Consider the following 72,089-nt stretch of genomic DNA (forward strand, 5'->3'; position numbering starts at 1 on the left):
TTAATGTGGGAGTGAGTACTTTCAGGGACTCCCCAACCTCGTGTTGCATGGGGTAATGATTCCGATAAGTTCTATCCACTCTCCTGTCAGAATGTTATATTGACTTTGGCGGGGATAAGGCAGAGCATTGAAGACCATCAAAAAGGACAGACTTATTTTCCTATGTCTCCAATAGTCTTAACAATAAGTCTTATCTCGCTAAAGTAACTTGTATCTAATTTGTAACATGTAATAAACTACATATTGTTCAGGAAGAGCAAACTACCTGACAACAAGCTACCAAATATAACACCCAATGAAAAAGTTCACCAGATTAACTTACAGTCAACAACTTAAGGGCCGACTGCCAAGGCTCTCACTGCACTACCTGCTTGATATGGAAATCTCATCCTGTCAGGAGGTAAGATGCTTCTGTGCTGTATAGATTGTCACTGGAGGCAGAGCTTCAGAGACTTGAATTGTGAGAAGGTAAGTATTTTACCTCTAGTGTTGTAGAGTGGGGACCATGGGATTGATGGACATCAGAATGGTTGGAGGCAAGGCGAGGGGAGAAGCCTTCAGAAGTCACCACCTTGCTCACCATCCCTACCACTCCCAATTGGCCTCAGGTTGGGACATATGGGAGTGCCTTACACCCTGATACTGAAAACAGGTCACACTTAGTTAACAAGTTGGGAAATTAGCAAGGCAGATGATCAGGCTGGTGGTGTGTTGATGCCTTTAAGGGCTGTTCCTTGACTGCCTAAAGGCTTTAATTGGTGACACATCAAGAAGGTCACCCATGGACTTTCTCAGCAAACACTTACTTGCTCAGATGGTGAGGAGAGAGCAAGAGTCTCTCTGAAATCAATTCCAACAAATATTTGTTCTTCTTGTCCCTTTCAGGGAGTGGGCAATGTTGGTTTCATCCCATCATTCCGAAGGGGATTTTTGGCCGCTCACACAATAGGTTTTCCTGCCCACCAAGTTTTCAACTCCTGGGATTGGGACAAATTTCCATTCATTGTCTCAGTGTTTTAAGTCACATTTCACTGAAGAAGATACATTAAATTGTGAGTTAGGAAGAGAAATGGATCATGTGAACTGAGTGTTGTATTTTACACAAATTATGGAGGTAGAAGGTAAGGTTAAGCTTGAAGGGTTACTCGCAGATCATGGTCAGACACTTGGGTCGCACCAGTTTTAATTTCAGATTCAATCTGAATTTATCTTTAAGATTAATTCTTAGCTGCACTGCTCAGAGAGAAATTTGATTTACAGCTGACAAACAGACCCAGCTGAGCACCTTCTGAGTTTTTGACTAAAACATGTTTGAAACAGCATTAGGTATAAAAGACAGGACAGACCAAAACAAAAAGTGCCAACAGCAAAGCATGGCATTCCCCCAGCTGTTCCTTGAGACTGTTGACCTTTCTTTTAAATCCAATTGACAAACTTTCTATTCACCTTCTTCTTGCTGTTGTACTGTTTCTAATGATCAGCATTATTGAGTATACTTACTTGATTACTATTGACCTATTGATTTTTCTTTACTTTTGTTTTTATTTCAGGTCTCATTATTTCACACGCTTAGTCAATTTACCTCCTGGATAGTAGTTACTGCATCTTTTCTGGTGGCACTGTTCCTTATCACCATTTGCTTTCTGTCCAGCTTACTTACACTCTTTCTGTTTGTTTTATCTTTTTCCGCCATTCCCGCTGTCTCTGTTCTCTGATCTATCTTGTTGCATTCTCTTGTCTGATTTTTTTTCTAATCAGAATAGCAGACAATGTGCAAACAAAGCTTCAACCTCATAGGGTATTCCAGTAAACTGCATTAACAATATAATTAGGTTTGAGATGTAACACTCAACACTAAACTGTTAAAAATGTAAGGATGTAATTACAGAGCTAAACGTAGATATGCGGCCAAAGGAAACATAACTAATGCAAGAAAGCAAGCAACTCTGGTTAAAAAAAACAATTTGTGCTAAAGAAATATATTGCCATACAAGTCTGATTAAATTACTATGTGCTTATGGCCATGAAAGAGTATTTAAAGGGGCCCCAGATTTAATCAGTTGTACTTTAGGGGAAAAAAAGATAGTATCTTGATGATGAGAGATGTAGCTGTAGGTTGACATCCCATATGTGAGCTCAAGGATATTAAAGGTCAAGATTCTTTGCTCTGCTTCCCTATAAACAGATATCAAGATCATCTTTTTGTTTCCTTTACTTTTTGACTGGATTAAAGAAAAGGAAGATGCTGCCATACACCCAGGAGATTATGTGAAGAAATGGCTTGCAGTTTTAGCAATCAGGTTTATTGCAGTCCATTGAGAGTTATAGGCAAAGTTGTCTTTTCCTGGAGCAAAAGCAGACAGATGGAGCCAATGGGTTCTTTAACGAGGAAACAATTGCTTAACAGTAATATTTGGCTCATGACCGAGTGACCATGGCTTTGTGGGGCCAGTGCAGCATAACATCTGGCCAAAAAAATAGAAATTGGCAACAAACACAGAAAATGCTTAAGAAACTCAGCAGGTCTGGCTGCATCTGTGGAGAGAAGAGAATTAACATTTCATGTTTGGCATGACCTCTTCAGAAGCTGTTTCACTCTCCACAGATACTGCAAGACATGTAGACTTCTCCCATTCTGTTTTCCACAGGACTCTCCTTCATGTTCCCAATTCCTCCTAACATTTGTTTATGCAACATTCCGTAACAGTGAATTCAAATGCAACTTTTGTTTTCCCCAACTGAGGATTCCACTTCACTGTGGTTGTCGGATCTCTTGAACATCACAAATCCTATATTTCTGCTCTCGCCCTTTCCCTTTCCTCCAAGGAACACAACAATGCTCCTTTTATCACAAATGTCCATGCTATCAGCCTTCAGATTCAATGGATCATTCTGTCATTCCTGCTACCTTCAGCCTGATGCTATCAAAGATATCTTCCCTTCCCATTCATTATTCTGCACAGACTGTCCTTATCAATTTTTAAACTTGCTCCAATCCCCCGTACCCTTCCCATGTTATCACTAATTTTTAAAACAACATATTTAGATGTGCGTTCAAGGTGTGGATAGGTTAAAAAAAAGCTGCCACAATCATTACCCTTACTGAACTATTTAGTCTTTATGAATTATACATTTTCAACCTACATTTGTGCTATACATATCCTTCCTGCTGCTCTTTACCCATGTTATTGCATATACCGTCACTGTGTATGTATAACTTGATAGCACAATATCTAAAGGCTGACGAACATAAAGATTCTCAACAATAACACAGTATTTCCTCACCAATAGCACCAAAGCCAATGTTAGATTGGGTGTACGGATTGCAATTCTACAATCAGAGCTTGTTACTGAGATAACAATCGGATTACAAATGTCAGCAAATTCTGCACCTGTTCTGGAAGGATAAGTGTGCTGTATCGTAATAGCAATGTCAAAGTCCTTTCATTTCACATGCAACTTCTTCCAGACTGGGGCCATACTATTCAAGCACTTTATACACTTTTCTCTCTATGGACCATAATTGGAAAAACTCTTGCAAAAGGCATTCATCTGTCAGACTCAATTCTGCTTGTTTGCAGATCTCTCATTATATTCCAGTTAATGGATGCATTCTGTCTCATCAACTTTAGGAGCTTTGCAAATCTTATGTTTAAAAACAATGCATACTGGGACCATTAAGGCACTGTTTGTTTGCATTTGCTGTCTCATGTCCCCAGAGGCCAGTAATTCTTCTTCAAAACGTATGGAACAACATTATAAATTGGAGGGGAGGGCGGAAGGCAGAAGATAAAACATTGAAGACACTTCACACACCCCTGTCTGGGGAAACTGAAGGATGGATGATGACAGCTGAACAGAGCACCAGCATTTTACTTTCAATAGTCAACACAGTGCAGAGCTGGAGGAACGCAGCAGGTCAGGCTGCATCAGAGGAGTCGGAAAGTCGACGTTTTGGGTTGGAACCCTTCTTCAGAAGTTCTTCTGCAGTTAAGCACTGATATAGTTGTAATGGATGACATTTCAACCCACCACTGTGCAGACTGCAGTACTAATAGTAAAGCAGAATTTCCCTGTTCAGCAATGATATTCAATGCTTCATTCATTTCCTGACATTTTGGTTCATCTAAAATTGACCAGTATGGAAATCCTCCCCATGCCACCACCAACAAAAGAAGATATTTGACTCCAAATATCAAAAGTTACAGAATCCCACAAACAGTTAGCTAGTTTTACTGAAGGGACAGTGTTGACTAAAGAACAATGTCTCAGGATAAAATGTTGTCAGGCATTTTGTCTAACAATGTTACTCTGCACAACCATATAACTACAAAAATTGTAAAAGTAAACGCTTGTGGAAAAGGAGAACAAAGACAAGTTTAACTTGTCAGAATCTTTGTAAGAAAGTATTCAATGAAGAATTAATAAGTGCAAAGTTGTCATGAAAGCTGAATATTTTCTTTTGGACCAACCCAAGGAGCAATGGGTTGAACAAAAAAAAGTAAGGTTATTTTCTATACCACCACTGGTGTGAGAAAACAGCACAGGAGTTTTCTGAGCAACAGCATTAACTTAATGGTTGCTAATATGTTGCTGTGAATCATAAGTTGGAGATAGTGGCCTGGATGAACATACAGGGTACCAGAAAAATCTGTACCAACAGAAAGCAGAGAAAATGCCTATCTAATGCAGTCAGCAATCTGCAAACAGCAAAGCTGTGCATGACAGAGCACAGTACATTGTAGATGTGGCTGAGGTGTTCATTTGACTCAGACATCAGATGGATTAATTAGTAGCCATCTGGAATGCACATTTTGCCATAATGCAGATCAAACCATCACAATCATCCATCCTCTAGGTATTCCCCTGTCAAAGTCCATCAAATGGCATGGCTTCTTTAATGTAGTGGATTCACCACTTGTTGTATACTATACGCTATGAGAGATACGGTGTACTCTTTAAGTTAAGAACATGCTGATCAATGGAAATTTGCCGTCCCAGTATTTTCTCTTGCCCATCACTGCATTCAAAATGCAATTTCAAAAAAATGATGCTATTCGCATTTCTGAGCATCACACTCAGCATTTCCTTACTAACATTTCTCTGCATCAATGCAACATTGTTGAAGTATTGTTACACTCACAGAATTAGATGGGAAAAGACTGGAGGAGGTCCTAGAGAAATACTTACAACAGTAGGACTGAGCTGAATGGTCTGTTTCCCTGCTGTATAGCCTACTAATCCTACTTATGTTTACAGGGATTCTATTTCTATAAGCACACGGTTGATTCTTGCAACGTGATAATTATAAACCTTAATCTGAAACAAGCAGACTGGTTTCAGTCAAGCGGTACTACATTTATGGTGCTGGGCTGTGCCAGCAATTTTTCCATGAAGGAGAGAACATTAAAACCCTTCATGTTTGAGAGCATTCACGGATTCGCCATGCTTATAAATCAACTTTGGAGTGACAGTCGATGCAATATAATATTCTCACACAGTGAGCCTCACAGTATACTCTTTAAGATCATGTTCAGACCTGAATCCAGGGAGTTGTCTTTTGCCATCCTCGTATTACTCCAATACTAAGCTTACTGTAACTTGCAATACACGTTAACAAGTTGCCTTTATTACTACTGCTGCTAAACACAAAGCTGAAAAAAAAAGTTGCTTCATAGCTGCTTCAATAAACTTAGCAATTAGTGTCGGCTTAAGTGGTTCATTAGATGAGAAGAATTAAAATATTATTATAGCTGCTTTGTGATTGGTTGTTCCCTTTCCAACATCAACAAAACTGCATGCTCAAAAAAGTGCCAGTTTAGAACTATTTAATTGGTAGTTTAGTGATTTGGATAACATGCTTCTTGTTGTAATTTCAGTATAAAAAAAGCATGCTGAGCTTTTCCTGAAAATTACCAAGTTGGTAGCTAATTTGTCCAGAAAATGAACAATGAACTGAATTCATTTTATCTTGAAATGAAATTTTTTTGAAAAATTAATTTAAAAACAGTAAAATTAAGGAATGCAGAGAATGGTAATGTCCCAATAAGCATAAGCAATAACTCAACCATACTCCTTCCAAAGTTTTCAAATGAAAGGGTTTCTTTAAACCACAAGGAAGTCCATTGTAAAATAGAAGAGTTGTTCAACCCTGACAAGAATTACAGTTCTAAATCCTGAGTGACTGCATCCACGACTCAATTTCATTCCTTCTGAAAAGGCTTCAAGGCATACAAGCATGTCATTAATCAGTTTCCGTTACTGACAATGTCACTGCTCTACATATCTCCTTTCTGAGGGGAAGATGATCAGCTGAACAAAAGGGACTTGGGAAGCATTTAGAGTCTGCCAATAGGTTTTTTGCACAGTCATTATTTCAAATAAGAGAAAAAGAAAGCACAACTTAAAATAGAACTACCTGAATAACTATCTTGACAATGAATTAAAATCTTTTTCTTCTGGTCCAAACAAACTATTAGTGTTCTCTATCTCTGGATTCAAAGCGATATTGGCAGGTTATTGAGGGTCACTTTCATCCATACCAACCTGGTTGATAAACTAATGGATTATCTGCACTTTATCAAAACCAATGATTGTTTTTTGTCAAAAAAACCAAAGAACTGCAGATGCTGGAAATCAGAAGCAAGATCAGAAATTGCTGGAAAACTCAGCAGGTCTGGCAGCATCTGTGCAGAGAAAGTAGAATTAAAGTTTCTGATCCAGTTACCCTTCTTCAGAACTCTGACAAAATCTGAAATTATGGAATTCCAGATGGCAGACATGAAGTAAAACCACTCAGATCAGCAGAAGCAAATCAAGAGCTCAAATGAATAACCGTGAACATCATGACTAATTTGGGATACAATGGCTTCCTCAGGCTAACTGGTTTATGGGGTGGTAAACACTTGCACGGCCTGTTGCATGTGTTGCAAGCAACTTGGACAGTTGAATTTTGTGTTCTGCCAAGGTAGAAAACACAGCATTGAAAAGTAAACAGTAGACTAACATGTCAGCATCATATTATCATTCAAGGCAAAAGGTGAGTTCTGTAAATAACCCTGCATTTAATTACGGTATACAGCAGAAATCTGTTCATATGACTAAGCAATCTTGCAGAACTATTAAAGGAGGAAAGCCACATGATAACTTAACATTAGTAAAAAAAAAATACTTAAATTTGTTAGCCAGGGTCACTTTTGTTTAGTTGATTTTTAAGAATACAAGACAATAAGGAGTTACTTTTGAAACAACCTGTTCAAATATTTTATTTGGTTTACTCAGAAAATTCATGTTGTCTAAGAATCCAGTGCTCTTTTTCTTAAGACTGACCATTTAAATGAATACACTCAAGTGGATTATCAACACTTTACAGTAAACTGGCCTCTGAAATTCACCAAGTCTTGTGCTACAGAACCACCATCTTCAGAAGTGTGAAAGTAAGCTCACCCCAGAAGTTTTATGCATTAAATCCTGAAATATATGTTTGAAAGAAACATGCAAAATGTTAGCAATGTTCTCTCAGTAGCTACTGCAGAAACAGTGAAGAATGCCCATAGCTTTTTTTTAAAGTATAAAATGTCACAAGAGGAGAGGGAAAGTATAACTCCAGTCCATTAATTAGCTCACGAATGCTTCACTTATAAATTCCAACTGCTCAACCAGTACATGATTTCAATTGATTTAACACAGCTCTTGCAAAGGTATATCACTTATTATTTCATGTGTTTCTTGACTAACTAGAAAAAAAAGTTAAATTACATCATCCACACTAGGCGGACATATCCCAAACAATGTCACAACTATGTGAGACAGTTGCTTAAACAAAAAGGACTTTATGGTAATTCTCTTCTTTTGGCCAGAAATCTGGCTAATAATCTGTTCCATTCCACAAGGGTTATGTAATTCATGTTTTTATAATTACTAGTTTGTGACAAACTCCACTTTGAGATTTTTTTCTTCTTTTCTACTTAATATTTTCTGGTTACATACTCAAGGTACAAACTATTCCAGGGTTACTTATTAAAATGGCATATCCAAATGTCTATTCTCTTGGACTACCACATGCAGTTTGGAAAGCAAAGGCCAAACAGCCTTGTTTTTTTCTAGAAGAGAGAACAATGAACACGGAATCATAATCGTCTTTGCTAAAATCTGGAAAGGGTTTGATTGGGTACATATAGAGCAGATGCTTGCACTTGTGATGGAGACTAAACCCATATGTCATAAATATCAAATCAATATTATTAAATCCATCAGGTAAAGAAGCTCCTGCTGAATAGTCAAAATAGTAGATTGGGTAAAGACACCCTCAAACACCATAGTTTATTTTCTGCTCAAGGCAATTTATTCAGCAAGATGATTATGTCTTATTTCAGATACATATTTAAGGTTGTGTTTAAAAATAAAATGTCTATTGTTGAAGTTGTTTATATGCATAATGAACGCATCAACACCACAGACTCCATGGCATTCTGTGGCAAGATATGTTGAACAACCCACAGATTAATGTAAACAGCTAGTAATAGTTATTTGGAGTATCCCCAAGACTTTTGTTGTTTTTTCTCCAAAAGTGTAATGCGAGACCAGGAGGATTCATCCCATAATCCCCACTAGCCACACCCAAAACCTAAACATTTAGGTCACAGTTCTCGATGCATTACACGTAACTATATGATTTCAGGCTATACGCTGAATTGATATTGTAGCATGTGAACTGTGATTTGATTTCCACATTTTCCTTCAAGGTGATTGATTAATTATGATATTGGTGTACTTTTCTAATCAAGTATCTTCTGATGTGCAATGCAGCAGTTAAAGTAGATATGAACTAAAGATCAAAAGAAACAGGATGACAAGTAGGCCATTTGATCCACTGGGCCCATTCCACTATTCAATAAGATCATGACTTCAGTGGCATTTTCTTGCCTGTTCACCATAACTCTTAACTCACTTGTCCATCAAAAATCTGTCTCACTCAACCTGGGACACATTCAAATGACCAAACCCCCCACCCCCATCCCTCACTCTACGCTATCTATGGAAGTGAATGCCAAAGAGTAATGAACATTTGAGAAAATAAATTTGTTGTTTCTGTATTAAATGGAAGACTCCTTATTTGAAACTGTGGCCTCTCATTCTAGACTCTCCCAAAAGGAAATATCCTGTCAGCATTTACTTTTTCAAGCTCCTTCAAAAATCTCATATTTCATTAAGATCAATGTTAATAATTTTATCAATGAACATTGGCCAAACCTATTGAACCTTTTCTCACAAGACAGCCCATTCACCTTTGCTCAAATAAAGTGTAATTTTCCATAATACTTCTGTTTAACAAGAATAATAGAATCATGGACTAATAGAGCACAACACGTGGCCATTCAGCCCAGTATCTATGTGCTATCCCTATGGTAGATCAATTGAATTAGTCCCATTTTACTTCTCTTCTCTCACATTCCTCTATTTTTCCCTTCAAGCATTTGTCAGGTTCTCTTTTGAAATTTGCTGGTAGATCTGCTTCTGTCATCCTTTCAGACACTGCATTCCACATTACAGTAACATGTGTAAAGAAAAATACTTGAAGATGAAACTCTGTTTCGTTTGTCAAGGTTGAAATCTGTATCATTTGGTAACTGATCCTTCTGCCATTGTATAGAGGTTCTTTTTCATACTTTTTCATAGAATCTCCACAGTGCGGAAGCAGGCCATTCGCCCCATCAGGTCCACACCAACCCTTCAAACAGCATCTCACCTGAACCTATCCCGCTAACCTATCCCATAACCCAGCATTTCCCTTGGCTAATCCACTTAACCTACACACCCCTGGAAACTGTGGGCCATTGAGCATGGCTAATCCACCGAACTTGCATATCTTTGGACTGTGGTAGCAAACCAGAGCACCTGCAGGAAACCACCACAGACCTGGCAAGAATGTACAAATTCCATACAGTCACCTGAAGCTGGAATCGAACCTGGGTCCACGGGCAGTAGTGCTAACCACTGAGCCACTGTGCCACCCCAAATCATCAGAGAGTAACTCAGATTAATAAATTGTGTCAAAATAACTATGAAAATGAATTTAAACCATCTCTGCTCTAAAACAAACAGTTTCAAATTTGTATTCTTTCTGGTAAATGTAACTGAACTTGCACATTTAATGGATTACATTGATAAAAAAAAAGTGCAACTGCAGAACACATGTGGATCATGCCTGGTACATTAAAATGTGATGGAAACTGATCACTAGACGGAAAGAACATATCTTATTTCCCATTTCCTGTACTAGGATTTGGAAAATGCAGTCTTATGATTTCTCGTGGCTCTTCAGGAAGAAGAGGTTGAAACCGAATGACTTTCAGTTCTTTGGTAATATCACTCTGCTGGCCACAGCTAAGGCATCAAAGCGACTGAATTTCAGATTCACCCAGCCCCCTTATTTTGGGATATCCTACAGATATAGTTAGTGTTCATAAATAAATACGATTCCGTGAGGAAGCCACCCCTTGTTTGCCTCTCTTGACCAGCAAATGGAGTTCAAAATGGATAACTACACAAGCAATGAACTACATCTGAATATTATGTCCCACTAAGTATGAAAGTGTGGCCCTAAAGGAATTGTCACATTGAAACAGAATTGATATCTCTTTACTTTAGCTTTCATTTGCACAGGGCAGTGCCTCAACACATTGACGTTATTTCATGAAGTGAAAAGATCTTTTCCTTAATTCAATGGTGTGTGCCACCTTTAACTGCAGAATCACTGCTTGCTACTGCTAGCGGTTGCAATATACAACACAAATGGGAAGCTAGTTATTCAGCAATTATTTCGGTAGTAGAGGCAACTGACATTTATATTTCATTTTCTATTCTAACAGAAGTATAAATCTACTGTCAAATAACCTTGCATCAGTGGTCAAAGTAAATCATTTATTTAAGCATTCTAAGAAAAATGGTAGACATAGAGGCACAAATAATCTTTTATGCATATGGAAAATATGAGCTATTAATTGGAATTTTGACTTGCGCTGAATTGTTCTCCAACAGATTGCAAACCTGATGTCCGCCTCAAATTCCAGCAGGATATATGCCATCTAATCAGAGATGGGCAGTTAAGGAGATGTGACTGGGAAGCCTGTCTGATTAGGGATGGTGTTTCAGAGATAGCACGGTCTGCAGATGCTGGAGAATCTGAGATAACAAGGTGCAGAGCTTCAGAAAAGTAGGGTCTAGTCAGCCTTCCTGCTCCTCTGATGCTGCTTGGCCTGCTGTGTTCATCCAGCTCTGCACCTTGTTATCTCGATTAGGGATGGTGACCATTTTTCAGTTTCAGAAGGTTCAGTGAGCAGAGAAGGCCAGTATTTTTCAGAATGTGAGTGCTGGCTAGGGACCAGAACCTGGAATATCACCGTGAACTGTCTTCAGGGGCAGGAAAGCAGCTGCCATTGCAGCAGGCACAGGGGGTTAGAAGAGAAATCAGTCTCCTTGATATGACTGCAGCATTTGGCCAGCAGGAAAAGCCAATATAAGCGGCAAATCAAACATAGTGGCTCAGCTTGTCTCATATTCAACAAAATGGAGTTCCAGTGTCATTAGTACAATCACTTGCAAATATTACTGTTATTTTCAAACAGGTTTTTGCCTCTGGGTGGGGCAGCCTAAGCATTGTGACTCAACATGCTGCCAAATCAATTAAAATTCCTAACATTTTGCATCTTGCATTCTGCTGCATTCCTAAGCTTCTGGTACAAGCATAAAGCCAGTGTACTATTGGGAATATTTCAATTCATTGTCAGAGTAGGAAGTGATGGCCTTGTGAAGTGGCTAAATTTGCCCATTGGTTAGCTGTCATGAATGGGAGCCTGCTTCCCGGAGAAAAGAACACAAGAGGCGGAAACATGTTGTGGAGCTTGACCTAACACAATTCCAAGGTTTCCTCCAAAGTAATTAATCTGTGCGATGGTGGGGAAATTCAACTCAACAACTGCATATTTTGAAATGGCTAACAATTGGCTTCCACCAAGTTCTACATGTCTGGCATGTGTATCCATCATTTGAGGCTTCATCTGCCTCTTCCTAACCACCACCAACCCCCTCCCCCAGGTGTAATTCAGTTCTCTATCAACAACATGATTGAATAGCAAACACTAGCATCTGCTGTAGTCCCCATTCCAGATTTAAGCCTTACTCTAGATGTGATATGGATGGCATTGACAGGAAAAAGATGTAAAGATGTTGGGGGGGTGGGAGAGAAAAAAAATACTAAAATTATACTCAAAGATAAGCTGCTAGTTACTATCTTAGGATAATATTCAATGCATGAAGGAAATGTAACTATCCAAAGGTGTATGCTCTCCTTTCAACAGCAGAATGAACATTGTAATGCCAGACATGTAGTCTGTGCTGTATAATTAGTGGTACATTATCTGCATATCCACTATTAATGGTTGCAATAAAGCTTCCATCTGGTGTCTTCCCAGGACCTGTAATGACAATCGTAATCTTGCCAAATTTGTGAAGTCTTGAGCATAAACCACCTATAAAGTATCACATATGATCAAGAGAACTGTTGCCGTTATGACAGACTCAAAAAGCTTGAAGCTAGCTGCAATAGAATAATCAAAACACAATATACAACACAAATACATTATAAACTGTACACAAAGGCAGCAATCACTGATAAATTTATTGATGACTTGGCCAACCATATTAAAAGGCACAAATCAGACAGTAATATGAAAGTAACAAAATAAAAACAAAACAATTTCCCCCTAGCACAGACTAAATCACCTTAGCATTGCTAGTGCGTGGTCTGGGCTCTGGAGTACAGATTCTGCATTTTGCCCAGTGCTTTTACCATTCACCTACATCTCAAACTGAATATTTAGTAAATATCACATGACTGGCATAGCACAAACGTTATTACATAATTTGCTAATACAATAATGGTTAAATTTCCCTTGTGTTGCATTTATAACTAAACCTTTCAGAAAACTTAAATGATTTATCTTATGTTTTTAGTTCATAATTGTTTTTCAGTATTAGGTTAATTGATAACTTTTCTTTGCAGAAAGACACTGTCCCAAGTGAGGAAAACAAATGGCAGTGTTAAATAATTAATGCACCAAAAAGAAAAACTTTGGCAATCTGGTTGTTTTCTTTGGAGCAATTACTGTTTCCTGATCAGAATAAAAAAAGCAAAATGTGATTGGTTGTTTTCATTGAACTCACAAGTCCTCATTGTCAACAGCTTTTTTTCCTCTTATCCAGCTATTGGCTCTTTCGTGGTAATTTTTCTTCCCTCTCTCCATTTGTATGGTTATGCATGATTAACCTGAGCCGTTAGTTGAGCATAGCAGATAAAGGTGATCGATTTTGGAAGTTTCATGAGAATTTCTCTCATGCAAGTCTTTGGAGTGTGATATGCATTTCTTCATGTACTATTGATAAGCATGGAATGGAAAACATTTAACTCCTAAGATTAAAGCGTTTCACAACATAGGTCTAGATCTTCAAGTTGCACGATAGTCAGAAACTGCACATAACCCATCAGATGTTTGTCAGAATGCCTTCGAAGTTCCAATGTGATGACCACATGGGAGTTTAAACTTCCATTGGGGATTGGGCAATTATCATGCTTACAGAAACCTTTGTAAAAGTCTCCAATTTGGAGCCAGAGTCACAGACTCTGTCACAATTCACCTGGTAAATAGTTACCCAAGAAACGCTGAAAGGATTAAAACCTACTCAAATGACCGATGCCTCAAACACTCAAGTCGACACCCCTGACCCAACTTCCACTCTTCCTGCCACTCTCTGTGCCATCACTAACATCATCCATAGCCTCGTTGAGGGTAACTTGGAGGCAAATGGAAAGATAGAAAGACAATGCGAGATGGACTGGCAGACAAGCAGGAAAACCAAGATGAGTGGTCAGTCCATTTACTTCAGGGTGGGAACACACGCTCAAGATCAGGCCTCATCCCATGGGAAGATTCATATTCACTGCCAGTAGTGAATTTAGGGTCAGATGCTTATTTGTCATGATAAGGAGCATGATAGTGCTGAGCATGTCCACGTGCAAAAGCAACATATCTGTCAGAACCATCCATAGTCTCAACTTCTTATCAACGTCCAAACAGGTGAGAAAGTTTGTGAATTGTTTAAGGTCAGATTATCATAAGGGTGTGATGGAGAAATTAATCAAAGAATGGGTTAAAAAGAGTGAAACGGCATAAGGAGAAAGAATGATTGTGCACACAATTATCTATGGTCCAAATGTGTTGGTTTGGATTTTGTTGTTGAATGCAGCTTGCTGAGTTTCTTCAGTGCATCGTGTGTATGACACACAATGTTGTCACTGTGAGTCAATGATGGAGAGAGTAAAATCATGAAGTGGTGTATACTCAGTAATCCCTGACCCTTCTGATTTCCTTTTAAAAGCCTTTTGTCCATTGGCATTCAGTAGAAACAGTGTAAATGGAGTAGTTCAGTGGTTCAGCAAGAACATGGATACATGTACAAATTCCAACATTGAACTGTTGTCAGTACTAAAGGAGATGCTTGTCAAATCGATCTGCAACAGCAGAATTAATCACCAAGACCCAGCCAAAGAAAAGGTAAAGCTTCCCAAAAAATGACTTTACATGTCCTTCTAGAGGGTCTTTGAGCTGAACTTTGACTCAAAGAAATTCATTTACATAATTAATGACTATGGCAGAAATTATTGTTTGCTGTTGAAAAATAAAATAAATACAAATCATCGAGGTAAGTGAAGCACAGTGCACAAAACAATTATGTACACAAAGCTTCCTCTCATAAGATGGACCTATTAACAGAAAGGACATGAGGTTGAACTTTACAGAGGGATATTTTTCAAAGACTGCTCCTATTTATCATCCATGAAGCAGAAAAGCACTGATTCTGTTGCAGTGATAAACTGCACCCGATGAACATCTCATTTCAAGTTAACTTTATTAATAATGACCAAGGTAACATTAATTTCATACTGTCAGCTTTGAACTCAATAACTAGTCTTATTTTCTCTCCCAGTGTAAAAACAGAAGACAGGTTTAGAGCAAGAAAGCCAACATTTCATCCTAATGCGTAAGTGTACATTTTTAATGCTTTGGTATCAATGGAACACATTACTCCACATCAGGCTGGTGATATAGCTCTATTTAATGATCATCTTGAAGGTTACCAAAAGGGCAATGGGTTCCAAGAATGTCCGTTTTGTATACAGAGATTCCTCATAGTGCAACAAAATGAAGCAACGTAGATTCACTCTCACTGCCACTCCATTCATTTCACAAATCAATACACAAAATCAATCAATAACTGGAAATTGCCAAAGCATGTCTTTGATCATAATGCATCAAAGAAAGCATATCCATTTGTTTACCTGTAATTCATTTTGCAATGGATAATAGTGGAACACAGTGGAATACAGGGTAGATATTTTTAAATAAGCCTGTGCAGACATGTTACGATACACCTCCAGGGCAGGTAGGTTATAAGTCTTCACCTTCTGGCCCACAGATAGGGACCCTACCACTGAGTCACAACAGACCTAGGACCATAATGTACTGAGCCCAACAGCTTGGTTAACAATTTCCAGAACACCATCTTCTGGTGCACAAACTGTGTGATTGCCTATTCTTTGAAGTATTTCCAATGCTGTTCTACTTGGAGCTTAAACACAGGTCTAAATTCAGGAAATTGGTAGTCTAAGAAATAGTAGCACCTTCATTACCAAGTAACTTCTCCAGGAACTGAAAAAAAAGTGTCAGATGATTAGTGTTGCTGATCAAAAGCTAAAATGAGGCAAAGTTGAAAACAGTTGGGTTTCAGCTGAAACAAATGCTGAGAAAAAGCTACTTCAAAGCTTAAGACCTGTGATCTTTGTTATTTCTCAACTGCAGAAAGCCACATAAAATATGTTTTGAACCAATCAATAGCTGTTAAATATTCAAAATGTTCAGTAAAATAATATAAAAGCAATTGTTAGAGGATAAAATCAGAAACTTTCTTTATACAGTATTTCAGTCTCCAGTGCAGTTAAAGGTTTACCAGGAGACTGAATATACTGGAAGGTTTGTTAGTTACTATGCAATTGTAGTGATGAACAGAGAAGAGTAAATACTAGCTGTTATTTGTTGTAGTAAGATACCTACACACATCTGTCATGTGTGAGACTTGACATTTTTGATGTAGAAATTTACATTTATTGCATCTTGGAAATATGAGCTGATAATGGTGTTGGCAGCTTCTATCTTAAAAGATGGTTTGCACCATGATGGTTAGCTTTGTGTTAACATTAACTAGTGTAAATCAGGAGCCCTTTCTCAACACAGTCTCCACTGTATTTGCTGCAGAGGAAGAAGGTGGTCTGAGAAAGTGAACAATTTGCTGACCTTATCATTTCCTATGAACACTCTTCTCAGCCATATGAGCTAATTGTTTTCATTCAACACTTCCAATTCCCTATCACTCAGTTACCTTCCAAAGGTCACAACAAAGATGTGCAGTTTAAGTGGCTTGGCCATGCTAAATTGCCCATAGTGTCCAGGGATTTGAAGGCTAGGTGGATTAGCCATGGGAAATGCAGGGCTACAGGGATAGCGTAGGGGGATGGGCCTGGGTGGGATGGTCTTCAGAGGGTCAGTGTGGACTTGATGGGCTGAATGGCCTGCTTCCCACTGTGGGGATTCTATGATAGTTGTCAGTGTCATTGTCATGTTGTAGTGTTCTCAGATACCCTGCCTTCAGCATGTGGGATTCTTGTTTGAGTAGTTTGCTGTCGTGGATTGTACTGAGCATCTTGATTTGTAGACTCACAGCCTGGTGTTCTCAGTCAGGCTGTTGCTGTTCTAAACACAGTTATTCAGCCCGGATGTAACAACAGCTTTTGCAACGCAGGTTGCAATTTCAGCATCAAGAGACATATAGTTGGTGATTGTGGACTCACATGGACAATATCCTGGACTACAACAGTTGTCTTCCTGATGCTAATGCTCAAACCAAACCCATTGCAGGTGCAAGAGAAATTGTCCATTTGCTGCTCTAGGTGTTGTTACAGATTTTGATAGCATGGACAGAGGTCCTTCAATCCATCGTGTTCATGCTGGTCATCAAGCACCTATCTACAGTAATCCTACCTAAAAAGCTCAGCCCTCCACACGTCTTCAGGGAAAGGGGAAAAGTCATACCCTATGTGTTTCACCAAGATCACCTTCCATTCTTCCAATCTTTAGGAATAAAAATTTAGTCTCCTAATTTCTTCTCATATGATATCCCTTTCATCCGAGGATGAAGTCTGGTGAACTTCTGGTGCATTTCATCTCAGGCACATGTTCGTTCCTTATAAGAGATCATCAAAACTTTACACAGTAAGCTCAGTGTGGTTTTACAGACTGCCTGTATAATTGGAGTTAGACTCCAGTACCATCACACTCCAATCCTTTTGTGATAAGTGTATCAAGAAATCCAGGCCCCTCTGGAGACCACCATGACCCAGTCACTCACCAGTCCTGGGGAAAAAAAGTAACTCCACATTATTTTCCACTGTCTGTATCCTTCTTGACTCACTTAACCTGTCAAAAGGAGTGCAGCACTGAAAACGTCACTCCAATATTTCAAAAAGGAGCTTAAAACAAACCTAACAATTATTGGTCAGTTCACACGTCATCCAGAATGAGGCACATCCTAAATTTTATGGCATTTCTTCACTTTACGTGCCACAGTTGAAGAATGGAGACCATAAAAGTGTTATCAGTGTGAATTCATAACTAGTAGGTGATGCCTTTAAGATCTACGGGAACTCTTTGAGAAGGTACTTAATTGGTGCATAAAGGCTCCCCAATCAATATCATACCACATTTTCAAGGATTTTGAGGCTGTTGAAGGTTAAGGTTTTGTGATTTGTGAAATTAACAGAAAATGACCTCATAGTATGAAAGTTGACCTGCAATAGAAAAAATAAGTAATGGGGCTGAAAGGGATTTACAGCATATTACAAATTTAACGGATGCTCTAACATTATAGGTACGATCAAAAACCTCAAATAAATGGGCCAAGCTTCTAAAAAAAAATATGAATTTAAATGTGAGCATGCTTAATCTGTGGAAAAGTAAAATACATGCAGAATAAAGATATATTGAGGCATAAAGACCCTCAGGTTAAACTGCCACCAGTCATCTCTCTCGAATGAGAGAGGAGCCCTATGGTCCAGGAGGACAATGGGAACTTTACCCTTCCCTTGTAAGCAAACATCAACATGGAGATGCTTTCAATAAATATATTGAAATGCTCGAAAACATCCAAATAAAATTTGACTGGAATTGAAGCAGGTCTCTCAAATTTTATTTCAGTCATTTAGAAAACTAACACAATAACCAGAACAGAAAAACAGAATTTCAAGGTGATGGTGGTAAAAGTCAATAAAACACCAAACCAAAAGCAGAGAGTTTCTAATCCAGAAATACAGAAGAACATGATAAACAAATACCAACAGAGGCCTGAAAACAAAAGTGGGAACATGTAAGGTTTGCCATCAGGTGCTTCCCATCAAACTGCAAAAGATTGCTTTATGTCTGTGGCAAACCTTTACTTATTTGCTTTCCAGCACATGCTCATCTATGTAAGGCACTTCTTTCATAAATTTTGCACAACTGGAACCTTGCTACATTTTTCAAGGCCATTAGGCATCAGGATCTTATCAAACAACCAGGCTGCATGAAATTATAAACAGGCTGGAATGCAAGTAGCATTATTCAATGTTTACTCCTTCAAATACCATCATGTGATGATTTTTTAAATGTTATTGCAATGAAACAGCAGGCAAACGGCAGAATACCAACAGACAGCAAGGCACTGGTCAAGACTATGCAAAACAGTCCTCGTATGGTCTGAGGCAACAGAAAATCTGCTCACAACTTATAAATACAGGGGGTTCCCGGTTTATAAAAGTCAGACTTATAAATGCTCGTACTCATCAATGCAATCCCATACAGGAGTGTATTGATAATAATTTTAAAGATGCAACATCTGAATGTTTCCTTATACTTATGAACGACTATTTTACATTGTCCTGCATGGTGAGCCCACTTGCGTGCAAATTGACTTGTCAACAGACTAAGGAAAGGAACACATCTGCAAACCAGGGCCTGGCTATATAGGCAGCAATCCATCTAATTATTTCTTTGGAATTGCTCAGGTGCAAAAAATTTTCCAATAGGATTGTCTATCCAAGTATCAACCCTGCCAGATATCACATGTAAACTTTTTTGAATGAAAATGTTTTAAAAAAGTGAGGTAGTGAAAATTGAAGTAAATTGTGTACAATAAATGTAAAGGCAAAACAACAAATCAAGTCAGGCAATTACATTGCTCCAAGAGGATAAGAATTCACTTGTCTGTGTATAGCACTGATGTCCCTCTCTCAGGCCAGAAAATTCTGCTTCAAATTGATGATTTAAGCTAGTGGTTCTTTTAAGACAAAATGTATGTTTACTAGCTTTTCAATTACTGGCTTTTGATTGAATGAACATCTTTGTTATCTCTATCATTACAAACAATCCTCCAAAGAATCAGAATGCCCCAAAATGCTTCACAGCCTTGTTGGCAAACAAAGTAATGTGCACACAGGCTGATCCCATCTTTCAAAACAAATGATTTAATGAGCAGCTGCTTGTGTTTTGTGTTGGTGGATCAAAAGAGATATCAATCAGGACTCCAGAACAACTCAGTTCTCTTCTTCAACAGAACTTTTCATGTCCACCTGAACAGAAATAGATCAGAGACAAAAAGAAATGCAGATGCTGGGATCGAAGGTAGACAAACAGGAAGCTGGAAGAACATAGCAAGCCAGGCAGCATCTGAAGGAAAGGAGGAGTTTACGTTTCAGGTATTACCCTTCTACAGGACTGGATGTGGGTGTTGGGGGAGCTACAAGTGAAGGGGGGGGGTGAAAGGGGGTAGCAGAATGGTGGTGATAGGTGGACATGGATAGGTATGAGCTGGTTGGTCAATGGGAGGGATGAATCCAGTTGATGGCTGGAAAGGAGGGTCAGAAGGGATGGAAGGGAAGAGGTGGGGCTGGAAGGGGAGCCGGGGAATGGATGGGAAGGCTGTTTGAAATTGGAGAACTTAATGTTGACTCCTCCAGGCTATAGGGTGACCAGGCGGAAAATAAGTGTTTTTGTTCAAATTTAAGTTCTAAGTCACTGCGACACAGGAAGAGGCCAAGGACGGACAATTCAGAGGGGGAGGTGGGGAGGTTGGGGGGTGGGGAGCGGAGTTGAAATGGGCGGTGAACGGGAGGTTAGGTTGGCTGTTACAGGCCAGGCGGAGATGCTTGGTGAAAGAGTCACCTAGTCTACATTTGGTCTCACTAACGTAGAGAAGACCACATCGAGAGCATCGGATGCAATAGACTAGGTTGGAGGAGATGCTGGTGAAGCTCTGTCTCACCTGGAAGGGCAGTTTAGGGCCCTGGATATTTAAACTGTCATCAGAAAAATAGAAACTTCTGACAATGCAGTATCTCAGAACACTGCATGCGAACCAGGATTAAAAGAATGTACTCCAGGTCTGGAATGAAGCATGACTTTACTTCTTTCTAACTCAGTGACAAGAGTGCAGCAGTAAAGTCACAATGAGGCCAGACTATCCTCCGCAATTCCAACAGAAAATTAAGAAACGTTCAGGCAGTGGGGCCAACCACCACTTCCTCCATGGCTTTCCTAACTATTGTAACCTTAAAAAGGATACAATGAGATTACTTTCATGCAGATGGAAAGTCAAATGTCTTTGTACACAGATTTCCACTAATGGCACCTGGGTGCAGTTTAACCTATCCTAAAAAGTGCCAGGCTATTCATTCCAGAGAGCTTCCATATTGTCACCCCATGACTGAGGCACACACAATGATTGGGAAAGGTCAGATTTTCTCCGGGCGTAATATGTTTTATTCTGTTTCTATGGTTTCTGCAGGACAATGCTAGTTGCTCCGAATGAAACAGAAGAAAATTGTAAAGGGAAAAAAAAAGAACAGCCAAAAAGAACTTGCATTCGCAACAACTTACATGATCTCAGGGTGTCTCAAAGAACCTGTTTTTGAAATGCAATCATTTATTCATGTGGATGCAGGGATGAAAGCAGGAATCTTAAATTGAAGATGAAGGACAGAAGTATGCCAATTACCTTAGGGAAATTAATGATGGATGGATGGAAGAAAGAACAGGAAGGATGCAAATTTGTCTCAAAGTAGCACCTTTCTGAACCACAGGATTTCTGAAAGTTCCTGTGAACAACACAAGAAACAGGAGGCTGTCTGATACCTCAAGCCTGCTCTGACATTCAGGACAACAAGGTGCAGGGCTGGATGAACACAGCAGGCCAAGCAGCATCATAGGAGCAGAGAGGCTGACGTTTCGGGCCTAGACCCTTCATCAGAAAAGGGGGAGGGGAAGGGGGTTCTGAAATAAATAGGGAGAGAGTGGGAGGCGGATAGAAGAGGGATAGAGGAGAGGATAGGTGGAGAGGAAACAAACAGGTCGAAGAGGCGGGGCTGGAGCCAGTAAAGGTGAGTGTAGGTAGGGAGTTAGGAAGGGGATAGGTCAGTCCAGGGAGGACGGACAGGTCAAGGGGGTGGGATGAGGTTGGTCGGTAGGAGATGGAGGTGCGGCTTGAGGTGGGAGGAGGGGATAGGTGGGAGGAAGAACAGGTTAGGGAGGCAGGGACGAGCTGGACTGGTTTTGGGATGCGGTAGGGGGAGGGGAGATTTTGAAACTTGTGAAATCCACATTGATACCATTGGGCTGCAGGGTTCCCAAGCGGAATATGAGTTGCTGTTCCTGCAACGTTCGGGTGGCATCGTTGTGGCACTGCAGGAGGCCCAGGATGGACATGTCGTCTGAGGAATGGGAGGGGGAGTTGAAATGGTTCGCGACTGGGAGGTGCAGTTGTTTGTTGCGAACCGAGCATAGGTGTTCTGCAAAGCGGTCCCCGAGTCTCCGCTTGGTTTCCCCGATGTAGAGGAAGCCACACCGGGTACAGCGGATGCAGTATACCACATTGGCAGATGTGCAGGTGAACATCTGCTTGATGTGGAAAGTCTTCTTGGGGCCTGGGATGGGGGTGAGGGAGGAGGTATGGGGGCAGGTGTAGCACTTCCTGCGGTTGCAGGGAAAAGTGCCGGGTGTGGTGGAGCTGGAGGGGAGTGTGGAGCGGACAAGGGAGTCACGGAGAGAGTTGTCCCTCCGGAAAGCAGATAAGGGTGGGGAGGGAAAGATGTCTTTGGTGGTGGGGTCGGATTGCAGATGGCGGAAGTGTCGGAGGATGATGCGTTGGATCCGGAGGTTGGTGGGGTGGTACGTGAGGACGAGGGGGATTCGTTTTTTGGTTCTTATTGCGTGGACGGGGTGTGAGAGATGAGGTGCGGGAGATGTGGGAGACACGGTTGAGGGCGTTCTCGACCACCGAGGAGGGGAAGTTACGGTCCTTGAAAAACGAGGACAACTGAGATGTACGGGAGTGGAATGCCTCATCCTGGGAGCAGATGCGGTGGAGGCGAAGGAATTGGGAATAGGGGATAGCATTTTTGCAGGAAGGTGGGTGGGAGGAGGAGTATTCTAGGTAGCTGTGGGAGTCGGTGGGCTTGAAGTTCCTACCTGCTCTGACATTCAGTATGGTCAAGGCTGCTCTTCTACTTCAACTGCATTTTCCCCTAGTATCCTCGTCTTGGTTCCTTCATTGTCCAAGATGTAGTTGACCTTAACCTTCAGTTTATGCAACAACTGAACATCCCAAGTCTTTGGAATCAAACATTCCAAAGGTTCACAACTCGTTGAATGAATCAATTTCTTCTCTTAGTCTGAAATGGGCAACTCCTTATTCTGAGACTGTGACTGTTTTGCCAGGTGAAAGCAATTTCCCAGCATATACTTTGTCAAGCTCTCTAATGATTGTCTATTTTTCCAACTTAGCGCCAACTCATAGCAGCCCATTCCCCCTGCCACTACCCGCAACCATCCTTTGCCCTTACATCTTCCATTCAAACTTACTAGCATCCACTATTCAGGGCCCATGCTGAGATGAAGTAAGATAAAGTTCTACATATGGATTAATGAATTAATCATGTTAAAAAATATCTCATTGTGAAAACAAAATCATGACATCTAACTGCCTAGGACTGGTCAATGCCTTATAAAAACAAATGTTAAAATTAACTGTTCCACAAAACTTTGAGCTGCCAAACTGTGGATTCAGTCACCAATGTGATGATTAAAAGGTTGTGAAATCAATCATGCCACCTAAATCCTTTCATGATAGCTCTCAGGGTTGGATCAATCAACAGAGTGAAAGAGCAAGCACAGATTTCTGTTGCACCACAGGCAATTTCTTTTCGAAAATTTAAAGGCCAAGACATTTAGTTACCTTGACAATTTGACAGCTCCCTTGACAGTTCCAAATCAGTTCTTTTCTTTAAAGTACATTCAAGCCTAACTTTAACAATGCAAAACTGCACTTTACTTTCCCTGAATGTACCCCAGGGCTTATCTCAAAACTGCCCTTGTAATTCTCCAGACAGAGAATTGCTATAACTCCAAAAGCTTACTTTACCCTCTCCTAAGAACTCCATAAACTTCAGTCTTTATCCTGATAGGTCTGAAGTGGACAATTTTGGAGTTCTTTGGAGTACTGGTTTGAGCCATGACCTTGAAGTTAGAGGATTACCAACTGCGTTAAACAGCTCTGGTTATGCCCTCTCTGACATAAGAAAATATGTTAAATGTGGGAGGAGGTTCAGCTTAAGACATCCCTGCCCAAAGCAAAAAGTAATATGGCAGATTATGGTTCTGGCCTTCTCCCTCATATTCACCTGACAAGTGGTGCAATACATTTAAGGTACTGCTGACTGTCGAGAATATGTGCAGATTGACATTGACTTATCCACTACAATAATGTTTTCTTAAAATATATCTCCTTTTACAGTAAGTTTTGTTTCAAATTTTCTAATGCTTCTTCATCAGCTACTCATACACAATGCTCTTCAGACATGCAGCTAAAGTCTATTCAGTTGCTTTTGCTCAGAAGGATTAATGATTGTTAACATTAACAGATTTATATTTTTTGTGGTATCACTGACCACAATGGATTTTGAAACTTATTCAAAAGCCTTTCGTTTAAATCGGTACAGCAAATGCAGGGGGATACATCAAAAATTTGATTATCACTGAGACATTACCATATTTTTTGCATCTACTAATATATCTAACTGAAATCAAGCTGTTTTCCGAGTGAGATAACAAGGTGTAGAGCTGGATGAACACAGCAGGCCAAGCAGCATCAGAGGAACAGGAAAGCTGACGTTTCCGGTCTCGACTCTTCTTCAGAAATGGGGGAGAGGAAGGAGATTCTGAAATAAATAGAGGGAGAGGGAGAGGCAGATGGAAGATGGATAAAGGACCGGATAGGTGCAGAGGAGACAGACAGGTCAAACAGGCAGGGATGGAGCCAGTAAACAAAGTTTGTTTATATTCCTTGTTTGCCATCTAAAATAAATAAAATGTGTCTCACTACCAGATGAGGCTGCAAACTGATGAAGTGAATTATCAAAGTGCTAGCAATCTGTCAATCAAATACTGAGACAACTCAGTCTTAGCACTCTACTGTCACCTCAATTCCACAACCACTGTTGTACTGTCACGATGGCGCTGAAGCTTCTTCGGATCAGTCAGCGGCTAAAATAATGGCGACCTGTTTAGTCCGCCTCACCCCTCTTCCTGCATGGCTGCTGACATTTAACCCAACCATGTGCAACTTTGGTGTCATGCTTCACCCCAAGCTGCGCTTTCAACTCAATGAATTTCCATTCTGAAGGAGCACTTAATCGAAATTCATCCCCCATCTCCGAAATTGACTTTTTTGAGCACCATCTTTGTTGGCTTGTCAACATTTTGTCTGAAGATTTATGAAACAATGCAATGTAAATTGGAAACGTATAAAAGAATCAGAAAAAAAATCCCTCAATCTGTCCAAATTGCACAACCACCACATTAAATACCCAAATTTTTACCCTGTTCCAAACACAGAATGTTTAACTCCCCTTTGAGTCAGAAATCTGTTCATTTTCTTTGCAAATATCAAAATCATCGGGCTTTCAATGCTTCACTGTTTTGTTATGGCCTGCTCCACAGTATGGTTAACAATAATCAAGTTCTTTCCTCATTTATATGCTGCCTATTTTAAATGTTTGTAAGCAAAGTGATTGCATAACATTTGTGTTTTTGAAGCAGCCTACTTGAGGAATTGGTTTTTGCAAAGCATTCTCACAGGTTATGGATTTGGAAAGATATTGCCACTTGAATGGAGGGTTTTCAGATTCTCTTCATTTCAGAAACCATTTCTTGTGAAAGCTCTAGCATGGCACTGGCTATAAAAAATATGCAACGCACACTTCTGCAAAATAGTTTTAAGTGGGAGAGCGACTTTTGTTATCGCTTCAATTAAAAATTACTGATTTATTTTGATATGATCAAGTGGGTTCTGTAGGACAATGAAATCTTTGAATAAATAAAAAAACACTTTCTCATCCCATTGTTAAGTCAATACCCTGTTCTCACATTTTGGGATTTTAACAGTGATTTTCCATACAAGGTACTTAGAAATGAGTTGTTAGTTGATGTGGCGAGAATTAAAATTCTTATTCCAACTATAAGGTGTATCTGCTGAGATGAAGTAATTTTGATATTTCATAAAGTGGACTTTGAAGTGGTCTTCCACAATCAATAAGATTTTACAGTTGATATAATGGTGTGCTTTTGAATCTATAGTTTGGACAATGCGACTACTATTCATACCTGCATATGTGAGAAACAGGCATTTACCCTGCTCATGGCAACTTTGACCATACCAAAACATCACCATCATTCAAATGTGTTAAGGTGCAATGCTTACAGTGGTTGGTATATGAAATTACATTGCGGTGTGTTGGTAGGTTTGTAAGCCACATGTCCGAAAGACTTTCAGGTTATATCAAACAACATATCACTTCAGGCATTTGTAACCAGCAAGGTATTGGCCGATCCCAATGGGCCCACACTTGCAAAACCCAAAGCATAGTGACCAACATTAGATGCGATTCTGTAACTAGACAACATTTGCTAAATAACCCAGAGTGCAAAAACAGCAAGCTTTTTATTAATCGGTACCTCAGGGACTAGAAGTGTACCAGTTGATCAAATATTCCAGTTGATCAAGAGGTCCAAATAATTAATGTAAAAACATACGCTAGGTAATAGAAATGCAAGGCAGAGGGTATATACATCACTGTTATACTTTCTTTACAGCTTACGAGTGGTGTACCACAAGGATCTGTTCTGGGTCCTTTTCTATTTGTGATTTTTGTAAATGATTTGGATGTAGGAGTGGAAGGGTGGATTAGTAAGTTCGTGGACGATACGAAGGTGGGTCGAGTTGTGGATAGTGCAGAGGGCTGTTCTAGGTTACAAAGGGACATTGATAGGATGCAGAATTGGGCTGAGAAGTGGCAGATGGAGATTAACCCTGAAAAGTGTGAAGTGATTCATTTTGGGAGGACAAATTTGAAAGCAGAATACAGGGTTAATGGAAAGATTCTTGGCAGTGTGGAGGAGCAGAAGGATCTTGGGGTTCATGTCCACAGTTCCCTGAAAGCTGCGACCAAGGTGGATAGAGTTGTTAAGAAGGTGTATGGTGTGTTAGCTTTCATTAATAGAGGGATTGAGTTCAAGAGTCGTGAAGTTATGCTCCAGCTATACAAAAGCCTGCGATATGGTTAGATCTGGAGTATTGTGTCCAGTTCTGGTCGCCTCATTACAGGAAAGATGTAGAAGCGTTGGAAAAGGCGCAGAGGAGATTTACCAGGATGCTGCCTGGAATGGAGGGAAGGTCTTACAAGGAAAGGTTGAGAGAGCTCGGGCTTTTCTCTTTAGAACAAAGAAGGATGAGAGGTGACTTGATAGAGGTATACAAAATAATCAGAGGTATAGATAGAGTGGATAGCCAGAGACTTTTTCCTATGGTGGAGGTAGCTATTACGAGGGGACATAGTTTTAAAGTGAATGGAGGTAGATATAGGGGAGAAGTCAGACGTAGGCTCTTTACTCAGAGAGTGTTGGGGCCTGGAATGCATTGCCGGAGACGGTAGTGAAGTCGGCCTCATTAGGGGCATTTAAGCGGCTATTAGATGGGCTTATGGATGATAGTATAAGGTAGGGGTGGAGGTTAGATAGACCTTAGGTTTAGGGTAAAAGTTCGGCACAACATTGTGGGCCGAAGGGCCTGTGCTGTGCTGTACAGTTCTACGTTCTATGCTCTATTTTCTATAAATCACTTACATAATCATGCAACCTTGCCTTAAATAAAACTGATGGCAGAGAATCTTCTCACTCACACTCTCAACTGACTACTTGGTCACCGCGAAGATTGTGATATGACAGTAAAGTTCCAGTATGTGAGGTATATAACTTGTGGCGGTTTTGTCGAGAGTGCCGACAGTGCCAGCATTTATTGCTATCCCTAATTGTCTAGGGAGCATCTAATAATCAATGATATTGCTGTTAGTCTATCATCATATGTGGGTCAAATCAGATAAGGATGGCTCATTTCCTTCCAAAAGGACTTTAGTGAACCAGATGGGTTTTTAATGACAATTACTAGAGGTTATGTGATCTCCATTAGTCTAGTTTTCTTTCAGTCCTGATTTTTCTTTATTCAGTTTTCACCAACTCCCATGGTGGGACTCAAACCAATGTGTCAAGGACATTAGATTGGAGTCCTGGGATTACAAATTCAGTGACATTATTGCCACAACACTGCTCCACAAAACCTCCTTTGCAGTAAGTTTTTGTCAGACTGACATAATTTGAACATGCAACTTTGGAGCCAGGTGCACCACTATTGTGTAACAAGCCCATTATTATCCAACAAGTTTTTAAAACTTGTTCTTTCTAGCTTTTATCTCTTATTTTTCTAACCCTCCTTTGTTCCATTATCTTAATTTCTGCAAATGATTCAACTTTGAATTAAATATTCCAACTTGCAGTTCCTGGTTCAAACTCTATGGGTTAGATTTTCATTGGCCAGAGTGGGAGTGAGTGGGTGCGAGTGCAGTTTAAACATTGCATTCCCATAGGGCCCCTCTACTTCTGGGATTGTTCATAATTTTCAAATAACCTGTAAATGGGACCAATTGGGACCACTTGACAATGATTGTTGGCTCCTTTAAGCTTCTTAAGGAGCTTGTTAGTATGCCTGATTGGAACAGAATGTGATTTTCCATCTTTGTTCCCAGATAAGTCAAAGAGTCTGGTGCACATTTGTACACACACATTAGGATTGTGCTGGGCAAAACAAATTTTATTTTGCTCTGTTTTTCTGTGGAAATTGAGGGACAAACTCGCTTTGGATTGAGTGCTGCACATCGACTTGGCATCCCTGACCATTTTGTGCCATTTCTATGCCCTCGTGATCCTCTAGCAAGTTGCATCCTATCCTCAGCATTGTAGCAACAACTCCCAACATGGATGGCACCTGCCTTTTATGCCAGCAGAAGGTAGGCAGCGATTGCCTGCTGAGGGTGCTTAGTGCCTCAGATTGGGGTCTAAGATTTCTTCCCATCTAATCAGCCCATTTACAATTGAAAAGTACCACAAAAGAAATGCAGCTCAGGTTATCGGGTTGGGACTTGGAAGTAATCCAGTTGTCTGCATCCCAACCTGCTTTATAATCTGTCCCTACATGCATCACGAAGGATGATTAAATCTAATAATTCTGAGAGATACATTGTCCTTGCACTGTGAAAACAGGCTGTAGATCACCTGTAGGGGGTGCTGCATTCTGTTCAACACTCCATAACCTGAAAATGTCACTCAAAGCTCTGGAGAAGTCTGCGGGTCGCTGCACGTCCAGTGAAGATGGAATACAGTGGAAAAGAATGATTTGGTAGGCTGTCATTCAATGCTGGCTGAGAGAAGACTATGTCTGAACTTTGTGGAAAAGAACAATGGAAAAGGACAATAGGCAGACAGGTGACAAAGTTGTGTTGTTTTAGCTCAGTTGGCTGGATGGATGATTTGCAATGCATAGTGACAGCAACAGCATGGTCCAATTCTCTCACATTAAACCACCACCTCTCTCTAATGAAAAAGCAGCCTTATGGTCTTGTAAGACTATGTTGACTTTTGTACTTAAATATTAAAATATATGATCAACAAGTTTGTGGATGACATGAAAATTGGTAGCGTATTGTAGGTGATATTGGAAGGAAGACAGCCATAAAGTGCAGGAGAATATCAATGGACTAGTCTGTTAGATAGAGGAGTGGTAACTCAAACTGAACCAGGAAAAGCATGAGGTAATGCACTTGGGGATGGATAACAAAGTGAGGGATTTCAGTATGAATGGTAAGACCAGGGGGAAAGTATTAAGGATCAAAGGGACTTTGGGGAGCCCTGAAGGTAGTCAGGGAAGGTAGACGAAGTGGTTAGCAAGGCTTTTGGGATACTTGTTTTTATTAGCCAAAGCATAGGATACATATGCAAAGAGGTTTTGTGGAAATGTATAAAATGCTGGTTAAGACACACTGCATGTAGTTCTGGCCACTACCTTATAGGTAAGGATGTGATTACACAAGAGATGTTGGAGAGGAGATTCATAAGAATCCTGCCTTGGCTAGGGGATCTGAGCAATGAAGTTAAGATTGGACAGCCTGGTTTTGTCTTCCTTGGAGCATCAAAGATTTAGAGAGACCTTATACAGGTGTATACGATTATGCAGGACATATGAAGGGTGGATAGGAATGCTCTTTTTCCATTAGTTGCGGGGTCTATAATCAGTGGCCATAGATTGAAGGCAAGAGAAAGAAGGCTAAAAGGAAAGTTGAGGAGAAATGTTTTGACTCAGAAGGTGATAGGAGTCTGGAACTCACAGTCTGAAGCTTTTTATACATTTAATCAGTATTTAAGTATTCAATTGCATTGCCATAATTTCCCGGGCCATGGGTCAAAAGCTGGAATGTGCGATTAATGTGGTCAAATCAATATTGACTGGTTTGGAAACAATTACCTCCTTCTGCGCTGTAAAGACCCAAGAGTTAATACAGGAATCCAAGCCATGTTTTCATATTATACAAGTAGAAATTTAGCCCAAACTGATGGAAAGCAGAGGGGTGGGATGTAGTGGGGTGGAGTGGGGTAGGGTAGTTTTGAGAGGAATATACTGGCATTAAGAGTGCTGTATGAAATAGGCTTAGTGTCACTCTTGCTCAGGTCCAGTTTTGGGACCTGGCAGAGCATTTCTCACAATTAACCATATGCTGCAACAAAATGGCAATCTTGTCTACTGGCTTCAAAGATGGGTGGCAAAGTAAAAAGCTATATCACACTGGGGAGGAATAGATTCTCTCCAGAGATTGGGCATATTATTTGGGTTTCAATGTAGACAGTTCTACTCTGCAATTGAACTGAGATTGCATGGTTCATGATGAATGCATGCATGATGAATTCATTATCACAGTATCCCTTACTGACAGGCATTCCTTCCTCCAAGTCATTAATATAGATTGTAAACAGTTGTGGTCCCTGCACTGATCTCTGTGGAACCTCACTGGTCATGGATTGCCAACCTGAAAAGGAAACCCTCATCCCCATTTGCTGTTTCCTGCCCGTTAATCAATTCTCAATCCATGCCAACATACCACTTCCAACACTGTGGGCTCTCATCTCATCACTTTGGTGGGGTACCTTGTTAAATGCATTCTGGAGGCCCAAATACAACACAACCACTGGTTCCCCTCCACACACTCTGGCTGAGACTTTCTTGAAAAACTCCAATACATTGATCAGACATGACTTCCTTTACATGTAGCTATGCTGACTCAGCTTGATTTTCCAAATGTTCTGCTGTTACTTTCTTAATAATGAATTCCAATACTTGTCCAGCAAATAAATGTTAGGCTAACTGGCCTAAAACTACCTGTTTTCCCTTTTTTGAAAAGGGGTATCACATTAGTAGTTTCCAGTTCTCTAGTACTTCTCCAGAATCCAATGATTTTTGAAAAATTGCAATGAATTCATCCACTATCTCTGTAGTTACCTCTTTTAGGATCCCAGGATGCAGGTGTTCAGGGCCATGGGACCTATCTGCCTTTAGCTCCATTAGTATGTCTAATACTATTTCTTTACTGATGGTGATGGTATTTAATTCCTCCCCTGTATTCTTTCACATTAATGGGATGCTCAATCATAAAGGTCTTCCATCATAAAGACTGAAGCAATATATCTGTTCAACTCCTCTGTCATTTTCTTGATCCTCAAAACCACCTTCCCAGGTATATTTTCGAAAGGGTCTGTGTTCACTTTGACTTCTCTTTTCCTTTTAATATATTTAAAGAAGCTCTTATAATCAGTTTTTACGTTCCTTGCTAGTTTGCCATCATAGTTTATTTTCTCTGTCTTTATTATCTTTTTATTCATTCTTCACAGGAGTCAGAATTTATCCCAAGATGGCAGCAGCAGGGTAGAAAGTGTTGATCCTCCTGACCTGTCTACTTCTATCACCAGGCCTGCCGCATCTTTTTAAAACTTTTTTCTGTAACATCAGGTTTATCTTACCATCCTTTGGTGGCTTTGGGTAATGAAGAAAGCTCCAAGAAGCTGATGCAGTAGTGAATGCAATGTGGATCCCAACATTCCTCATGGCTGCGTCCTGGTGCGTGCTTCAACTGGGCTGCTTTGACAACAGCTTTGAAAACAAGGTGGCTCCAGGCCTGGGATTCCAATGACTGGCTTGGGACTCCTTTGCATCCTGGTGGGTCCTTTGATCATGCTGCTTTGGCGGCACCCTGGGACTCCTTTCAGTAGCAGAATCGGATTCCTTTGACAGCTTCGGTGGTGCCCTGAGACTCCTTTTGGCGGCAGTTTTCATTGGCATCAGTTTGGATCTTCTTGTAGCACCTTTGGCGTCATTCTGTGCCTCCATGAGGCTTTTTCTTTGGCATTGTGGGGGTCCGACCCAGAATTCCAATGGAGAGGTTGGGTCCTTGAGCCCAGAGCCGTGAAATGGACTAAGAGGACTTTGTCTTAAATTCACTTTTCTTTAAAGCATTTCTTCATTTTTATTGTTGCATCATGGAAAGACTGTTATTCTGAACTTCTTATTTCTTTATTTTTTCTAACTTATTACTGTGACTTTGTACTGTTGAAGGTCTGTAATGCCAAACATTTTATTTCTTTAATTTTTGATATCTTTTTCCCTAGAATTTGCACTCAAGAATCTGTAGCTAGATATCTTTGTACCTCAGATGGCACCAGAAGTGATCACTTATAAATTTTTTCACTGTACTCATTTGAGTACATATGACAATAAAGCTAATTCTAATTTTTCAAAAGTCAACTGTTAATGCACAATTTGTGGCGTTGCTGAGATTTTGTTGCCCACTGAGTTGGGGTAGGGATTGGTTAATGTGATTAAATACAACTTTCTCAGTTTAATGCAAAATGCTCTGCTTCATTCAGATGTAACTGGTGCTTTAATAGATTTAGCCCTTTTTTTATTGCAGATTGTAGAGGACACGACATGGATATTTAATGTGCATGGCATACAACAGCTCTTGCATATTCAGTCAAGGATCTGAGATGATTTATGGAAGTACCGTGGCTGACTCTGGTTAATTTTAGAATCCAGCAATTGCATTTTAACTACAGTTTCCCAGAACCAACATCAGATTGAGGAGGCGGTGGTATGTTGGTAACGTCATTGGCCTAGTAATCAAGAATGCCAGGTTAATCTTCTGGGGACAAGTTTTGAACCCGATGACAGATTGTGAAATTTGACTTCAATAACATCTGTAATATAATATCTGTAACAGTAATGTGACCATTGTCTTAAAAACCCATCTGGTTTGCTAAGGAAACTGCCATCCTTACCTGATCTGGTGTACGTGTGATTCCAGCCCCATCGTGAAATGGTTGACTCATAACTTGCCTCCAGACAGTTAGGGATGGGTTGTAAATTCTGGCTAGGCCAATGATGCCCATGTCCCATGAAAAAATAAAAAAAAACATAGATATGGAATTCCAAATGAACTGCTGAACCATTATCAAAATAGTTTTGTTTTGAAAGGTCAATACCCTGAAAATTGTTAAATGAAATGAAGCGATAGCTTTTGTAAGACATGATCTAGTAATTCAGGCACAGTATTCACATCTGTACAGATCAATTAACTTCTCTCAATTACATGGTTTATGTTGCATACTGAAAGGATTAATATTGGAAAATGCATTAAACTCCATCTAACCTGATAATGCCATACAACCTTGGGTAGGCAGAAGAGGAGTGTCACTCAAGATCAAAGAGACACATCTCCCTAATCTTAGCTAGGTCTAACTGACCAATGTAAATTATACATCTTGCTGCTAAGCAACAGATTACACCCTGCCAAGACAAATGTCTTTTCTTGTCTGGACCCTTCTTCAGAAATCGGGGAGGGGAAGGGGGCTCTGAAATAAATAGAGAGAGGGGGAGGTGATGATAGAAGGTGGATAGAGGAGCAGAAAGGTGGCGAGAAGACGGATGAAGCCAGTAAAAGTGAGTGTAGGTAGGGAGTTGGGATGGGGGTTGGTCAGTGAGGAGGGAGGGGCGGGTAGGTGGGAGGGACAGGTCAAGGAGGCGGGGATGAGATGGGCTGGTCTTGGGATGAGGTCATGGGTGGGGAGATTTTGAAGCTTGTAAAGTCCTCATTGAGACCATTGGGCTGCAGGATTCCCAAGTGGAATATAAGGTGCTTCGGGTGGCATCGTTGTGGCACTGGAGGAGGCCCAGGATGGACATGTCGTCCAAGGAATGGGAGGGGGAGTTGAAGTGGTTTGCGACTGGGAGGTGTTGTCGTTTGTCACGAACTGAGCGTAGGTGCTCCACAAAGCAGTCTCCAAGCCTCCGCTTGGTTTCCCCGATGTAGAGGAGGCCACATCGGGAACAGCGGATACAATATACCACATTAGCGGATGTGCAGGTGAACATCTGTTTAATGTGGAAGGTTTTCTTGGGACCTGGGATGGGGGTGAGGGGGGAGGTGTAGGGGCAGGTGTAGCACTTCCTGCAGTTGCAGGGAAAAGTGCCGGGGGTGGTGGGGCTGGTGGGGAGTGTGGAGCGGACAAGGGAGTCATGGAGAGAGCGGTCCCTCCAGAAGGTAGATAAGGGTGGGGAGGGAAATATATCCTTGGTAGTGGGGTCGGATTGCAGGTGGCGGAAGTGGCGGAGAATGAGGCATTGAGTCCGGAGGTTGATGGGGCGATATCTTTAAAAAGTCATCTCACCAAGACTCCATTACAAAGTACCTGGCAATATTGTGGGTCCTTACAATTTGTCTCAATTCTTCAAAAAAGACCATGCTTTTCTTGATCAATCATTTTTTCAATAATCCGTTTTTACATTGCTGTTGTATCAAATATAAGTAAAAATTAATGTTGGTGCTCCGTCACGAACACCTTACTCCATTTCCCAGTTTCAGGTACAGTGGGTCAACTGTACAGTGTATGTGATATTAAATATCTGACTACTGAGCACCAAATATGAAGGTGTGCGTTCATAGAACAAACGTGGACCATTCAGATCCTCAAGCACTTGTTCTGCTAGATCATGGCTAATCTATATCTTAATTACATTAACCCACCTTGGTTCTGTAACTTTTAGTATCCTTGTCTACCAAAAAAAATCCATCAATCATCAAATATATTCCGCTGCAACGCAACTTTAATTGCACAACAGAATAGAAACAGTGTGTCTCATATATGGTAGAATTCAAACCAGCAGCCAAAATAAAATTAATTCAGCATCAGTTCCTGAGGAATTTATGATAGTATTGACTGAACAATCTCGAGCCCTTTTTAATTCACAGACACGACCAAATCTTATACAAACATTTCCATCTTAAATGAACGCAAACATACTTGTGATATCCATAATCATGGATAGCTATGAAGAAAATCAGATGTTTTAACTTACAACAGCATTGTTGGCAAAGGGAAAATATAAAACACACTTGTTACTTAGGCCAAGCAGAAAATGAGCTCCATTTGGAGAATATGCTTTAAATTTGCAAAATGACAGCAAGCTGAAAATCTTCAAAGGAAGAGCAATGATGGCAGGTCAGAAAAGAAGCTTGCAGAGCTCAAAAGCAAATTAAATAGTTAATCCTGGTTTGTTCACACAAAAACAAAATGCTCTGCAATTTTTACTGCAAACCTTTAAATTCCAGGATATATGGTTATGGGAATTTTGGACTTTGGATTTGAATCAAATTATTGACCGTGCAAGAAACAACTAACCATTTTGAAACACCAATATAGCTGACAAATATGACCCAACCCTTGTTCTGTTTGCAACTTAATGATTTTACTTCAAAAATCTGTCTCTTTCACTGAAAAGTACAATGCTTTCCATTTGTGGACATGCAAGATTGTTCTCTGTACAATGTGAAGTCTCACAAGATTATAATTATACGTTGTTTGAATAGAACATAGAATCCCTACAGTGTGGAAACAGGCCCTTTGGCCCAACAAGTCCACGCTTATCCTCGGAGCGTCCCACCCAGACCCATCCTCCTTTAACCCACCTAATGTACACATCCCTGAACAATAGGGGCAATTTAGCATGGCCAATCTGCCTGGCCTGCACATCTTTGGACTGTGGGAGGAAACTGGAGCACCTGGAGGAAACACATGCAGACATGAGGAGAATGTGCAAACTCCACACAGGCAGTCATCCAAGGCTGGAATCGAACCTGGGTTGCTGGTGCTGCGAGGCAGCAGTGCTAACCACTGAGCCACCGTGCCACCCCATGACAGTTGGCAGTGGTGTGATTCAAACCCATGCCTCCTCAGCGATTGGAACCTTAATCCAACGCCTTAGACTGCTTGGCCACACTACCACACGATGAATAGAAATGTGATAGTAAAAATAAAGCAATACATATGAAGAATGTTTTCTGAATTGCAGTTGTTATGGTTCTATAAGCTACATCAATTCAATTTGGCATCTAAATTGTCAATTTCATCAGCACTTTTTCCGCAGAATTGCCATAAGTGCCCCTGCTGAGAAGTACCATGCGATTGAAGTTACAACATGAATGCCTTTTTCAATCATGAGTCTGCAGGACTGGAGGGCACCTAATGCCTCTCAAGAGAATTGTTTACCTCCCTACTAATGAGCATAGACTCTGTCTTCCCCCCAGTTATCACTGACATCCCCCAGCCTTAATGATTTTTATACCCTGTTCTGCTCAGCGGGCCACAATGTCCCCTCTTTTCTTTCACTACTAGTGATTGTCAAGAATCAGTCCCACGGGTTCTTCACTACATTCTCCTGGCACTGGTTTTCCTTCCCAGCTATTGGCCACATTGTCCAGTTGTGAGGTGGCAAGTCGGATCCATGAAGGGACAATGAGATCCTGCCAGTAACATTGTTGGATCTCCATGTCCTTGCTACATTATTTCCCACTAAATATCTGGGCGATAAAGTAAAACATGTGTCTAAATTACCATGGTCCATTGAGGACTCTATCCAGAGCTATAGCTGACCAGCAATTTGAAGCAATTTTGTGAAGAATTCATTGAATTATGCAGATATTGTAATTCCTTCATTTTCAGATATACATTATGCTAATGTCTACAGGAAAGTAGTAGTATTTTTTGTGTGGGTTAGTATTCAAAGAAGAACCCACTTTGGTCATTTTGTTGTTTGGTTACAATAGCCAGCAGGTACCAAAATACATAGCATTGAAAGATCCACTATCTACTCTTGTTGTGCTTTATTCTTTCAGTCACCTCTTCAAGGACAAGGAATAGTTGAAACTTTAAAGAGTAACCACTTTTAAAATCAAACATCACCTAGGAAACAGGAATCAATGCAGCATCCAGAAACACAACAAATTCGTTAGTGTAAACCATTTGTAACTCTTCAAGACTTAGTTTCAACAGTCATCATTAGAAGTTCAACAAAAATGTGGAGCCAAAATAATTAAATCATTGCAGGAAGACCCAGGGCCAAGTGCATTTATAGAACACTGGTTTAATAGGTGTCAAGAAGAAACTAATGGTTAAGTTCATGTACCTGAAATAAATCACAGAGCCCCCTACATTTTAGAAACAGGCCCTTCGGCCCAACAAGTCCATGCTGATCCTCGGAGCATCCCACCCAGACCCATTCCCCTACGACGCACCTAATCTGCACATCCCTGAACACTATGGGCAATTTAGCCAGCCAATCCACCTAGCCTGCACATCTTTTCACTGTGGGAGGAAACTGGAGCACCCAACAGAAACTCATGCAGACACGGGGAGAATATGTAAACTCCACACAGACAGTCACCCAAGGCTGGAATCAAACCTGGGTCCCTGGTGCTGTGAGGCAGCAATGCTAACCACTGAGCCCCATGGAACCCACTGACCTACTATATTGGAGTTCTGGCTACCACACCATACTCTTTTATCCAAACTGCACTGAACTTGTTTTCACTGTATGACATGCACTATGTCAATGTTGAAACCATACCTCAACTACTTTCATTTTACCTTGTATTCTGTTGTTCTGCATCATTATACCACTGCAGTAATTAAAATGTTCAAAATTATGATGACTGTGATCATATAATTTGGAAAAATAAAATCAAACTGTCCCCATTACCTATGAGCCACTAGGCAAAAGGCAAATGTTTAAGACAGATCATCTAAGGAACGAAGGGAAATGTTTCTTTTTAATGAGAAGAGTTATTAGAATTTGCACGTTCTATAATTAGAGTTTGCATGTTCACCCCATGTCTGCGTGGGTTTTCTCCGGGTACTCCAGTTTCCTCCCACAGTCCAAAGGTGTGCAGGATAGGCAGATTGGCCATGCTAAAATGCCAACAGTGTCCAGGGATGTGTAGGTGAGGTGGATTAGCCATTGGAAAAGTACGGAGTTGGGAGATGATTCCGGGTGGGATGTTCTTCAGAGAGTCCGTGTGGACCTGTTGGGCCAGATGGCCTGTTTCCACACAGTGGGGATTGTATGGATTTTATGGATGTCTATGGAACATCAAGAAATGAGAAAACATATTAGAAAATTACTAGAAAATAAACAGTAGCTGAAGCAACAATTGCTTTGAAACGCAAGCATTTTTAAGGCTTTTCATGACCACTACTTGCCTCTGAGTACCTTACAACCAATGGAGGTACATTATTGTCATTCAGGAAACTCACTAGCCAGTTTTGTCTGCAGACTTCCACAAACAATAATGTGATTCTGACCAAAATTATCTGTTCTTTTGATGCTGATTAGGGGATTAGTAGTGATCAGAAAAAGAGGAACATCTGCCCTGCACAAAAAGGTATTCTTCAATACTAAAGCAATTACTAATAATCAGTAGTTACTGATCACTAGCTGTGAGAATGACAAGCACACCAAGACTTTGCATCAACAAATTCCAGAAAATGAGTTTCTGGAACTCCCACAGCCCATTTGGTCAGATTATATGCACTATATTTATGATGTTAAGTGTTCTTAAGGAAACGGATCAGAATTAAGGAATTACGTGAGAAACAAAGCACTTGGCTTCTCATAAATTATTACAGACAAAATATAGCGGATGTGTTATTCAGCTTATGGTGCAGCTGATAAATTGCAAACTGCCTGAGTCAAGTGTGCATCTCCGTAATTATTCATACATTAGCTACACCAAAACATGTACATTATATTGTACTTCATCCAGCACTGTTTACATTCTCAGATACCAGTTAATCCATCCCAGAGTAGGTTTACATGAGCTGAATTATTATTAATGTTAGCTGTCAATAAAACATGAAAAACAAGATCCCTGATTTCAGGAAGTAGGCTGTATGATGATCCATAGAATCCCTACAGTGTGGAAACAGGCCATTTGGCTCAACAAGTCCACCCTGACCCTCTGAAGAGTATCCCACCCAGACCAATCCCCCTACCCTATCCCTGTAACACTGCATTTCTCATGGCTAATGCACCTAACCTACACATCCCTGAAAACAATGATTAATTTAGCATGCCAATCCACCCAACTTGCACATCTTTGCACTGTGGGAGGAAGCCAGAGCACCTAGAAGAAACCCACACAGACATGGAGAGAATGTGCAAACTCCACAGAGGCAGTCACCTGAAGGTGGAATCGAACCTTCGTCCCTAACGTTGTGAGACAACAGTGCTAACTACTGAGCCACCATGCCACCCATTTTTTTTCCAGGGACGTTGCTGAAACATGATGAATCCAGCGACACCACACAGAGGCCTTGTTGAGCTAGCAGGATATTTATCTGTATTTATCACATTTAAATTATTTATTCGAGTAGGTACTTGAGCTCAGAATCATGCCTGACCCCATTGTCATACAGTTTGGAGAAAGAACAAGGGAGCTCATCCTAAAGCCCTAGTTAATATTTATCCTTGAAACAGCATCACTGAAGAAAAGGGTCATTAGTTCTTTACCACATGTTGTTTGTGGGATTTGCTGTGCACAAATTTGCTGCCATGTTTCAAAGTCATACTGAGTATATTTCAAACGTATGCCCTGAAGTTACAGAGCGTAAGCCATTGATCATCTTGTTTATTAGATCGTCTTCTGGAATCACTGTGTTATTTCATGCACAATTTGGGCTTGACAAAATCCTCGATGGTCCCTAGACACCTCAGGCATGTTTCTTTTCTAAACCACACAAGTGCGACAATTTTTTCTTGAATTACTGCAAGAGCTGTTGGCTTATTATTCATGATAATGTCATTGAGACCCATTTTCAGATTTACCAAAAGAAAAATTATTCTGAAAGCTTGGTAACTTTTTTTATCCCTCTCTGCATTTGTCATCTTGGTTCTCTTTTCTTCCTTTCTATTTTAAAAATATTTTGACCTGTAATGTATAATTCTATAAAAATGTTGAATGTGGTTTACTTACTGAGGACAAAAAGAGTTATGCTAGTTTTTTTTTATATAATGTAAGGAAAGGCTACGTTTACTGCATATTATAATTGCCATAGAGTTTTCCGAGTGTTGCTGGAAGAAGATTTAGATGGTTTCTTAGGTATTCCAATGGCCAAACATAATTGCTGCTAAACCATTTGTATTGAAAGGTGAGATCTGCTCTTTATCAAGTTAGTTTATCTTCCTTTAAACAATGTTCTAGGCAGTATTGGTGCCACTAAACTAGGGAATTAAATGTAAAAAATTAAACAGGACTGTGCTCAATATGTTCTGGTAATGCCAATGAGTGTTAGATCAAGCCCTGATTTGGTCATATCTCTCACATACAAATATCTTTAATTAAATTCTCTGTTTACAGGATGAACAGCTACTTAAACAGCTAATGGAGAATCATTGCCATCTGTGAACACATGTAAAAAATCTTTGGCAAAGAATATTCCATAAAGGTGATTTGACCACCTGAGGAGCAGTGGCATCAAATTCTGGCTATAGATTCACACTGTAGCTCATAGCACTTAAGAACACTCTCAGAAATAAGTTTATAAATGCTGTGAAACAAAATATCATTAGGACCAAATTTCTTGGGTCTTTCCTCATACCTCTGTCTAATTATTACTTGCTATCTTGCCCTTCTTTGATCTGTCTATAGTACCCGAATTTTATGTTTCATTGACGAAGGTTGGACATGTTAGTGAAGATGAAATTATAATGCAGTTTATCCATGACTGTCTCTACCGAACTTTCATTTTGTTAGTTTTTACTTACGAATTGAACTCTAGATTACCAAAAGCCATAGATCTTTAAAAACTTACGCACTGAAAATTCTACACTAAAGAGTAAGATCAGCATAGTGCTTGATCCATTAAATATATGGATTTGACATGGTTCATAACACAAAGTGGTGGGAAAGTAACTCAAATTTTTGATTAAGTCAGAATTGCTTAGCTACCAAATCTATCTCTCTCTCTGGCAGCAGTCTGGAATTAAGTCAGTATGTTCACTTCCTTGTTCACCTTCCTGAGGTGAGTTTACAGCATCAGAATGGCGACATACATACCTGCAAAATGGCTGCATGTTTTCATCTCTGTAACATCATCCAACTTCAAACCTGTTTCAGCTCAATTTGTGCTGTTGAGACAACATTTATGCCTTCGTTTCCTCAGAACTCAACAATTACTATACATGCTGGCTGGCCTTCCACATTCCACCCTACCTAAACTCAAGATTATCTGAAACTTTGTTTCCTGTCTTAACTCAGTCGTGTTCTTTGACCTAACTTTTGGTAAAGCAATGTCTTACCATAGCTAATTTTATAATTCTTATCCTTGTTTTCAAATCCATGTTCTCATCCCATCCTAATGCTGTAATCTCGAGATCCACAACTTTCAGAGTTTTGGGTGCCCATCTAATTCTAGCTTCTTGACAATCCTTAATAATAACAATTGCCTTCAGTTGCTCAAGCTCCAAGTGCTGTAACACACTCCTTATATGTTTCCGCTTTTCTAACTTACACTAATCTTTTAAGACACTCCTTAAAACCTAAGTCTCTTTCTAAGGCATTGATCATTTGACAGAATATCGTTGTGGCTCAGTATCATACTTTGTTTTACGATGTTCCTGTGAAGTGTATTGAGATATTTCAATATGTTAAAGGTATGATATAAACATAAGTTGCTGTTGTCAATTCTATCACTGTCTAGCCTGGATTCAGTTGGCCAGACAAAACAAATGGCCATTTCAGCTAGTTTACATGTTGTTTATATTTTCTGCTTTAGTGTTTTAAGCAAGTCACGTAATCTGATGATGTGAGTCAAAAGTTCTCATAAGCCCCGAGAACACATGAAGACAGAAACCCAATAAATTCCATCAACTACAAACAAAATTGGTCAATTTATGTCAGAACTAAACTTCCTGATTTGGCTTGACGCACACCAATAGTTGCCGAGTTAATTTTAGAGAAGAAGCACCAGTGTGAAATAAATGATAACAATGAAAGTTAGTCCATCTGCTCACCGATTATTTTGATTACCACAAAATTGGATATCTGATCTGGATGTAGATGGATGACAAAAGATTACACCTGGATAACAGCCTATTATTAACATCACTGTGGAGTTAGTTCAATTAAAATCAGATGTTTTTCTAAGACAAGGCAGGACTGCTAAATCATAGAATGCAATACAACTGAACAATCTTCCTAATAATTTTGCAGACAAAGCCAGTGTGACTACAGTAGGGCCACAATGATCAGCGTTCACTGACAATGGTGCAAAGAGAAACACTATGAATGAGATGACTACTCCCACACAGAAGTTGGCTATTATGAAGCTCTGCTTAATGCCAAAATATGCTTTTGTTATCCACTGGCTCTACATTTTAAGTTAAATGTTTTAAAACCTTATGACACAGGAACAGAAATTGAACATTCAGCCTGGGACTGCTCCTCCATTCAATGTGATCATGGTTGATCTCAACTCCACATTTCTTGCCTTTTCTTATAATTCTTGATTCCTTTACTGGTGAAAAATCTTTATCAGCCCTGAATATACTGAATGACCCAGCTTCAGTGGCCCTCTATGGTAAAGAAAATACCACAGATTCTCAACCTATAGAAAGAAAATGGACAGATAATGCAAAATAGTGGGTATAATAGTTAAGGGATGCTGAAGTAGAGAGGCCTGCGTGTATGTGTGCATAGATCACTTAAGATGGCAGGCCAAGTGCAGAGAGCAATTAAAGCAATTTCCTGGGCTTCATTAATAGAAACAAAGTACAAAAGGAAGGGGGTGTGCTAATCTTGTTCGAGACTCATGTTAGACCTCAGTTAGAGTATTGTGTACAGTCCTGGGCACCACAATATAGGAAGGATACGAATGCACTGATGAAGGGCAGAGCAGTTTCACAAAAATGGTCCCAGAGACGAGAAACATCAGGATATAATGGAGACCTTGGGGCTATTCTCCTTGGACAGAAGAATGCAAAGAGATGATGTGATCGAAGTTTTCAAAATCATGAGGGATCTGGATAGAGAGAAACTGTTCTCACTCATAAAACAATTGAGACTGCAAAGATTTAAAATTATTTGCAAACATTTCAAAGGTAATGTGAGAAATAGCTTTTTCACTTTGGTGGCTCAGATCTCAGATGCACTGCCTGCAAGTGTGGTGGAGGCAGATTCAAAGTAGGTACGAAAGAGGGTATTAGATGGTTATGTGAATGGAAACAATGTGTAAGGGTACAGGAGAATGGCACGAAGTCATAATGCTCTTTTGATTGGTGTGCAGACATGATGGACTGAAACATCATCTTCTGCACAATAACACTTCTGCACTCACCTGGAAATAAAAATATATATGGAAAGAATGAAGATTCAATGTAGAATGTTGACATAATAAATCATCATTAGTTAAAACACTAAAATGTGAAAATTTCTTTGGACACTTCTGTTGTGTCCCATATAGGCAATTCCAAAAATCAGATCCTTTTTTTCATATATGGAATTGTAAGATGCTTTGTCAACAGCAAAAACATCCATTTTGTAGTAACACATTCCCCTAACTAACAGCTACATACAATTTGGTCAGATGTGTCACGAAGGGTCTGGTGGTGCAGTGTCTCCACCTCTGAGCCAAGAGGCTTGGATTCAGTCCCACCTGCTCCAGAGCTATGTAATAACATCCTTGAAAAGATTGATTAGAAAAATCTGCTCGGACTGTGTTCAGGGGGCTCTTGTGACACAATCGTTGTTTCCCTACCTGAGCTAGGAGACCCCAGTTCTAAACAAGTTGATTAGAAAATATGTTGGATTGTGTTCATTAAGATGATATCTTCCTTCAATCACTGACAATAAACCTTCACTTTATACTTACATACACAAATGTGACACACCAAACTCCCAAACCAGCTCTTTACCACTGAAGCAATTTAACCATAAAGTGCAAAACTTTGCACTTTTACAAACAGATTTCCTTTCTTCTGAAAAGTATTATTTGTAAATGCAGGATTACTGAAAGAACAGATTGTCTAAGTGGCTGGCAGACAATCCTGAAGTAATTGTATACCAAAGTCCATGCCTTGTTAGTGAAGCAACATGCTAAGAGTTAAAGAAGACAAGCATTTATAACCTTCCTTTGGTATGAAAGTCTGCTTCTCAGGGTTCACATTATTGAGGTAATTTGTTTGGGTCAAAGGAGATTTGAAGGCTACTAAAAAACAAGGGATAGTTTAAAGTATCCATATACTTCTCAGATCAAAACAGAGGTTTGAAGGTGACAGTAAGTAATTTTCATGTCTATCTGAAAACATTTGACACTGATATGGTGGTGTGTTGAGAGAGCAAGGCTATTTTACCACTGTATCTGGCAATCTAGGAACCTGTCCATGTCCGAAATAGCTTGGAGAAGGCAGGGAGAAAATCTGTGAGAAACCAGGAAAAGAAGCAAAGGGCCATCAGGAATCATTTTTCTCTGTAAGTGGGATTCACAACAAAAAGTTGCAGTGAGGTCTCTGCTCAGGCTGGAGAAATCTTTATTTGTGAGGTGTTAAAGAAGGGCTGGAAAATTTGCCTGGCTAAAGAATCCCTTGGGACACTCTCACCTCAGAAGGTGGCATACTCTACTTTGGGTCTGGGAGAATTAAATAAATTCAAGTTATAAATGTAAACAGCAAGTCCTCAGTTGAAACTGTGACAATGCTTTAGCTTTATGGGATTATTTTGACTTAATTTCTTTTAAGAGATGGATTGAATAAGAGGTACCGAACTGGCTCGTTACCCCACTTGAGTAAATGATTTGGGAAGCCTTGGTTTTATTTTAAAAGAACAGCATGAATAGGTGTGGCCAGCTTTCACAGATTAGGATTTCTGGGCTTTGGTTTTTCAGTAGCATTAGAAGCTATCGGGGTCTCACCACAGTTCGAAGCTTCAGTGAATGCAGCTGCTACTCTTTCTGAATATTCCATTGATGTTTTTCCCTCCTAGATGGGAACACTGCATGTGAGAATCTGTTTGAATTTTCCTTTTTACCAAGGTGTATGTTTATGGGATGTTACTATATTGGAATAGGTAATTAGTAATAGTGGCTATACCCATTATTCTGTTAAGTTTTCCAATAGAGTTATTTTAAATTTCTCTTTCTTTGGTTGCATTTTAACTATAGTGTTTAAATAAATTGTGTTTTGCTTAACGTCAAATAGTTTGATCAGTCGCCTTGGATCTGGAACAGACACTTCACATTTGCCTTTAAAATAAGAAAAAATTGGGGTCTAGGCTACCTTCTTAAAATATTTCAAGGGGGCTAGTCTGATCCATCACAAAATTAAAATTCAAATAGGGAGCATTCTGTTTGAGAATTTTAATTTAACATGTTAAGTACTCACAGGACATAGTGTTTATTTAATACCATCACAGAACCATACACTACAGAAGACCTTTGGACCATCAAATCTGTACTGCCCAAAATGACTACTTACACCAGTCCCACTTTACACACTTGGCCTATAGCCATGAATGTTACAACACTTTGAATGCTCATATAAGTACTTTTTAAAGATTGAGTGGTTTCCCACTTCAACTATCCTCCCAGGCAATGCATTCCAGACCCCCACCACCCTCTGGATGAAAATGCTTTTCCTCAAATCCCCTCTGAACTTCTTGCATTTCACTTTAAATCTATTTGTTCCATGTAAGTTTTACATTTAAAATGTGAATTCTTGTAGTCCATTCAGTTAACAAACAGGAATATAAATTTACCTTTAAAAGTTCCAAGTTTTTACCAAGATTTTAACAGTGTCCTCATATCCCACTTATGGGTTGTGTATCTGTCATATACTGGGGCAAGCATTTGAAGTTCTTCATTCTTATTTTACATCCTTGATGTGGTTCCTATCTTTCCTCAATAGTTGCATTATTCCGATATAAAGCAATGAAAAAATGTACAAGATTCAAGAAATACAATTATTTTTGAATGCTAGCAACCAACATTACTCATTATTTCTTTTATTGATCTTCAATACAATATCCAGGGATCTCAAGAACAAGGACATAGAATACAACACAGGACAGGAACAAGCCCTTTAGCCCACCAAGCACGTGTCGATTCCTAGTCCTTATTTAGACCCGCTATTTATTACTCATGCATGGATTATATCCCTCTGTTAGCCTCACCTTCATGTGTCTATCAAGATATGCCTTCAACATTGCTTATGTGCCTGCTTCCACCACCTCCACTGGCAGTGCATTCCAGGCACCAACAACCCTCTGCAGGAAACATTTATCCCGTATTTCTCCTCTCAACTTTTCCCCTCTCACCTTGAACCTGTGCCCTCTTGTAGTTGACCTTTCCACCCTGCGAAAAAGCCTCTGACTATCCATGCTCTCTATGCTTCTCATAATTTTGGAGACCTCTATCAGATCGCTCCCCAGCCTCCATCTTTCAAGTGAAAACAATCTGAGCTTATCCAACCTGTCCTCATAACTAAAATCCTCCAGACCAGGCAACATCCTGGTAAACCTTCTTTGCACCCTCTGCAAAGCATCACGTCCCTCTGGTCGTCCTTCCAGAACTGTACCCAATATTCCACATGTGGCCAAACTATATTTTTGTACAGCTGTAACATAACTTACCAATTTTTACATTTGATGCCCCTGCCGATGAAGGCAAACATGCTGTATGCTTTCTTGACCACACCTTATCCACCTGTGTTGCCACTTCCAGGGATGTGTGGACCTATGCACTCAAATCCCTCTGTATGTCAATGCTCCTAAGGCTTTAGCCATTTATTGTACAATCGCACCTGAATCTGATCTTCCAAAATGCATCATCTTGCATTTGTCTGGATTAAGCTCCATTTGCTATGTTTAATGCATTATTCTTAGTTGGTTTGTAGTGCATATTAGTTTGTGTGCATATTTGAATCTCTCAAAATGATATAGCTATTAAGGTAACAGAAGGAACTATAAGCCAACAAATACTTTTATTCTGACAAGTTTGAAATGGTACAATGCAGTGTTGGAAAGATGTCTACCATTGTGAATACAGAAGGTGAAGAGATCAGTGAGATAAGAGGATTTGTTACTTAGTTACTGTGTTTGATTAGTGTTAACTAGCTGGCGTTCAAGGAGGATTTAGTGAAAGTTTCATTCTAAGACCCGAGTTTAAGTTAAGACACCTTGATTTAACTCTAGTAAAATTATGTTATTTTATTTAACCTATCCAAACTCAGAAACATTAAGTTGACAAAATGGGTCAGTGATTAGTGAGGTACATTTTTTAAAAAAAAGCAAGCGAACATAAATAGGAAGTTTTTGTTACATTTTCTTAACATTAGTGGTATAAATTCATGTAAATTGGAGGATAATGATTGAGTAAAGAATGTCATTTTCAACTGTGGGAACATTTGCCAATAGGATTGCAGTTTGACCGTTAGAAGTGGGTGATTTGATTTATGGAAAACGTGATCAGTACTAATAAGACAAAATATACAATCATCTCAGTTTTGTTTGGAACTCTCTTTGTCAGGTTGCTACACTAAAATACGTTTTCCATTTCTTTTCATAGCTGTGATACAAAGCAGTCATTTTAAAAATGTAATTTCTGTCAGCACAAAAGAAAACTGAAAATTGATCATGAATAATAACTTCATTATCCTTAAATTTGTTCAAATGCTCTGAAAGGATAAAGAAATAAAAGACATTAAGTCAATGTCAGATGTTGATTTCTTTTCACGATCTCTATTAATGACAGGCATATAAATGTGAGAATGGTTTGTTTGAGGAAAGAGCAGTATTGTACACTGTAACTCAAGCACCTTTTTGTTATGTGTGCTACTTGATTAGCTCTTTAAGACCATGATGAACAGTTAATTTTAACACCAAAAGTTTGGAACAGATCCTCAGACCTAAGAGTTAAGAATGCCTTTTACCATTTTTATTTTGAACTCAATTTACATATTTGGCCCTATTATGGCTGTAAGCATTTGACCACCTGAAACACCATTGACAGGTTCTGGGCCATGCTGAAATTGCAAGCTTACTCTCATCTACTCTGGGAAAGAACAAAGCTTTCATTAAAAATAAAAGTTTTGCTATCATTTAATTTCTTGGAAAACAATTTAATCAAACTAATGGGAAATACATGTATTTTTGATAAATGCAAACCCTAGTTAGACTGGAAATAAGAAAGTGATGTTATCAATCCAAGGATAAAGTATCGTGTACAGGCTTTTATTTAAACCAGAATTTCAGAGGAGTAATGACTGCGTTAGCCACTTAAACATGCTGGGCAGGACCCAGTTCTGGGATTTCTGCTGCTTTATAGGTAACCCCAGTTTTTGCTAGCGCTGTACATAATGTACAGGCATTGAGCCCAGAGATTTTTTTTTAATTCGTTCACAGGATGAAGGCATCGCTGGCTAGGCCAGCATTTATTGACCATCCCTAATTGCCCAGAGGGCAGTTCAGAGTCAATCACTTTGCTGTGGGTCTGGAGTCACATGTAGGCCAGACCAGGTAAGGATGGCAGTTTCCTTCCGTAAAGGGCATTAGTGAACCCAATGGCTTTTCCCAACAATCAACAGTGGATTCATGGTCATCATTAGACTCTTAATTCCAGATACTTATTGAATTCAAATTCTATCGTCTGCCACGGCGGGATTTGAACCAGGTCCCCAGAATGATACCTGGGTCTCTGAATTAGCAATCCAGCGATAATACCACTCGGCCATTGCCTCCCCGAGATGGCACTCTCAACTTAGCTAATTCAAATTCCAGGAAGGTGAGGAAAGGTTGCATCTAGCTTCTTGCAATCTTCATGGAGTCAAGCTTACATACAAACATACAAATAAGAGTAGGTTACTCAGTCCTTTGAACCCGCTCCACAATTCAATAAGGTAATTGCTGATCTGATTGTAAATCTGTATCCCCAGTTATCTTTCGTGCCCTTGGTAATCAAGAATCTAGCTACTTTTGTCTTAAAACAAATTTAAAGATTCTGCATCCACTGTGTCTTGAGGAAGGGAATTCCACAGACTCATAACCGTAGAGGGAAAAAAATAGTTTCCTCATCCCTGTTTAAAATAAAGGGTACTCATTTAAAACAATGACCTTTTGTTTGAGATTCTACCGAAAGGAAAAAAGATCCTTTCAACATCCACCTGGTCAAATCCATACATGATCTTAGGTGTTTCAATTAAATCACCACTAACTTTCCTAAACTCTAGGGGATACAGACCTAGTCTGTATAGTCTTTTTCTCATAAGGCAATCCAGTTATTCCAGGGATTATTCAGGTAAATCTTCTCTGAACTGCTCCAACACATTAACATCGTTCCTTAAGTACGATAGCCAGTACTGTTCACAGTACACAGTCCTCCAGATGCTTCTCCATGGCTCATGTCAAATGATCTCTCAGAGGATGTGTGAACTATAATCTTATTTCAAGAATGTTTTGAAAGCCACGTTCAAAAGGTATTACCCATGACCCAACGTCCCTTCCGTGTAAATTCAATATAAACTCATGCCCCCAACCATTCCCATTCCTCGCACTTTTCATACTAATTCACATCACTTCCATGTCCATTTGACCAGAAAGTCCTGAGTACTTAACCAATGAGCTACATAAAGCAATGGCAGATCTGAAATTGCAGAACAAAAATAAACACCCATTTGGAAATGTTCTTTGAAAAATAAAACTGTCAGACAGACCATTAAAGTATCAATAGTGGAGGCTTCAAACATTTGGCATCTCTTAATCTCATCCCAATAAATACTGCATCATTGGCATGACAGAACACAAAAACTTAGTGTAGCCACTTAATGGTTGCCAATCAAGTAAATCAACATTTCATTTCAGTTGTCAAAGCAGAATCCTCTTCTGGGCTCACAGCCAAGTTCCAAATTTTTAAAATATAAGCTGGCAATCGGCAAAGAAATTGTGTTCATAGGGGTTTGTAACTCACCCAATATAAAGAGAATTGACAGGGAATGTAGCTGACAACCAACTTCTCAACAGCAACTAGAGACAAGACAATTAATGCTGGCCTTGCCAGTGGTGCCCACTTCCCAGGAACATCTAAATCACCATTTAATAGTCAACAATTTTGTAACAGAGTCACATTACAACTGTTTTTAAACTGAACAAAAGGAATGTATTGTGCTAGAATAAAAAGATCAAGCCTTGTATGTTCCTTTTCCAAGGTTGTTTCTATAGTGCCAGTAATTACTCTTCCTTAATTCACATTCATGCTATAGACTTTACAGACGTTATGTTCAGTGCACAACATAATAACAAGGCTGACTTATCAACGGAAATGTACAAGTCATCTGGGATCATCATTACCATATCCTATATTCCTACTTCAGGAAACCTGGGAGCTGCCATACTGCCTATAACCTGTGTACTATCGATACAGACTGTGTTGCACAGTATACCTGTATAATCTTTGCATGCCTGTTCTTGAGCAAAGAAAGAACAGACGTAATGGAGTCTGAAGAGCTGGGCCATTAGTAGCAGCATTCTTCTGAGGAGGAAGATGAGGACATTGACCTCATCACCTTCAGCATAATAGACTGGTGCAACATCTGATGCTGCAAAGCAGAAACGCCTTAATTCACACCCACTTCTTAAAGAATGAGAACTGCACGAAGTCATCATTCACTGCCTGTAAATTTATTGTTGCTCAATAGGCAAGCAGTCCCTGTTAGGGTTTCCAGAAGTGAATGCAGTTTGTTTTGGCTCATTTCATCCTGGCATTCAACTGTTCGAGGGTTTCCACCACAAAATGTGGCCATCTTGATCAATGACAAGGTGTTACGCTACACTGAGCATTAGGGAAAAGGTAGGACTCCCACAATCTAACATGGTATACTGTTAAGGAAGGGTAGCTTCTTTTGATTAATTTTTGTAGGTGCAAGTTCCATGACAGTAGATCAAACAGGTGATGATGTAACATGGCAACACATTTACAAATATGCACTTCTATTTCCAATGAAGAGGTACACATGCCACTAATGCCCTAAGAAGTGCTGTTTTATTCCCTCTCACAGTGTGTATCATGAAGAGTTATTTTTAGCTGGCAGTAATTGGTCTGGTGCACAGCAAGGCTTTAAATGTGGCACTGGCAGTGACAAAGCCAGAAGGTTCTGGCAGCAGTGAGTAGTTCTGTCACTGATGAGCGTATGATAGCAAGGGGGCTTTAAATCACAAAAAGCTAGCATCCAAATTCAGCAGCTAATAGGAAACTGGAATGTTGGCCTTGATTTCAGAGTATAAAAGTATGGGAGTCTTGCTAAAACTATACAAGGCAACTAGCTAGACAACACCTAGAATGCTGTCAACAGTATCTAAGAAAAGGTAGATTGGAATTAGAGACAGTCCATAAAAGGTCCACTCAGATGATCCCAGATATGGAGGCATTTTATTATGAGGAGACGTTAAGTACATTGGATGTGTACTTCTTAGAGTTTAGAAGAATGAGAGGAGATTTTATTGAAGCACAAAGCATACTTGGGTGGGGGGGGCTCAACAGCGTAGATGAGGACAGGTTATTTCCCCTTTTCAGAAAGACCAGGAAAGAGATAAAGAGCAGTTTCTCTCACAGGGTGATGAATCGCTGGAATTATTTACGGGGAGTACTGTAGAGGCTGGGTCATTAGGTATATTCGAGGCTGAGATAGACAGATATTTAATCAGTCAGGGAATCAAGGTTTAAGGCTGCAATGTGGAGTTGAGGATTATCAGACCAGCCATGATCTCGTTGAATGATGCATCAGACTCTATGGGCTGAACGGCATACTTTGGAGCAGTGCATTAGGGCCATGGTGTTGACACATTGAGGTCAGCAGCAGGGAACTACATGAGATAACTCCCTATAGCTCACAGAGAGAAACCCTCTCCACCACTCTCCCAAATTGACTTAGTACATTTTTGTCAAAGTCAGCCTTTAAGGTCTTTACTATTCTTTCCATGTACCAGTTACATTTATTCATTTCCGTCAATTGATATTGTGAAGCTCTAGTGAGCTACATATCATTTTGTATTTAGAATGCATAATTGGTACATCTCGTGGTAATTAAACATGATACAGATGCATTACAATTTTGAGAGCAGATTCTTGATGTCACAATATATTTGTGTCTGTGGTGCTATTGGCTTTTCTCAAATCATGATCATCATGATGGGAAACATAGTGCGAACGTAGTTGGGACAATTGAACTGCTGTTAATTGGTATGTAGCAAGCCATTAACTGCTAAATTAGAGTTTAGAAATTCTGATCAATAATCCTCTTAACCTTCAAACATTTTCAATAATCATTGTGATGGCTTACAACCTTAATCCAAAACTGAGCTACAGCAATCCTATAGAATCTCAAGCAGCATAGATCTCCTTAGTAGAATAATAATCTTAAAGTGGCCATGAAGCCAAAGATATTATCAAACCAGCTGTGATCTCATTGTTTGATGCCTCAGGCTCAATGGGCTGAATGGCATACGTTTGCTCCTACATCTTATGGTCATATGGAGCAGTGCGTAAGGGCCATGGTGTTTACCCAAGTACTCAATGCCCCAAGTACTTGCTCCCTACCTGAACCAATGCCTCAGCATTAAAACACAAATTGAAATCAAAATATTGTGAGAATTCGACGATTAAACAAATCTTTATTATCTTTTTTCAAATGTAAAATGTTTTAAAGATAATAGTTTGGCTAACATCAGTGGAATATTCATTTCATTTATCACTATGATGCAATGCCTTTTGCATTACAAAAAGCAAATTAATCTTGAAGGAACTTATAAGGGACACTTTTAAATTCGTTGATACAGGTTTTGGCCAGAACCTTAACAGAAGATAGCATTATCAAGCAATGTTGAATATGAACATGGATCGACCTCTCTTTCTCTTTCAGGCTTACTGTTCACATACCTCAAGATGCATGGGAGAAAACCATTAGTTTTTAGATGAAAGATTTTATGTCCCCATTACTCTGCTTAGCAAAATTCATTCTATCAGTCAGTCTTCGCTCCTTTATCATCACATCAGAGATTTACAAAGGAAGTTATAGAACACTCATACAATATGCATTAGGCATTTGAAAACCAACTAACATTTTTTTTTGCGGGGAGAGGGAGAAGAAATGTTTTTGCTGCCAGCCTGAATCAGTCTTGTACAGAATGCACGAGGTCTTGGTTATCATTTATTTTAAAAATACTTACTGAAAGGGCAGAGATAACAAGGTGTAGAGCTGGATGAACACAGCAGGCCAAGCAGCATCATAGGAGCAGGAAGGCTGATGTTTTGGGCCTAGACCCTTCATCAGAAATGGGGGAGGGGAAGGGGGTTCTGAAATAAATAAGGAGAGAGGGGGAGCAGATAGAAGATGGATAGAGGAGAAGATAGGTGGAGAGGAAACAGACAGGTCAAAGAGGCGGGGACGGAGCCAGTAAAGGTGAGTGTAGGTGGAGAGGAAGGGAGGAGATAGGTCAGTCCAGGGAAGACGGACAGGTCAAGGGGGCGGGGTGAGGTTAGTAGGTAGGAAATGGGGGTGGGGTTTGAGGTGGGAGGAGGGGATAGGTAGGAGGAAGAACAGGTTAGGGAGGCGGGGACAAGCTGGGCTGGTTTTGGGATGCGGTAGGGGGAGGGGAGATTTTGAAGCCTGTGAAATCCACATTGATACCATTGGGCTGCAGGGTTCCCAAGCGGAATATGAGTTGCTGTTCCTGCAACCTTCGGGTGGCATCATTGTGGCACTGCAGGAGGCCCAGGATGGACATGTCGTTTGAGGAATGGGAGGGAGAGTTGAAATGGTTCACGACTAGGAGGTGCAGTTGTTTATTGCGAACCAAGCGTAGGTGTTCTGCAAAGCGGTCCCCGAGCCTCCGCTTGGTTTCCCCGATGTAGAGGAGGCCACAACGGGTACAGCGGATGCAGTATACCACATTAGCAGATGTGCAAGTGAACATCTGCTTGATGTGGAAAGTCTTCTTGGGGCCTGGGATGGGGGTGAGGGAGGAGGTGTAGGGGCAGGTGTAGCACTTCCTGCGGTTGCAGGGAAAAGTGCCGGGTGTGGTGGGGGTGGGGGGGAGTGTGGAGCGGACAAGGGAGTCACGGAGAGAGTTGTCCCTCCGGAAAGCAGATAAGGGTGGGGAGGGAAAAATGTCTTTGGTGGTGGGGTCAGATTGCAGATGGCGGAAGTGTCGGAGGATGATGCGTTGGATCTGGAGGTTGGTGGGGTGGTATGTGAGGACGAGTGGGATTCTTTTTTGGTTGTTATTGCGGGGACGGGATGTGAGGGATGAGTTGCGGGAAATGCGGGAGACATGGTCGAGGGCGTTCTCGACCACTGAGGGGGGGATGTTGTGGTCCTTGTAAAACGAGGACATCTGAGATGTACGGGAGTGGAATGCCTTATCCTGGGAGCAGATGCGGCAGAGGCGAAGGAATTGGGAATAGGGGATGGCATTTTTGCAGGAAGGTGGGTGGGAGGAGGTGTATTCTATGTATTTTTAGTAGGTAGGAAATGGGGGTGCGTCATGAAGGGCATATTGTTGGTATAACAAAACATAGGCAATATTAGCATTAAACAGCCCAATATCAAAAGGCCAGACAAAAATCACAGATTACAAGCTGTGCAAATAAAAAAGGGAAAAACAATGTTTGCAAATGAATCACTGCTTAGTATTTTATTTCTTGCAAAATAGGACTACATAGCTCTTTGTTCTAATTTCATGGGAATAAGAGGACATTTTAACCTTGATTCAAACAATTTAAAGTGTAGAAGGTTGCCCAAGCATTAATAAATTTCTTTCAAGTGTTTCAGCACCACTGAAAAGCCAAAGATATCGACAACAATTGAAAAGCCGCATGGCTTGAATATTGCAATCATTGAAAATATGATTGTGCGCTCACAGCCACAGCCATGAAATTCAATAAGATGTCATTTCAATTAGAAACATGAATGATTAGAATAATGCAACCTATCCAACTTCCTCATATGCAATCACCTCGCATGGATTTCTGATCAAATAAAATGCTCAAATGTTACAAAATGACAATTTTCAAATGACATCAGTTCTTTTTTAATTAAGGATTTCAAATCTAAATGTTCCATCAAACCTTTCTGATGCTCAAAGAAAGTTAGAGTCTCTCAGAAACAAACACAGAAATTGCTGGAGAAACTTGGCAAGTCTGTCTGCATCTGTAGAGAGAAAGCAGAGTCAATGTTTCAGATTCAGTGATCAGTTCTGATGAAGGGTCACTGGGTTTGAAACACTGACACTGCTTTCTCTGCATAGATGTTGCCAGACCTGCAGAGTTTCTCCAGCAATTTCTGGTTTTGTTTCAGATTTCCAGCATCCTCAGTTCTTGGTTTTAGTTTAGAGTCTTTTGGACCAGAGCCAAACAATTTCACTCTGTTTTCAGAATAATCCAAACCTGTCCTGACAAAGGGTTTCAACCTGAAACTTTGACTTGCCTGCTCCTCTGATGCTGTCTGACCTGCTGTGCTTTTCCAGCCTCACACCTATTGATTCTGGCTTCCAGCATCTGCAGTCCTTATTGTCTCAAAATAGTGACTGATCCTTCTTCCATATCTTTTAAATGACAGTCAGGTCTCATTGATAAAAGTTTGACTTGATATGCCCAAAAAGTGATGAATGCCATTAGAAATGGTTCAATGCCCTTGATGCTTGTTCAGTTCATATCATGGAGAATGGGATTCTATCAGCTCCTAGGCAAGGCTGTAATTCAGGACAATGCAACTGTCCAAGGGGATAGGCCGAACATGAGCTCCTGATCCAGAACAATGTACCTAAAATACACAGAAATAGTGCAACAGAAACAGAAGAATGTCCGCCTCTTTGACCTCCTTGACCTGTCAATGGTCTCAATGTGGACTTCACAAGCTTCAAAATCTCCTTACCCCGACCTCATCCCAAGACCAGCCCATCTTGTCCCTGCCTCCTTGACCTGTCCCGTCTTTTCTCCCACCTATCTGCTCCTCCCACCTCACTGACCAACCTCCATCCGCACTTCCTACCTACTAGCCTCATCCCCGCCTCCTTGACCTGTCCATCTTCCCTCCCATCTACCCGTCCCTCCCTCCTCACTGACCAACCCCCATCCCAACTCCCTACCTGCACTCACCTTTACTGGCTTCATCCCTGCCTCCTAGACCTGTCCTTCTTCTCTCCACCTATCTGCTTCTCTATCCACCTTATATCATCTCCTCCCCCTCTCTCTATTCATTTCAGAGCCCACTTCCGCTCCCCTATTTCTGGAGAAGGGTCCAGACCCGAAACATCAGCTTTCCTGCTCCTCTGATGCTGCCTGGCCCGCTGTGTTCATCCAGTCCTACACATTGTTATTTCAGACTCCAGCATCAGCAGTTCCTACTCTTTCAGAAGAATGTCACATTGTTCTGGAAAGCAGACATAACTTGAGAGATTCGTAGACATTATCCTGAACTAGACAGCTTTATGGAAAATAGTGTGAGTTGTATACAGGTAGCAAATTCAATAATACCTATTATGTGCCCTGGAAGTTGAATTTTACCCCTCTTATGGTGGATCCATGTTGATTCACACATGAGTACTGCTTCAAACACCTAAGAAGTTGCTACCTGTCTTCTCACTTCCTGATGTAGTGATCAACTCGTGGGTGCTAGGCTAAGAGTGTTAAAGTTTCAAGCTTATCACTTCCCTCCTTTGGTATGCAACATGGGTAACAATTCCTGTGATAGATGGGATTGAACATGTCGGACTAAGCAAGGTTTCATAAACTTGTAAATGGCAGCAATCAGTTATAATATATTTTTTCCTAATCTACATGCATTTCCTTCACCTCCCTGAATAAGTTTTTGTAAATGTTTGTACGAGAGATCAGTTATAATTTGGTTTTCCCGAATCTGCACTCATGTCCTTCACCTTCCAGCATACTCAGAATGGGAATATAACAGGAATTCTACAGAAATGCGAAGCAGTGATGCACAACAGACACTATAAGCTGTACCTAATAGCTTGTCTACTTAGTCAAAAGACCTTGTTAGGAATGAACTTTTTTCTTTGACTAATGTTGGCTCCTGCATATTTGCTATATTCCCTATGTTATGGACTAGATAAAATCTCCTCAGAATATATTAGGATAGCTTAGCCCGCAACTTTTCTTACTTTTCTTACTTTTAAAGGCAAGTGTAAGGTATTAAGTTCTGGTTGCAATTTGTTTGGTCAAACTACCAGGCTTGGAACAAAACACACTTTATTCTTACGCTATAGTTAGAATATAAACAAAAGAAAAAAGAATTAAAATAACTCAACGCTACTGGAAAACTTAACGCAATAATAGATTGTTTAACTACCAAACAGCAACCATTCCAATATAATAACATCCCACAAACACCCTTGGCAAAGGCAAATTCAGTAAAATAAATTGTCTCACATGCAATTCTAGCAGCAGGAAGATCACCCCAGCTTTTAACTGTAATAGAGAAAGGAGTAACAGCTTCCACATCCAGCTTCAAGACCCCAGCAACTACTGACAGTTAAAATAAAATCCTGGATCTGTGAGAGCTTGACCCTACCCCTTCATACTGCTTCTATTGTTCCAACTTAAAAAAAATCTTAAGGCCTCACAAGCTGTTTACTTTACTGCCTTGAAACAGACCACTTACTACCTCTGCCTCAATCTTGCTCAAAAAAAGGACAAAATATACCTCCTAAAGCCATAGTATTGTCACACTCTTTGATTATTCTCATTGAAATAGGTCACTGTTGTTTTTCTTGCTCTATTATTGAGTCCATTAATTTAGAATTTCTAGATTCATTTTTGAATGTTTCTTTGAGATTGGTATCTCAATGAACAGCTTTCTTTAGATCTGGAACTTTATTCTCATGTTCACGAGCATCAATGGTTCACAATTTATTCCTTTGGTTAAAAGTCTCAGGTACATTGCATTTGGGGATTGTTATTTCTTGAGTTTATGCTGTGAATACCGAAAGGTCATTTCCTTGCAGAGTGGCACATTGTTCACTACTGGAGACGAATTCTGAATTCACTTAAACATAGAGTTCTGACAAAAGTGCACTGATTTGAAACATTGACTCTATTTTTCTTTTCATTGATGCTGCTAGACCTGCTGAGCATATCCATCAATTGTTTTTCTCATTTCAGTTTTCCAGCATCTGCAGCATTCTCTTTTCTTTTGTTTAATTCACTGCCATTCTCCTCCAGGAATGTCCATCTTGGAATTTCTGCTGTTCTCTCAGATGGGAATTCCACTTGTCTCTTTTGCCTTGTTCATCCTTATTTGATTTCCATATGTTTTCTCCTGTTTGATCAGGAATGTACCGAAACTTGCTTTCACAGTCACACCTTTTTCCTCAAAAACTGGTCCTAGCTCTGGATCTGAGTTATTCCAGTTGCATTCCAACTGCAATTCTCTCTTCAGAGATTTGAATCCACCTACAAATACCGATAATTTTAAGATATTCAGGATTCCTTGAAACAATATCCCAGAGTGGTATACACATTCCTGACACCTTTGTTCAGCTGCATTGTCACACTCTGAATCCAGACTGCCTTGGTCCAAAGTTCTACTTCAACCTTTGCCTCATCCGACACTTTAACAAAATGAAGATTTTCCTGACCTTTCAGGCATTAAGTACTGCAAATGGAGATACCAGTACTTGTTCTAATGCTTCTATCCTCTTCATTTTCGTCTGACCTTGTCTATTCTTGCAATCTCACACCTTCCAAGATTTTTATATGCCAGCCCTTAAAAAAATTAGTCCCCACCAAAGGACTTTAGACACATCTCCTGATACCCCACCTTCAATTATTGTTGAATTACCTAATGATAAATCAAGGTCCACTTAACTTTGAAATATTCACACACTTCACCTCATTGCATATAGCATCACATGTCCCGCATTCTGTTGTGCCACCATGAATACAGGGGATTTGGGAGTTCTAAAATTGATTTAATATTATTTATTGAATGCTCCTAAACAATCTTATGCCTGATGAAAAACCTAATTAACATCTCTTATAAGTCTCAATTATTTTGATGTTTGAATTTACATCAGTATGTCTTTCCCTCTGCCTTATTGCAAAGTGCGCCAAGTATCTCAATTACATTTCTCCACAAAATAACTTCAATACAACAGAATTCTGGACCAGATTTGTGGTTGCAATGATGGCAAAAATACTAACAATTTCTGTGTTAAATCTGTAGGCTTAACTTAAGTGTTTCTTTCAATTTCCAGTCTTGAAAATTTGGTGGCCTCTTCCTTAATCAGTCACACAATGGAATTTAGACTTTCCCGACTTTGAGTAGCCTCTTCATGGTTCTAGCCAAGCATTTTTGGTTTGTACCTTTCAACTAAAACTCTTACACGTAAGTAGCCCATTTCCTAACATTTTTGAACTAATTCTTTTCTATGGGAGAAAACTGTTTCCCACATCCAACTTCATTCAGGACTTGTAGGAAATAAAAACAGAACATTTACAAACTATGGGATTTGCCCTTAAGCAAAAAAAAATCTGAATAATTCTAAACAGAATGCAAGCCAATGCCCCTCACTGATTTCACTGTCTGTTCGTAAAACTCTCCAATGCAAACAAATCCCTATGATCACCTCAGAGGCTCCATCGTTCAGTCCATTTTCTTTCTAAAAAAGCATTGTTTTAGACATACTGACAAGTTAATCATTAAACCCTCTCATTCACAGAGATCAAAACTCACATGCTGCTAGTTCAAAAGCACACACATTACATGACACTTCATAACAAGATGTGACTGGATTTTTAAAGACACATTAAGTCATACTGAACACCTTCTCTTCTAAAAAAAACAAATTTTATATTTGTACTATACTTTTTAACCATTATGACAAAAAATTGTTTACTTATATATTTAAATTTTGTGAGACTAAAATCATACAGGAGAGCAGAGGCCCTTTGGTCCATCAACTTTGCACCAACAAAAACTACTCTAAATCTACACGAGTTCCACTTTCTAACACTTCCACAGAGTCGAATGTTATGGCATTTCAAGTGCTCATTGAAGTTTTTTTTAAAGATTTTGAGGTTTTCTACCTCAACTAGCCTCCCAGTCAATGCATTCCAGATTCAGATCACCCTTTGGGTGAAAAAAAAAACTTTTCCTCAAATCCCTCCAAACCTTCTGCCTTTTACCTTAAAATTTCACCCTCTTATTATTTATCCTTCTGCTATGTACATCCCAAACCTCATTCCATTCATGTAAAATTTATAAAAATTACAATCACTGTACTTCACTCCCTTACTTGCTGTGAAAGTTATGAAATGTGTTACTTCTCCTGCTTGATAACATTACCATTGTTAGACGTGTGGGGATCCCCTTGACTTGGTGCTGGATTCAACATAAACAGCAACAATGAAATCAATGCCACAGAGATTTCTAGATCCTTGTGAGCAACTTTCTTTGCGGCTAGTAGAAAACATCACTTTACTGCAAAGTGACACAATTCTGAATAAAAATCTGCAAAACTCTGCAAGATTTTTGTTCCCTATAAGAAAACATACAGCAGTAATAGACTCAATAACTCACTCCACTATAAATAAGCTTGTGACCGAGACCATGAAACCTGGTGACACGGCGGTACACTTAAACATTTTGCACATGAATAGCTTTTAATTTTCTCATGACTTTCATCTGCGTGTGGTATTGTTAAAACACTACAGCAAAACACAAATGCTTTGTTACTCATTCTAGTTTCTCATTTGCCAGAATGCAAGCCACAGCTTTTGAATCTTATATCTGCAATCATTTATGGTTCCTGTTAGATGTTAGAAGATTCACACTTTGGGTCGAATGTACCCTTTTTTGACAGGTAGGGGCAAGCCTATTAGCTGGTGACTATCCCACTGCCAAGACAACCCCCAATCTGCTCATGAAGAGCTGACAGGGGAGTGTGAACAGGTTTCTTGGTGAATCACAGGCCTGTACACTGGCCACCTGGGTTACCAATGGTTGCTTGTCAAACAGAGGCTAGGCTCTTCCATATCCTATAGCCTACTGGTGCACCCTACTTCTTGGGGGAGACAGCAGTGGGCAGAATAGGAGCAGATAATTTACAAGGCTTACTTGCTGAGGGAAAGAGAGGAGATTGGGGTAGAAAGCTGGCACAACAAATAACCCTCGTGAAAGGTGGTTTCAGTCAGGAAACAAATCTTTCAGATGGGAGTAAACTCATATTCAGTCTTTCGAGTAAGTTTTCCAATGAAATCAGTGCACAATAGACAGCCCATGTTGCTTCCAGGTCACTTTATGAACAATATATCCTTATGCTCGCCATATTGATGAAAGTCCGTATTATTCTCATAAACCGATGGAAAATTGGGGCTCGAGATATCTCCACTCTCTCCCTGTTGACTTCCAGAGGCCAATGAAAAGTGGCCATTGCTCTTGACAACAGATTGGGGCAATTGGAGGTGTCCCCTCTGCGCTCTCTCCAAACCCAACAGGCAGGTCACCCTGGATATCCTAATCAGGCAAACAGTCACCTTTCTTACCTGCCAGGGAAGTGACAAATTCAGTTGACTCTAAGTGGTTAATTGATGGCATTTAAGGGCATTAACTGGTGGGAGGACAACAGGTCACCTTTGGACCTTCTTGGTCAGAACTTAATTAGTGAGGTGGTGAGAAGTAAGCGAGTTTGTCCCCAGGGCCAGCCTGCCCAGTTATTTCCCTGCTTCTCACCACTTCCACATTGAGCAAAGTCCCATGCAAAATCCACACTCCTGTGGAGTTAAACCTCAGTCAATCTGTCAGAAACATTGTACAAGATCTTTGCCTCAATCTAAATATTTCAAACTGACAAATATTCCTTTTCATCAGCATACTCCATCTAAAAGTTAGTTTTCTGCACTGCTACAAAATTCATGACATGAATAATACATTCACATTTCTACACTAAGGTAACAAGTGGATACACATATATAAATAAGCCATCTGTTTATATAGAGGAAGCAACCTTCAGAGGCCAGTCCCTTTCAAATAAATTGATCACATTATACATTGTAATCTGTGCAGATACCAACTCCAAACTAATTAAAGCACACAACCCATCAGCTTAACAACCAGTTTGTGTAATGAAAGCACATTTCTTTCCCACTCGGTCTTTATGCTGTCTACTAAATATGTTAGGAAGGTGTGGATTATGCAGGTAAACAAAGCCTCAGTATGCATGGAAGTCTGTGATGGTTGCAGTTAAAAATACAAACACAGATTTCAGAGGAAATTACAAGAATATAAATCTGTTCATTTTCATGCTAGAACAGACATTTTTCAAGAATTTATTGCTGAGGGAAATCAGGGATATTGGGGTAGAAATACTGCAGAACAAATAAGCATCACAAAAGCCAGTATCACCCAGAAAAAAAAACTTTCAGTGGTCCTAAAATCACATTTAGTTTTCCAAATATCTTTTCCACATACAATCAATGCACAACAAACAGCCCATGTCAGCACCAGGTCACTTTATGAGATGTATATCCATTATACTTGCCATATTGATGAATCTTCTGTCCCGCTGACCTCTAAGAAGTCATAACCATCCTCCAACTGAAAATCAGTGAAGACCAGTGCAATAGTATCACCAGGTTCAGCCAGAATAGTCCAAGTGCAGTCCGCATTATTCTCATAAACTGATGGAAAATTGGGGCTCGAGATATCTCCACTTTGTCCGCGCAATGTTCCTCCACAGCCATCATCTGCTGTAAAACAAAAGATATGTTTTAGAAAAGAACTAGAAAGGCAGCATTTGAAGGAATAAAAGAAATCTTTGTCTTTAAAATTAATATATATTCACAGTTTACTGTGGTGTTTAATACTGTAAATTCATGGTGTATGGCATAAAGTTCCAGGTGAAGCAGAAAATTTTAAGAAAAACATAATTTGATGCTGATAAATAATTAGTCTGCCATAATTCCATCCATTCTAAGTCCATTTTATAAAGTAACTGGTAGAAAAGATTAAAGTATGCCCTTAATGACACTAAACCCTTCTTGTATCACTGTAAATTCTGTTGATTTACATTAATTCCACAAAAACTGATCAAATATCTTTGCAGACATTTGAACTCAATTTGGCCTATTCATTAGTATTTTAGTAACAAGCAGATTCTGTTGAACTGTCACTCAACACCACAGGTTAACAGCTAACGTATGCAAATATCAGGTCAGGACTTTTAAACTGATGATGTACTAACATGACTCCATGGATTACACAATTGCTGCAAAATAAACTAATTCAGCACCTCTAATACATTTGTATGGGTTGGCATCTTATTAACTTTGAAAGTAGCAGTTTGTAACATGAAAGATCCTTGGAAAAAATACTCCATTCACTTAATTCCATCTGTATTCCAAAAGGTCATGAAAGTTGTGTGAAAAATAAGCAGCTATTAAACTACTGTAATAAAAGTGGTAAATTTAATCTGTATATGAAAAATGTATTATTAATATATAAACAATTCAGAAGTTTTTTCCAATTTATTTTATGTTTCACAAGTGTCCTTCAAATGTGATATTTGTGTGAGAATTTCTCATTTAGTTGATCAGAAGCAGCAATTTTTTTGCTACATTTCATCAGTCTTTGTGTTATATTACAGTCCAGTGTTCAGTTTAGTTCAGCTGTAACTTTCTTCAGTTTAACATTAGTAAAGCCAAAGCTGTTTTCACAAAGAAACCCCAATTCTCTCCTTAGCCACTGTCTTGGGCTAAACTAGTCTGTTTGCATCATTGTTGTGCTATAATGCACCAATTTCAGTTTCCAATTCCATCTCTTCTTGATCAAAAGTACTTTCTACCCAGGATCACACCCATTTTCCTGAATGAACCTTGAGATTCTAAGAGATTCTAAATGAAAAACAGCAATTAGAAACAATTCTATGAATCATTCACATTTTCCACATAGCCCTGGTCTACCTGGTTATATCTCCATAACACTGTGTCTCTATGTGCTTCCTCAGCCTTTCTGGATCAAAACTCTTATCTGTGTTCTTATCAGCTCTGGATTTAACTGTTCCATGTACCATCCAAACTTGATTCTGCAATCTCTATACTTCAGATGTTCACGATGTTACTGATCACATCCTCCACCTCATTTATCATTCCAATTTCTGTGTACATTGACTTCCAGTTCACTAATTCCTCATGTGTACTTAGACTGAATATTTACCAGAAAATAACTAAGTGTTAAGTTTGCAGGGTATCATAGAGAGTTTCTCTCTGTGAACACCAGTGTGGTTTCTCATGCTATTTTCTGAAAATCATCTCATTGGCTACGTCCCAGTTCTCCCTTGCACCCCACTCTTCCTAGCTTCTCTTTTGCCAGAGACAGGAGTCCTCAGCATCAGTAGGCATTATGGCACTGGCACCATTTTCATCATTCCCTTCTCAAGAATGTCATGGTAGGCAATCAAAAAGAAACACTTCTCAGGGCACTTGGGGAGCAGGACAGATGCTTCATTGCAAGTACACGTGCACATTAGCAAATGTATTGCTATTTAGGGACAAACGTACACAGGTTACCAATCCTTAGCATTATCCCATCTTAGAACCCTGGCTAAGGGAGTGATACTTTTTCTCCAATGCTCAGTGTAGCTGGAGAATGTCTCATTGTTCAGTTTTGCAGCATTACATACTGGAAAGCCTTACAATAGTTGAAAATCATCACTTTTCCTCAGCAACAGCAAAAATGAAGAAAAATAAAACAAAGAAAAGCTGCATTTGGTTTAGAGAACAGATGGGGACTTCATGCTTTTCAAGCGATAACTTATTTACAGTCAATGAGTGATCGCTGCATCCAGCTCTCTTCTACTGGAACTGAGTGTGAGATAATTCCTGTCCTGCTTATTATGTCCAATGCTGCAGCGCTCTATCATGCAGAAGGTAATATTCCTCCTGCTCTGTGTCCTCATCTTCCTCCTCAGAAATCTTCTGTCAGACTCCCAGCTCTTCAGAGTCTATCTATTCCCTTTTTACCTGCTCCAGTTGCGCAGAGCACAGCGTGCTAGGATTATGTGGCATACTGTGTCTGGAACATTCCGCAAGGCACGCCCAGACCAATCCAAACAGCAGGGTGTCATCTTCAACAAACCTATCACCTGCTCCCCCGACGGCCGGGGTGGAAGAGTGGGCTGCAATACATCTTTGTTCAGCCTCAATCAGGGTTGCATATGGAGCATTCCCCAACATTTTGGCCACTGGCGTCCATGATGGAGGCCCAGAGGTACAAGTGGTGAGCTGGAGTTGCAGGTAGTCATTCTGACTTTCATGTTGGGAATTGTTGACAACTAGTTTCTACCCAGTGTATGAAATAAAGGGAAAGCACACATCAATGAGGGGAAATTAGTTAATAATACTATGCTAATACATGCAAATAGGTTTTTTTGCTGACTAACGAGATTCATGCCTCACTATTCAAAGCTTGGTTGGAAAACTGGACTTATTTCTCTCAACATCAAGAATCTCATTTCTGCCAATCTCACTGTATTTCTCCAATGACTCGAAAATGCCTTGGTGATTCAGGGCGAGTAGGATTCAATCCTTTGCATCTCTTTATGGCCTTAATTCACCTTATCTCTTAATATCCCTTGCCCTATAATCCTTTCTTCCTATACTCCATTCACCTAGCTCTTGGCCTACAAACAAATTCCACTTCCCACTCCATGCTCCAACATTTCAGTTTGCCTTCAATGAACAAGACTGGAATTTCCATTCTACTCCCCTCTACCTCAAGGACCTTTTTCCTTTTATTCTTTGAAACCTTCTTCTTTAACCAAGCTTTGAATCATTTTTCCCAGACTCTCCTTAGGTTCATAAGGGGAGGCAATGGCCTACTGGTATTATTGCTAGACTGTTAATCCAGAGACCCAGACAACGTTCTGAGGACCTGGGTTTGAATCCCACCATGGCAGATGGTGGGATTTGAATTCAATAAAATATCTGGAATTAAGAATCTAATGATGACTATGAACCCATTGTTGAGGAAGAATCCTATCTGGTTCACTAATGCCCTTTAGGGAAGGAAATCTTGGTGGGTTTACATGTGACTCCAGACCCACAGCAATGCGGTTGACTCTCAACTGCCCTCTGGACAATTAGGGACGGACAATAAATGCTGCCTAGCCAGTGATGTCCTCCTCCCATAATAAATAAAAAAAAGAAATATCTTGTGTGAAGTATTTGTAACATTAAAAGGCACTGATTGTTGTTAGTCTTTTAACTAAAGGTCATGGTTTTCCAGTTATCATACTTCTCCCTTTCACTAATAGTGACAATATTTACTTTCTCAATGTCCAATGCATTTCTATGATTGGCTATGAAAACTTCAAAGCCCAATGGTCCTAATTTATATCCTACCTATCCCACTCCTTTCCCATTCTTGTACTTAGGAAACAAACCTTTTCTTGAAAAATTCCAGACTACCATTATGATAATGGAACAGATGAGTAAAGGCACCTTTCACACCTTCCTAGCATCTTCCCCCAATATATTTTGTAGAAGTGTGGTTAAATGCTTCTGTCAGTGAGATTTAGCCATAAATTATTGAATGAAACTTGCACAAGGGGTTCTTACATCAATGCTTCCCACATCCTTTCCATCATGACCCATTTTGAGGTTTAAAACTTGTTGCAACTCCTCAGTGAGAAAGTGGGATGGAGGTTGGAAATCAACGAGAGCCAGGACCTTTTGGAGGGTGAGCACCGCAGTTATAATTCGATCGTTGCTGCCTCAGAGCACATAGAATCACAGAATCCCTACAGTGTGGAAGCAGGCCATTAGGCCCATTGACTCCACACCAATCCTCCAAAGAGCATCCGATCCAGACCCACTCCCAACCCTATCCCTGTAACCCTGCATTTTCCATGGCTCATTCACTTAGTTTTCATATCCCTGGAGATCATGGATAATTTAACAAGGCCAATCCACCTAACCTGCACATCTTTGGACTGTGGGGAAAATCCGGAGCACCCGGAGGAAACCCACAAAGACATGGGAAAGACATGCAAACGCCTTACAGACAGTCACCTGAGGATGGATTCGAACCCAGATCCCTGGAACTGTGAGGCAGCAGCGCTACCAACTGTGTCACCCTTCAGACCATGACACATGACACATGACACCAAAGTTTCAGCTCATGACCCCATTTGATATCCTAATCCCACTTTTGGAAAGCCTGACTTAAGTGGCCAAAGCAATAGCACAAATGGAAATGTGTACAGTGATGCAATTCTCCTGTAACTCTTACATGGAAGATTGTACTCACCAAGCAGCAAGCTTGAACAAAGGAAACTTGCACAACACACTCATTGTTCAAGGTGAAAATCAAATGAATGGTAAACAGCTTGAAGGTCAAAGATTAGGCAAGCATTTAAAGAGGGACTCACTTGAGTCAACTGATGTGTCAAAAATGTGATGAAAGCAACAATCAGAAAAGCATTTATGCGAGAACATTTTGAAAAACTGAGCCTTTAAAAGATATTTGAACTTTGCATCTAGCAGAAGTATAATTAATCCCAATTTATACTTGTGAATTTTTATAAACCTTTATTGATATATATCACCACTTAGTTGTGAATTTTAGCTTGTGACAAAGCAGTATACTGTAAATGTTCTTGCACTCAGAATTTCATTTTTCCTGATTTAATTCTCATTTCCAGTGCAGTGCATCATTTTTCAGATATTGGCTGCAGTGTAGTACATTTCCTAAGTAGCCTACTTCTGTATATTTTTGCCTGGATTTTCAGTGTCAGAAGGTTTTCTGTGCAAATCCCAGTCAACTCCAATCCCAGCTTCATTCAAATGCCACAAATGTAATTTAAACAATCTGACATTACGCAATGATGGAACATGGACTGGGCTTGTGGTGGGAAGTCTGGAAAAGGGTCTGGATTTTCAGGTGTCTCACTTTAGAGTCAGCAAGAGACTTATTTTGTTCTCCTTCCTTCAGCTACTTGAATTCCAGAACCAAGGACAGAACCAAGCCAAAGCTAGGTCATGGCAGGAACTGTTTCTAAGGGGTGAGGATCGAAGGGAGGTGAGGAGTTGGGTAGGCAGCAATGATGGCTGTTAGCTTTGAACAAGGAATGCCACCACCTCAGGAGACCATACTTGTTGTACACTCGACATTTAACTAGGCCATCTACAGCTGGGTTAATATCAGCAGTGGCAGGATGACGTCCTTGTGGTCACTATTGGCTCTGTAAGCGCCTCTATTGCTGGTCGTGCAGGAAATCTGATCAACAGTCTTGCTACTCTCGATTTAAACTTTGCTGGAAGCAACAAGGCACTAGGAGGCTCATATGTTAGTTTCCTGCTTGAATAAATGCCCCAGTTCCAAACATACCATGAGAAAAGCATGAAATCTTCCCCCACTGTGTTTTCTACTCTCACCGAGAAACACTTAAGCTGATTCCAGTTGCTATCGTTAATGTCAAAGGTCAGGTCACTAAACACAGCACAGGCAAAAGCTAGAAGCTGAGACCTCCTGGCCAGTACAGTATTATTCAATGTGTGGTTACCCACTGAGTTATAATACACCATATTTTTCAGTCCACAAACACTAACACCAGCTAGTACTCGTGTGGCCGACTTCAGTGCTCCATTGTAGGGATATTCGATTCAAGCTTGGTACGTCTGGATGACAACTTTTACAATATATTTTTGGCTTTATTCCAAACAGAAGAAAATCTTGATTTCAATCACATTGTTCAATATGCTGTGATTAAGGATAGGAATGTTTTCTGGAAGGTTGTAAATTAAACATTGGGAGTATAATTGTGTAACACACACACTCTGTGGAGCTTTGTCACATGCTAATTAGAAATGTGCCTTCTCATCTCAGCAATCAAACCAAATAACTTTCTCCAGCTCACTCAGTGACCTCAAAAGCCCACCTACATACACAATCATGAGTACTGCAATCCCATTTTCCAGCACTTGGCCCAAAGCATTGTGTGCCATGTAAATGCACATCAAAATACTTCTTAAATGTTAAGGTTTCTGCCTCTATCACCCTTAAACAGTGAGTTTCATATTCCTATCACCTTCTGGATGAAAATGTTTTTTGCCTCATATCTACTCTAAACCTCCTGCCCTTACCTTATGTCTAAATCATTAACCCCTCCATCAAGGGGTAAAGTTTCTTCCAGTCGATGCTATCCAGACCCCTCAATTTTATGTGCCTCAGTTATGTCCTCTCTCAATCTCCTCTTCTCTAAGGAAAAGAAAACACCAGTCTGTCCAATCTCTCTACATAGCTGAAACTCTCTAGCCCAGGCAGCATCCTGGTAAATCACCTCTACACCCTCTCCCATGTTCTCACATCGCTCCTATAATGTGGATTCCAGATCTGCACACAATACTCTAGCTCTGGCCTAACCAATGTTTTGTATAGTTCCAGTATAGCCTTCCTGCTCTTAAACTCTATGTTTTGACTAATAAAGGGAAGTATGACATATGCTATCTTACCCAATTTATCTACCTCTCCTGCTACGTTAAGAAACCAGTATTCATGCACACTAAGGTCCCTCGGATCATCAGTGCTTCACTGGGCCCTGCCATTTATGAATTCGCTTGCTTTGTTTGACATGCCCAAGTGCATCACCTCACATTTATCTGGATTGGACTCCATTTGCCACTAATCAGCCCATCTGACCAGCCTATCAGTATCCTCTTGTCATCTTAGACTATTCTCCTCACTACTTCCACCCCACCGATTTTGTATCATCTGCAAACTTACTGATCAACCCTCCTAACTTAAAGTCAAAATCATTTATATAAACCACAAGTAGCAAGGACACCACCAACCCCTATGAGATGTCACTGGGCACAACAGGGCAGCCAGAAAAAACACACCTGGATATCACCATCTGCTTCCTGCCTCTCAGCCAATTGTGGATCCAATTGTCAAATTTCTTTGCATCCTACAGGCTCTTACCTTTGCTAACAGTCTCTCATACGAGACCTTATCAAAAGTCTTGGGAAGTCCAAGTTGACTACATCAAAAACATTGTCATCATATAATTTTACAGCACAGAAGAGGGCCATTCGACTCATCATGTCTGTACCAGCTCCCAAAAGAGCTACCCAGCTAGTCCCATTCTCCAGCCCTATCTCCGTAGCCCTCTCAATTTGCCACTTTAAAATATATATACAGTTCTCTACAAAACCTCCTTTGGAATCTACCTCTACCACTCTCCCAGGCAGCACATTCCAAATCCTAACAATGCTCCAAGTAAAGAGGTTTCTCCTCATCTCATTCCCAGCTCTCCTGCTGGCAATCTTGAAATGCAGGGAGGTGATGGCCTAGTGATATTACTGCTGGACTGTTAATGAAGAGAACTCCAGATAATGTTCTGGGGACCTGGGTTCAAATTCCACCACAGAAGATGGTGGCATTTGAATTTGATAAATATCTGGAATTAAGAATCTAATGATGATGACCACGAATCCATTGCTGACTGTCAGAAAAACCCATCTCGTTCACTAATGTCCTTTAGGGAAGGAAACTGCCTTCCTTACCTGGTCTGGCCTGTATGTGACTCCAGACCCACAGCAATGTGAGTGACTCTAAACTGCCCTCTGGGCATCTAGGGATGGGCAATAAATGCTGCCTAGCCAGCAACACCCTCATTCTGTGAATGAATAAAGGGAAAAAAATATTATGACCCCTCGTTTCTGACATAACAACTCGTGGAAACAAAATGTCCTTCCTTGCCGTATCAAAATCGTTCATAATTTTAAACAGCTCAAATAAGGTCATCTCTTAATCTTTTCTGCTCCAAAGGAGAATAAGCCCAATTCCTCCAATCTTTATTTATATCTAAAATCCTTCATTCCTGGTATCATTCTCATAAATCTCTTTTCCTCTCTCTCCAGGGCTTTAACATCCATCCTTTTTAAGGTGCCCAGAACTGAACACAAAATTCCTGATGTGGTCTGACCAATCATTTGTAGAGGTGCAGCATCACTTCCTTGCTTTTATACACCATATCTCTATTTGTAAGCACAATGATCCCAAAAGCATTCTTAACAACCGTTTCAACTTGCCTTGCCATCTTTAGAGAATCATGCATATGAACCCCAAGGTCCCTTTGTTCCTGTACTCCCCTCAAAGTTGTACCATTGAGCCTGTCTTGTCTCTCCGTGTTTCTTCAACTGAACTGCACTATGTCACATTTCTCTGCATTGAAATTCATCCGCTAGGTGTTTGCCCATTTGGCCAGCTTGTCAATGTCCCTCTTAAGTCATTCAGTATCATCCTCACAATTTACTATTCTCCCTAACTTAGTATTATCAACAAATTTAGAGATTTTGCCCTCACCGCTGATCTTCAAACTGTTTATAAAGATGAGATAAAGCAAGGGTCCCAAGACCAATCCCTGGGGAACAACACTTTCAACTCATCTCAATCTGAGAAATGCCTATCTATATCTACCCTTTGTTTCCTATCTTTCAACCAACTTCTAATCCATTCTTCTAAGGACCCATCAATCCTAAACATTTCTAATTTGCTTTATCAAATGCACACCAAATGCACAAATTATCTAAACACCTGGTCACCTCTTTGAAAAATTCAATTGAGTTTGTCAAAACCATGCTGACTGTTCTTGATTAATCCTTGCCTGTCCAAATTCAGATGAATTCTGTCCCTCAGAATTGCTTCCAATAGTTTCCCCATCACTGAGGTTAGACCAACTGGCCTGTAGTTCCTGGTTTATGCCTTGCTCCATTCTTGAATAGTAGTATCATCTTGACAGTAATCTTGTACCTTTACTGTTGCCAGAGAGTTGAACACTTTTGCAAGCACTCCTGCTATTTCCACACGCGCTTCACTCAACAACCTGAGATACATTTCATCTGGCCCTGAAGTTTTATCCACTTCTAAGCCTGCCTCCCCCTCCATCTGAAACCACATTAGTTTAAGGGATACTCTACTGTCATTGAGTGAGAAAGAAGGGTCACATATGGAGAACATAGCAAAGCAAAATAAACCATACTGCTGCATTTTCATGGTAAAGTGAATATTCC

The sequence above is a fragment of the Rhincodon typus genome, chromosome 27 (genome assembly GCF_021869965.1).
Source record: "Rhincodon typus isolate 14 chromosome 27, sRhiTyp1.1, whole genome shotgun sequence".
NCBI classification, from domain to species: domain Eukaryota; kingdom Metazoa; phylum Chordata; class Chondrichthyes; order Orectolobiformes; family Rhincodontidae; genus Rhincodon; species Rhincodon typus.